At 32.5% G+C, this 62447-nt stretch overlaps 2 protein-coding genes across 3 annotated transcripts; one reads left to right on the forward strand and one right to left on the reverse strand.

The window, feature by feature from the left end:
* The first annotated feature begins 39865 nt into the window (after positions 1-39865).
* PUM6 (pumilio 6) lies at positions 39866-53558 on the forward strand. Of its 2 annotated transcripts, XM_012211373.4 has the most exons (11): positions 39867-40031; positions 40965-41625; positions 41809-41959; positions 42041-43214; positions 43294-43435; positions 43521-43628; positions 45606-45818; positions 45930-46040; positions 50523-50717; positions 52368-52539; positions 53079-53558. In XM_012211373.4, exons 2-11 carry the CDS (start codon positions 41029-41031, stop codon positions 53093-53095), a joined length of 2880 nt encoding a protein of 959 aa, XP_012066763.1. In that variant the 5' UTR covers positions 39867-40031; positions 40965-41028; the 3' UTR covers positions 53096-53558. The 2 variants fall into 2 exon arrangements, with proteins under 2 accessions (XP_012066755.1, XP_012066763.1); XM_012211365.4 differs by having other exon boundaries at positions 39866-40031; positions 41809-43214.
* Positions 53559-54563: 1005 nt separating this feature from the next.
* Positions 54564-60571, reverse strand: RID2 (S-adenosyl-L-methionine-dependent methyltransferases superfamily protein). The gene is made up of 10 exons (XM_012211355.4): positions 60416-60571; positions 60093-60198; positions 59890-59965; positions 59369-59452; positions 59223-59278; positions 57634-57690; positions 56324-56373; positions 56009-56161; positions 55034-55157; positions 54564-54936 (listed from the first exon to the last, which is right to left on the reverse strand). The coding sequence occupies exons 2-10, from the start codon at positions 60189-60191 to the stop codon at positions 54772-54774; spliced, it is 864 nt and encodes a 287-aa protein (XP_012066745.1). The 5' UTR covers positions 60192-60198; positions 60416-60571; the 3' UTR covers positions 54564-54771.
* Positions 60572-62447: the final 1876 nt, after the last annotated feature.

Here is a 62447-nt window from a genome sequence, read left to right on the forward strand (position 1 = left end):
TGAAAATAAATCAATAATGTTTAAATTCCACAATTTTAAACCATTTTCAACTCTTAATTATAATATTTATATATGGATTAGATGCAGTGAAAGTTAGGACTCATGTTTAAGCCTCCAAATTTATTGAGTTGTGATCATTAAGCCTTTGAACTTTTATTTGCTGGCATTAAGCCCTTTAACTTTTATTTATATAAAGATTAGGCCTTAAATTGATTTAGAGTAAATGGCGAATCCAATACGCTAATGTCAAAAATAGAATTTCATGGATTTAATTCTTTGATTAAGTTTTCCCATCAACATGTATTTAACATATATGATTATTACTCTCTAACCCCTAGTTAATAAATATAAGAGCTTAATTTAAAAAAAAAAAAAAGAAATTTGAAGGAGTTTAATGTCAATAAACAAAAGTTCATGGACATAATAAAAGTAAAACTTCCTCTCTTTTTTATATATTGAGTTCACTTCTATATTTATAAGTTAAAATTCTAATTCAATATTCACGTGTCCTTTTTTTATCATTTTAAATTCAATAGCTAATCAAATAATTATTCTTACCAAATATTTTTACTTTAAACAACTAATAGCTACTAAAACAGGCACCTAACCTTTTGCCATTGAAAATTATAAAATGCTAAAAGTTGATGTTTCTATACTAGAGATATATCGGTGTTTGATACGGGAATATAATAAGAGTATGTTAAACTTTTTAAAGTGTTCATACAACCTATCTAGATAATAATATGTAATCCACCAATCACTAGTCATTAGCTGCCAATCTATGTCGTATGGAAACTTTCTTTGAATGTCGTTCCGCATTTTGGAAACGATTCCCACATGGAAACGCTTCGAAACTCTTTGAAAACGTTTTGGGGATGTTTCTGTAAATTGAGTAATTTGAAAACACATTTCCCCTCTCATAGATACATTTCCGTAAACTAGAAACTCTCAAAAACTCATTTCTTTAATTAAAATAAATATATAAATAGATATAAATTCACAAAGCATGATTTTTTTTTATGAGTATGTGTCACGACCCATCACCACTGATGCGTCCCACATCGCCCGCGGAGTAAATCCTGGGCTAGTATATAAGGCTGGGTTCAGTCCTTCCTCCACGAGCTAGCTTTTGGAGCGAAGTTAGGGGTCCAGTCTCTTGCAAGAGTGTCTCTTGTAAGAGTACTTGCAAGAGTCCCTTATCAACCACGGGCCGGACCGATACTAGAGCTCAAGTAAGCTTAAGGCCCCCGAGGCCCGTAGTAAGCCTAAACTACTAAAATTCAACCATCTCAAAACGGATTCCAAACACTTAATCCATAATACCACGCACAATAAACCTCAAATTTATATTATATCTCGACCCTGAACTTAACATCTTAAATATTTCATAAACCGGGCTCAATCTGTAATACATTACATTTATAATAAGGGCTAACTAATTCATACTATCACATAAGGGAATAATTAAATATCCCCAGAGGTTCATTGTTTACAATCCCACAACTGTGGAGTCACTAATAGTTAGACACAAAATAAATTCTTATACATATTGTTACAAGACAAAATAATTACTAAACTAGAAAAATTTCTTTCTAGCTCTGCGGTGAAGAAATAGAGCTTTACCGGGATAAGAGGAATCTACTTCCTAAAAAATTGAACAAGTTATATGAGTTTATAAGGAATAATAATTAATGCACAACACACAGATTCACACAAGTGTGCAAATGTTTCAATCTAGTTATCCAACTAGTTATATGCTCACGCAGACAGTCACACAAATGACATCACAACAGCACTCACAATTATTAATATCTTCACATATTCACATCACGTGAAAATTGGTCTGTGGCGTCACCGAAACCCCTGATGAGCCGTCCTCCCACATGGCTCATCCTCTCATGACGTGTGCACCAGGGAGCCGATCCCCTATACATAGCCGACCGATTTAATCCTCACTTGACCAGCCCTCTCATTGTTTTTTCATTCTCTCTTTTCTTTTCCATACCAACAGGAGGTCATCCTATGGTTTTCCATATCATATTATCCACATCATATCATTCATATCATATCATCAGGTGTACACGGGGGCGCCGATCTCCCCATACCTGGCCGACGGTCAAATCTCATATTTTCATCATTTCTAGGACTGTCCTCATAAACCCATAATGACCCACTTCATCCCAACTCCATACAAACAAGGCATAGCATTATCACAACACAAATAATCAAGTATTGCAATTAAATGCAAGCATAGCAAACAATTAATTAACATGATGCAAATGCACAATTAGACATTCATATTTAATTATAATTAAATAAAGAAATGGTAGTTAACAATATATTATTATAATAATTGATCCATCGAAAATAAATAAGTAATCAAATAAATAAATAAATGAATAATAATAATAATAATTAGAGAACTTTATTTATTATGTATCAAGTTAAAGAATTATTCTAATAAACCTATTAACTCATTTATTAATTATGACTAACCTAGATTCTATCGAAATTTCGGCGGAACCTTCTCTAAAATTTAGCTAAACCGCAATTCAATACTAAATTCTCAAAGCCCCTCCATCAAGCAATCCACAACAACTGACCTCGTCCACCATAATATTATACATTTAACTAAACATTTATTTAATTAACCCAGCCCATCAAAAAGTCGTGCAATCGAGCAATTTAACTCACCTACCTTAGACAACATTCAATAATCATTCCCAACATCCAACCATCAATTTATAACTTACAATAACCTTCAATTATGTCCCCAAGGATAATATCAATCATTCTCAATTTTATTATATCAATATCTAATTTCCAATGCATGTATACACTAAAGAAAATTCTAGACCAATTAATTAATTCCACTCGGCTACCATATATACTATAAATTAATCAAAGTTAATTTATTTATAAAAGACTAAATATTCTTATTGATATATATACAAAGCTATTTAAATAGTCTAATCTCTTGCTATTTAATTATAACGACTTCAATTAACCAAACTTGTCTTAAATTCACCACAATAATCAATTCGGGTCGATATAAGTTATCATTTCCTATAATTCATGGCTCAACCGAATATGATTACAATTTCTAACAGTTAAATCTCAAATTCAGATTCTCCTAAAACTCTCCAACTAATTCACAACTTCAAAACCTAATATTTGATTAATTATCTATTCGAAATCAATTAAATTTCCCAATAAAGTTAAATTGAAATTTATACATAAAAATGGAAAAGTAGGTCTTTGAGCGTACCGATCAAGAATCGAACGACATTTCCACGGTCCTCACGAGAAGAGGAGAAATCTGCCTCTTGGGACCCGCCGGATTCTCGCCGTACACGGTGGCCGAAAGATCGCACATTTTGCAGAATTCTTCGAGATTTACACCAAAATGTTCGAAATCTCCTAAAGAGCTCAAATCCATTGCTCGTTTAAGAGCTGGTGGCTCGTTTGGCCGGAATCGACTCACAGTCCTCTCCCTCTCCGCCGCGCCTGGTGATCCCTTATTTTCCCACTGATTCTGTCGATTGGCTTAGGGAAATGCTCAAAAAGCTATGAGGAGCTCGTCTAAACCCTTCTCATCGCCTGGATTCGCCGGAGACGGCGTGAATCGCCGGAAAAAGAGTTCGGTGCGTTGCGACAGTTTCGAGCGCGATCTCTCTTCCCTCCGGCGTCTACTGCATAAACGGAGGCCCTAGGTGGACTCCTCTCGTCGAGCACTTGAAGTTTGTGTGCTTGGTGGCCGGAGTCCATCACCGGTGGCCGGAAAACGGGAAAGAGAGAGGCGGGCGTGCGCTGCCCTCGGAAGGAAGAAGAAGAAGAAAAAGAAAGGAGATAGCAATTCTAGAGGATTCAATGCCATTCCAGGTCGATTTGAACCGGTTTGGTCCAAATCAGCGATTTGATTTGATTTTCTCTTGGTTTACAGGTTATTCACTTGGTTTTTGAAAAATTTAAACCAATTACGGGTCCAGTTTAACAACAATTAAATATTTACTATATAATCTTATTTTTATTCATACTGGTTCGATTTATTTAATTGATTTAGTCAAATTTTATACCTTTCTTCAATTTATTCAACAATAGTTGTATTATATAGTAAAGTTTAGGATCATCGAGTTAAGTAGTAAATATAGTTTTTTATTATTATTTTAAGTGATTCAATATTAATTCTTAAGAAATTTAAATTATTTTCGACTAGAAGTTCCAATAATATGTTTTGGACTTGAGCTCAACTCCGAAAATTTAGGCTTAGATTGGATCTCTCAGTATTTGCAGCCCATATCGTCACAAATTCAAATTTTTGGGTTTAATAAAAATTATAAAGTTTCGAAAACAAAAATACGGGGTATTTCAGTATGGAACTTGTAATTCTTTTGGATATGATTAAATGTCGATTGAACTTGACTTGTTGTTGAATATATTTAAAGATATATAATAATTTATCTTTTACATTTATAAATATAACCCTATATTTTTTATAGTTACGCATTTCTCTCATGTTTTCATTTCCTATATTTTTAATAATATTGTTTTTCGTGTCCGTTTCCGCATTATTTATAAAAAAAATAATGAGATGGTCTTTTGTCTGCTTCAAATCTTGCATCTCTAAAAAATGTGAGTTACTATTAATTTTTTTGGCATTGCAATTGATTAGCAAATATCACAAAAAGCTCTCTCAGTCTCTTAAAGCTATTATAAAAACTATGTTAGATTTTGACTTGGTCAAAATACTAAAAATTAATTAAAAGTTATGTTGTATTGGCAACGGAACTATGTTGTTAAAATCAAAGTGTTCAAAGTTCGTTGCAATTGCTTTCAAAGAAGTTTCTATACAAAATAGTTATGTAAATCAAAATTTTTATTTCTCTCAATTTTAGCATAATAGCCATTGTTGTTGGACATCGCAAACTGATAGTGGACTCGCGTTGTGGAAATTGGATTGTTCAAAGCACTTTGCAGTTTCCATCAATAAAGTTTCCTATACAAAATAATTTTTTAAAAGTAAAGAATTTTGTTTATCTCATTTTTTAGTATAATAGTGTTAAACTTTACAATGTTATATACCTATTAATTTCGTGGAAAAATCTGTGATTCAATCCATAGGAAAATACTTATAAAAAAAAGACAACTACTAATACTAAAATGAGATAAATCTCGTTCTCAAAAGAGGCATGGAGATACTTATAGTAAAAAGAGTTCTATAACTTACATATTGCCTAAAGTAGTATATTCACATTGCATATTTTAATAATGTAATGTGTACGATTCATAAGTGCTTATAATTGATGAATATTTTATAAAGGGCCAAATAGAATGACTTGGCTCACTTTTAATAATGAACCTAAAAAATTAAATGAAGCAATAAAAACGAAGTAATAAAAGAAAAATCTAAAAATTAAAAAGCTCAATCTCTAAAAGAACTTAATTCAAGCAAAAGTTTTGTTGAATTTGTTGAAACTAAGGTGGTATTATGGTACACTTAAACATTAATTAAGTGTTAGAATCTATAAAATTGTTTTAAAACTCAATAAATTATTGTATTTCATACAATATGAATTTTAATTTAAATGAAATTTTAAGCGATACATGTAAATAAATATTATTAGATAACTTTTTTTTTTTGAGAAAAATTAAACTAGAATTTCATTAATTGGAAACTGTATACAGATATAGGATACAGATCAATATGTGTCTATATTTTTGTATAGGAAGCCTAATAAACCACTTATACAAAAAATAAAAAAAAATACAATCTTGATTTGAAGTATCTAATCGAATTGATAAAGCATAATATTTGTGCTATAAGCGATCGTTTGCTCTACATGGTGGCTATTCATGATTACTGTTCGACCCCATGGTCGTTCTATAAGTCCGATCTGATTACCTTCAAATTTTTTCCTTCTATCAGAGAGGAGATCTGCACTTATTTCTGCATAACTATCCAAATAATAAAAGACGCTAGACAAAATCACCATAATAGTGATAACAATAACTCAAACCGAGATATGAAGACAAAATCTCAATATATGGGTAACAATAAATCCCAATATATGGGCAACAATAACTTAGATCTGGCAAGTAGTATTACTTGAATTTGGTGATACCATGTAATAGTTAATAATTAAATGATGCCACATAGGATCCCTATTCATGGTAGCTATTAGTAAGGCTTGTGATAAAGTAAACTGGAAATTTTTAAGAGATATGATTACTAGAATGGGTTTCTCAACGAAATGGGTTAATTGGATGCTTATGTGTGTTACAATTACCCGTTATATTATTCTTATAAATGAGTTGGAAGTAGGTCCTATCATTCCAGGGAGGGGCTTAAGGTCGGGTGATCCTCTCTCTCTTTACCTTTTCCTTATATGTGTCGAGGGTCTCTACGCTTTTTTCTGATGTAGAGAGAAATGGGTTAGTTCACGGTGGTAGAGCAGGAGAGGTGATCTTAGAATCACTCATCTTTTATTTGTGGATGACTCATTGTTTTTCCTTAATGCTAATGTATTATAGGTGGTGGGGTTAAGAACATATTAGTGCAATATGAAAAAGCATAAGATTAATCCATTAATTTTCAGAATCTGTTATTATTTTTAGTCCTAATACTAAGGAGGAGGTGAGAAGTAACATCTCTAATATTCTTGGAGTATACCGATCCTTGGAGGGTAGTAACTGCTTAGTTTTACCTACTTTTGTTGGAATTCTTTCTTGATGGAGGATGGAGAGGCTTTTATTAATCATACTATGAGAGTAAAGGACCTTTTTGTTAGTGGAAAAAGAAGATGAGATATTAATAAGATTGTGTCCCTTTGTAGTGCTAGAGATGTTCAAGTCATTCTAAATATTCCTCTCAGCATTAGGGATAGAAATGATCAAATTGTATGGCATTTTAAGAAGAGAGGGTTGTATAGTGTATGTCGGGTTATTTGTTAGCCTTGAAGTGTTGGATACAGAAGCTAATAGGTTGGAGGAGTTTGTTGGAGTAAGGTTTGACATTTGGATGTCCCCCACAAAAGTGAAAGATTTTTTATGGAGAGATTTTGAGAGATGTGCTCCCTATAAGAGAGAGATTGAGAAGGAGATAGATTAATGTGGAGGGTAGATGTCCTTTTTGTGAGGAGGAGAATATTAATCATGCATTGGTGAATTATGTGAGAACTAAGGCCATTTGGAGATATGGAAATTTTGGAGCTCTAACACTAATATAAATATTTTAGATTTTTTTGCAGGTGCTGGAGAGGTCAGACCTATCAAAAATTAATCTTTGCTCAGTTCTTGCTTTGCATGTTTGGCAGTCTTGCAACAAATTTATTTCGAAAATTAAGCTGTTGTCTTGCTATGAGGTTGACGTCCAGGCTGTGCAATTTTTATATGAGTTCAACGCTGCCCAAGAATTACAACCACGATATAAATCACTAATGTCTTTGCATGGAAATTTGTCAAATATGAATAGACCCATCACTATCACGTCAGCTCTGCATGTAGAACATTCACATGTGCATAGCATGTTATGAATTAATCTCAAATAATTCCACAATAACCTAGATCGTGCAAACCACTAGATTCAACAAAATAGATTGAATAAGAAAAAGGTTACGTACCTGACATCGTTGTTCGTCGATCTTGATGTGTAGAATTAGGTTTGCAGCCTTCCAGAGAATTGAAGAATTGATTTTGCGGAAGCAGTACGAAAGGAACGTAAAACTGAATCGTATTCAACTCCTCTGGGGACCACGACCTTAATATACCTGTAGCGTTAGTACAATTCCTATTTCGGTCCTTTAACAAAATAGAAATTATATAATAGTCTCTACACTTAATATCTATAATTAGTTGATACCTCAATAGTCAATTATTCACAATCAAGACCACATTTGAAATTGACTTTACAATTAGACTGCTGTACGTATTTATTTTACATATTAAGCCCATAATAGAAAATTAAATCCAACAATCTCCCACTTGGGCGAACATATGTTAAATAAAATACATACACCAAAATGAGCTCAACAAACGCAGTCATACAAGGTATCCAAAAAACAATCTCGTCCATTAGTTATATTGATAAAGAGCTGAAGAAACATTCGCCATAGATCTCATGACTAAGTTCATCATCAACTACATTACCAATACCCCTAAATGACATACATTCATTATAGAAGTGTAGCATGAAAACTACATGCAATGTGATCATCATGTTTGTTTCCAACTGGTCACCAACAAAAGTGAGATCAAGCAAAACAATAATAATACAGAGTGTAACCATCAACCAAAATGAGTACTCAACAAAATTTCATCAACATAATAAAACATACCCAAAACAAAATAGAGCATTCAAAAACATAATGTATACATAAAGAGCAAACTCCCACTAAAACTAGACAGTCTCAAACAAAACGATACCCATATGAGCGGTGTGCTCATGGAAAACTTTCGGTATCACTGCCTTTGTAAGCGGATCCGCAATCATAGAGTTTGTTCCAATATGCTCTAAGGATATCTGTCCACTTTGTACCCTCTCCTTCACAGCCAAGAACTTAATCTCAATGTGTTTTGATCGAGAAGAGCTCCTGTTGTTGTTGGAGAATAAAACGACTGACCTGCTGTCACAATACAACTTCAGTGGTCTTTCTATTCCACCTACTACACGCAGCCCAATGACAAGGTTTCTCAGCCAAATAGCTTGATTGGATGCCTCATAAGATGCTACAAATTCAGCTTCCATGGTGGATGTTGCCACTAGAGTTTGTTTCACACTCTTCCAAGAAATAGCACCGCCAGCCAATAGAAAAATGTAGCCAGATGTGGATTTTCTACTGTCTTGGCATCCAGCGAAATCAGAATCAGTATACCCAATGATCTCAAGCTGATCTGATCTCCTATATGTGAGCATATGTCCCTTAGTCCTCTGAAGATATCTCATGACTCTTTTGGCTGCTTTCCAATGATCCATTCCTGGATTGCTGAGATATCTGCCTAACATGCCAACTATAAAAGAAATGTCTGGACGAGTACAAACTTGAACATACATAAGACTTCCTACAGCTGACGCATAAGGAACCTTTTGCATTTCCTGAATTTCAAGTTCACTCTTTGGACATTGCTGATTACTAAATTTATCACCTTTTGCAATAGGGGTATCCAATGGTCTAGAATTCTGCATACTAAATCTCTTGAGCACTTTATCAATATAGCTCTTTTGTGATAATCCAAGAATACCTCGAGAACGGTCTCGATGTATCTGAATCCCTAAAACAAAAGAAGCTTCACCTAAATTTTTCATCTCAAAATGCTTTGAAAGAAAAACTTTGGTTTCATGCAGCAAGACCTTACAATTAGTAGCAAGAAGTATGTCATCCACATATAAGACCAAAAAGATAAACCTACTCCCACTGAACTTATGGTACACACAATTTTCAACAGCATTTGCCTCAAAACCAAACGAGACAATTACTTGGTTGAACTTAAAGTACCATTGACGAGAAGCTTGCTTGAGTCCATAAATGGATTTCTTTAATTTGCATACCAGATGTTTTGGATCTCCAATTACAAAATTTTCTGGTTGCACTATATATATTGTTTCATCAATGTCGCCATTGAGAAACGCAGTCTTAACATCCATTTGATGAAGCTCAAGATCAAGATTTGCAACTAAGGCCATGATTGTCCTAAAAGAATCCTTCGAAGAAACTAGAGAGAAGGTTTCTTTATAGTCAATCCCTTCCTTTTGAGTAAAGCCTTTTGCTATAAGACGTGCTTTATATCTTTCCACATTACCTTGAGAATCCCTCTTGGTTTTAAATATCCATTTGCAACCAATGGGTTTCTTTCCTTCAGGTAATTGAACAAGATCCCAAACTTGATTGTCTTGCATAGACTTATACTCTTCGTTCATTGCCTCAATCCACTTATGAGAGTCAGAACTCTGCATGGCATGATAAAAACTAACTGGATCATCATCTATCATGTCTACAGTATCCTCATGTTCCTGAAGAAACACTATATAATCATCTGGAATAGCACTTCTTCTCTCCCTAGTAGATCTCCTCAAAGGCATTGAACAGGCTCTAATTCTTGAGGTTGTTGAATTTGTTCTTGAGGAAGAATAGCATTGTCTTGAATTGGATCTTGAATAGCGACAGGAGCAACTGGAGTCTGTACGCTATCAGAAACAACAAAAGGAATGAGAACCGAATCATCCTTACTTGGTTCCTCTTCAAAGACAATGTTTCTTTCTTTATTTCTCCCTCCAAAATCAACATCCTCAAAAAATGTTGCAATTCTCGTTTCAAAAAAGGTTCTGGAAGTAGGATTATAAAACTTGTAACCCCTAGACCGCTCAGAATATCCAACAAAGTAGCTGCTGATAGTTTTGGAGTCCAGTTTTGTTTCATTCGGCTTGTAAGGCCTTGCTTCAGCTGGACATCCCCAAACATGAAGATGCTTTAGACTAGGCTTACGTCCAGTCCAAAGTTCATAAGGTGTTTTAGCAACTGCTTTAGATGGAATCCTATTGAGAAGATAAGCTGCTGTCTTTAACGCTTCACCCCACAGAGACTCTGGTAAAGTAGAATGACTAATCATACTCCTTACCATATCCATAAGAGTCCTATTACGTCTCTCAGATACACCAGTCATGCTGGGAGTACCAGGCATTGTATATTGAGGGACAATTCCACATTCCTGTAGGAAAAGCGCAAAAGGTCCTGGACGTTGTTCGCCTGAACCGTCATATTTACCATAATATTCACCACCACGGTCAGATCCAACAGATTTAATCTTCTTTCCTAGTCGATTTTCAACTTCGGCTTTATAAGATTTAAACACGTCCAAAGACTCAGATTTTTCATGAATGAGATATAAGTAACCATAACGAGAATAGTCATCAATGAATGATATAAAATATCTTTGGCCATTTCTAGCTGCAATATGGAATGGACCGCAAATATCTGTATGAATCAGTTCTAAAACATTGGATGACCGAATGGCACCTAGTCTCTTCTGTTTAGTCTGTTTTCCTTTAATACACTCAATACAAGAATCCAAACCTGTGTAATCAAGTGTATCTAAGATACCATCAGAAACAAGACGCTCAATCCTTGATTTGGATACATGACCCAAACGTCTATGCCAAAGTACAACTGAGTTATCAATATTCAATTTTCTTTTGGTACCTCTTGTAGTAACATGCAGGGATTCATGATAACTAGTATCAATGTCTAACATATATAGATTATCACATTCATTCAAGCAACCAGTACCCAAAACTTTTGAATTCATAGATAAAGTAAATACACTGTCTCCAAAAGAACAATGAAAACCAGATTTGTCCAAAAAGGAAACAGAAATCAAATTCCTTCTAAAAGAGGGAATAACAAAAGTATCTATAAGATCCAAAAAATAACCAGTACTTAAACATAATCTAAAATGTCCAATTGCCTCTACTTCAACCGGATCGCCATTTCCCACATAGACGTATCTTTCACCGTCAGTTGGCTTTCTATAGTTGAGGCAGCCCTGCAATGAAACACTTATATGAGCGGTAGCACCAAAATCCATCCAATAAGTGTTTTTAGGGGCTGAAGTTAAATTAACTTCACAACAGACTAAAACAAGGTACTTACCCTTCTTTGCAAGCCAAATAGCAAATTTAGGACAGTCCTTTCTCAAGTGATCCGTCTTTCCACAAAAGAAGCATTTTGGCACATAAGGCTTCTTTTGTACTGGATCTACAGCAGTAGCAGCAGCAGGTTTCTCAATAGCCTTTTCAACAGTCTTTGCAGAAGGCATCTTTCTTTTCTTGTTCTTGCCCTTCCCAGCTGAAGAAACAAAATGAGCACTCTCTCTTTTGTTAGAATTCATCTTTTCCTCCTCATCAACACAATGAGAAATGAGCTCGTTAAGAGTCCATTTATTCGGCTGACAATTATAGGAAGTCCTAATTTGTCCATACTGAGAAGGAAGAGAATTCATAACCAAATAGACTAAAAGGTCATCTGGTAAAGCCATACCCAGCGCCTTCAGTCTCTTTGCAATCTGAGACATGCTAAGAATATGCTCCCGAACACCACCATTGCCAGCAAACTTCATGGAGGTTAATTTTCCTAAAAGTGTTCCCACTTCGGCTTTGTCATTCTTGACATAAGCCCTCTCCAACTCGGCAAGATAGTTTAGAGCATTGTCCTTTTCAGCTGAGACAGAGTCTCGAACATGTTCTGGGACTCCTTTCTGCATGATCATCAGACCTAAGCGATTAGAACGCTCCCACTTCTCATACTGAATCCTTTGAATATCAGTGCTCGTATCAGTAAGAGGAGCAGGTTCGTCCATCCTGAATGCAAGATCCAAATCCATACAACCTAGAAAGATCATAATGTCTGATTTCCAAGATTCAAAATTTGATCCCTCAAGTTTAGGGACACAATCAGGATTAAATGACATGTTAACTGACATCGGAGAAAATAAACAAATAGATAAGTATAAGCTCACAATCCACAAATGAAACAATTTACATAAGTAGAGATCAAAAATGGAAATAAGATACAGACACAACATTAATATTCTCATCTTTGGATGTAAAACATTAACTTGTAATTAGTATCTCAACGCAGCAATCAAATATTGATAATATAGTCCTGACAAATAATAAATCTTCCTTTGGGCCGATATATCATTGTCATGGAAAATAATCAAACAATTATCACATACTTATTGCCAAACATGTATTCAAAACTCAGCCAGATAGCAACCTTCCTTTGGGCCGATTAACTATCCGCAACGAATTCTAATACACCTGTCTAATATTCTAAAATAAATCAATTCAAGCAATAGAGGTCACTTTGGTGACTTATTGATCAAATCAATTTATTTTAACAAATATCAAACACAATAGGGACTTAATCACTACAAAATTTAATCTCAAGTCGACAAATTAATTCATTTAATTGTAATTAAAACAAAACAATTGCAATTAAATGAATTGATTGTCTAAATATTTAATAATCTAAAATTATTTAGCCCAAAAAAAAAATATATATATATATATATATATATATATATATATATATAATCTAGTCTTTAAGTCACTAAATTAGAGACTAAGTTATAAAATTGGACTAAATAAATTTGAATAAATAAAGTTCGGGGGTCTAATTTAATTAAATATATGTCCATGGGTCTATACGAAAAAAAATAGAAAATTAGGGGCCTAATCTGAAGTTACAGAGAATTAGGGGCCTAATCTGAAGTTATAGAAAATTAGGGGCCTAATCTGAAGTTACAGAAACTTAGGGGCCTAATACGAAAATTTTCCAGGGACCTAACCGTAATTTTCCATCCCTAACCTTAAAACCAAAAAAACCTTCTTCTCGGCCGACTCTCTCCAAAAAAACAAAATTGGAGATCCGGCCAGCAAAAAGGTTTTTTTTATTTTATTTTATTTTATTTAAACAAAATCCGGCCAGCAAAAAACAAAATACCACCGACGTGAAAATCAGGGTCCAACACATGATTGAATCAAAAGAAAACACAAAACACTAAATATCAAAACCTCTTACCTGTTCTTCGTATTCCCCAGTGAGAACAAATTTTTTTTTTTTTTTATTAAACAAAACCCTCAATCCGTAAACAGTAGGGAAAACAAAAAAAAAAAACATACGAAAATCAATCTAAAATCTAGCAATTATGCACAAGGCTCTGATACCACTTGTTATGAATTAATCTCAAATAATTCCACAATAACCTAGATCGTGCAAACCACTAGATTCAACAAAATAGATTGAATAAGAAAAAGGTTGCGTACCTGACATCGTTGTTCGTCGATCTTGATGTGTAGAATTAGGTTTGCAGCCTTCCAGAGAATTGAAGAATCGATTTTGCGGAAGCAGTATGAAAGGAACGTAAAACTGAATCGTATTCAACTCCTCTGGGGACCACGACCTTTATATACCTGTAGCGTTAGTACAATTCCTATTTCGGTCCTTTAACAAAATAGAAATTATATAATAGTCTCTACACTTAATATCTATAATTAGTTGATACCTCAATAGTCAATTATTCACAATCAAGACCACATTTGAAATTGACTTTACAATTAGACTGCTGTACGTATTTATTTTACATATTAAGCCCATAATAGAAAATTAAATCCAACATAGCATTGTCATGTAAACGGAGCCACTTTTGCTAATGCAATGCTATATGGTTATGGTGCTTTTCTTGATGAAGAGGAAGGTTGTTTTATAAGAGTTTTATCAAGTTATTATAAGGGATGTTTCACTCCAACCATTGTTGAAGCCTTTGCTTTGCATCATTCTCTTCTTTACCTGACAACATATATGCATGTGAGAAGTTTTATTTATATAGATTCACAAGTTGTTTACTTTGCTCTACAATCTTCTTTGTTAAACAATTTAGAATTTAATTCGATTATTTTCGATTGTAAGTCTCTTTTAGAGTCTAGGCTTGATATTATTGTCAAGTGGGTTAGGGGACAAGCTAATGCAGGGGCTCACTGCCATAAGTTGTTTACTTTGCTATACAATCTTCTTTGTTAGATAATTTAGAATTTGATTCGATTATTTCTGATTGTAAGTCTCTGTTACAATCTAGGCCTAATATTGTTGTCAAGTGGGTTAGGAGACAAGCTAATGCAGGGGCTCACTGCCTTGCTAGGGCATCCTGTCGTCATGCTCATTTGCAAATTTGAGATAGTATTCTGTAGATTTTGTTGGATTATTTTTTCTTAAGGTAATGGATTTTCGTTATTCTCTTTTCAAAAAAACAAAAAAGAAAAAAAGAAAAAGTCATCTAGGTAACTTGGGGTTAATGTTAAGCCAAGGTTATGAGCATACCCCACTAAAAACTCCTTTGTAATTTGCAGTTTCATACTTAATTACAAAGGAGGGTGCTATTGCCATGAAAAGCCAAAATTGGGGTAAAATTGATTGGAAGGCAAAATATGGTGAAATTGCAAAAACTCTAAAAGTTCAAAATATTTTGGTACATTAGGTTGACAAACCAATGAACATAAGATTTTTTTTTTTAATTTCTTCATATTTTTTTTTTCTCAGAGTATGGTTAGAAATACCATCATTTCAACAAAAATAAATTATTTCCATTATTTTTATCCATAAATGAGCCCATACACCAAGTCTAGGCAAATGATACGGTGAAGTTTGAGTACTAAATTGATGAAAAAGGACATTTTTATCAAAATTAAAAGGGAAAAATTATAAATGTGTCCCTATAGAATGCCAAAATTAACTACTTTGTCTCCTTTTTTTTCTTTAAATATACTACATTATCTCCTTATTTTGCTTCCATTATACTATAATATACTTCTTTTAACTTAGTTCATTTTGGACGTTAAATGAGAAAACAAAAGCCCTTCTACAATTGTAAAAAAAAAAAAAATGAAGTTTTGTTGTAGGTTTCCTTGATCATCGTCGCCAATGCCACCTTCTTGATCAATCTGATTACCGGAAGCTCTACGAATCCTTGTAAGAGCATGCAAGTTTTATTCTTGATAGTGTTAGATGATAAACCAAGTCAGCAATCAAAAAGGAAATAGGGCACCAAAGTCAGTTAGAGAAAATTAGTTTGTTGCAACCAATTGTACAGCTAAGTAAATTAGTTAGAAGTAGCTAGTAATTTATGCGATACATAGCTGTAAATAAACATCACTGTTAATTATTCTTTTTGGTTAATCAATACACATAACCAAATTCAGTTTCTTCTTTTCTCTGAAACTTCACATGGTATCAGAGCTCTTTCTCTGATTTTCTTCTGCTTCCTTTGATTTTCTTTCTCTTTCTTGCTTGCCAAACACCATCTGGTTAGCCATTTCCCATATTTTTCTTGATTAATCTTTGATTTATCTGTCATTTTGATTTTATTTGACTGATTCACTCGATAACGACTCCAACTTTGTATCCAACACAAGATCCAACGCATCACTTCTATCTCCATCCAATGAGAATCCAGCTCTTGTTCTGGTTTCACCGATTTTGACACAGCAAATTATCATACCTGGTCTCGCGCTATAAAGATAGCACTTCTTTCCAAGAACAAATTAAAGTTCGTTGATGAAAGTCTTACAATACCTGCTGTAGGAGATCTGCTTTATCCTGTTTGGGAACGATGCAACATTATGGTACTCTCTTGGCTCATTCATTCTTTATCGCCTTCACTTATGCAAAGTGTCTTATGGTTAGACAAAGTTGTTGAGGTTTGGAATGATCTCAAAGAAAGGTTTTCACAGGGAGAAATTGTTAGAATTTTTGACTTACAGGAGGAGATTTATTCTCTTAAACAAAGGGAGAATTTAGTTACTGAGTATTTCACAGAACTGAAAATCTTATAGCATGAATTTCTTAATTTTAGAGCTCTACCTGTTTGTATATGTCAGAATCCTTGTACTTGTGGAATTGTGAATAGAATTAAGCAATATCAAGAGAATGATCATTTTAATTATTAGATTTCTCAAAGGCTTGAATGATCAATTCAACACAGTTAAATCATAGATTTTGTTACTTGATCTTCTCCCAGCAATGAACAAGGTTTTTTCTTTAATCCTAGAACAAGAAAGATATATTAACTATGGCTCTCTTCATAGTATCCATGACTCAACTCTATCAGAAGCCAAAGCATTTGTAAACAAGAGATTTCCTACTGATGCTAAAAGCTTTCCTAAGCCAAATAATCTTTCCAAAGGTTTAATTAGAAAGGTTTTGCACCTACTATGGTCAATCTAGACACACAATTGATATATGTTACAAGAAGCACGGGTTTCCACCTGATTATGGCTCTAAACAGAAGCTTTATATAGTCTCTGCAAATAATGTTACTAATAATGCAGATTTCTCCTCTGCATCTCGAGATAATGGTTATTCAATGAATTTTGCAAACCAAGAAGCCTTGGAATTGAGCACAAATGTGGCATTGACCTTAGATAAGTATAGCCATTTGCTTAACTTACTGCAAACAATTCGTGTGGAGAGTCCTGACCTTACCAACTCAGTAGTAGCACTTGATTTTCCTGCAGTAGATCTAACTAAATCAGTGACCAATAAACATTCAGTCGCTAATCTGGTTTTTTTTTACTACACCAGAGAACATATCAGGTAATTATTTTGTTCTTGCTTGCCGTGCTGTTGTGGATTAGTGGGTCGTTGACACAGGTGCCACTGACCACATTACCTTCAATCTCAAAGTTTTCACTACTTATCGCCATATAAAACCAATACCAGTCATCTTACCTAATGGAACTAGAGTGCATGCTTTAATTTCTAGTACTGTCAGTATATCAAAATTTTTAATTCTTCATGATGTCCTTTACATACCTCAGTTTACCTTTAACTTGCTTTCTGTTTCTAAACTTATTAAAGTTCTCTTTTGTTGTTTCTCCTTTTATGCTCAATATTGCCATATACAGAACCTGGACACTTAGAGACTGATTGGTATAGCTGAAGTAAAAGAGGGACTATATGTGCTTAATCCTGCTCACTCCAATAGTGCAACAACCACTTTCTCTTCCAAACTAATGACAGCAACAACATTTTCATCTTTTGACCTTTGGCACTTCATATTAGGCCATCCTTCTCTTGCTAGAATAAAAACTTTACAGAGCTTAGATTCTAATATTTCATACAAAGCAAATGAATGTTGTGATGTTTGTCACTTTACAAAACAAAAGGCTTTGTCATTTCCTGTAAGCAACTCAGTTTCTACTAAAACTTTTGATCTCACAGTGTTGATATATGGGGTCCTTTTTCTACTCCTTTCATTCACAATCACAAATATTTCTTAACTATAGTAGATGATTGCACTAGACATACATGGTTCTATCTTTTACAAACTAAATCTTAAGCTAAATCATCTCTTCAATCCTTTTTCCATTTAGTTGAGACCCAATTTAACACTACAATCAAAACTGTTAGGAGTGATAATGGCTATGAGTTTTATATGCCTGAATTTTATGCTTCAAAAGGCACCAATCACTAAACCTCATGTGTTGCTACTCCACAACAAAATGGCGTTGTGGAGCACAAACACCAACATATTTTGAATGTGGCAAGGGCTTTGTTATTTCAGTCTAACCCGTCCAAAATATATTGGTCTTATATTGTTATACATGTTGTGTATTTGATCAATAGACTACCTACACCTCTTCTCAGAAATAAATCTCCATTTCAGCTGATTTATAAAGTTCCTCCCTCTTTTGATGACCTTAAAGTCTTTGGCTCACTTTGCTTTGCTATTACACTTCCTATAAACAGATCTAAATTGGACCCTAGAGCTAGAAAATGTATTTTCTTAGGATTCAAACCTGGTACCAAAGGTTTTTTACTTCTTGACCTTCAAACGCACACCATTTTCATTACAAGAAATGTTTCATTTCATGAGACCATTTTTCCATTACATTCTTCAAATTTTCTTGCATCTGTTTCTTTGCCTACTAACTCCGTTATACCAGATTTAGATCTTTCTTATCCTGATCCTAATGCTTCACCTCCACCAATCATTCCCACTAATCTTCAACTTGCTCCCTCCACTTCTATTTTACCTATTCATAGGCAATCAAACAGAACCAGAAGACGTCCAACTTACCTACACGATTATCATTATAGTCTCTCCTCTGTTGCAGATTCCTCTCAGTCCTTCAAGCAATCAAAAGATATTTCTTATCCTTTTTCTTCTACCATCTCTTATTCTAAACTGACCCCTCGCTATTCGGCATATACTTTGAATATTACCATTGATAAAGAACCCACAACATATAAACTAGCAATTAAGTTTGATTATTGGAGAGAAGTAATGAAAACTGAACTTTTGGCTCTTGAACAAAATAATACCTGGATTGTGATAGATTTGCCTCAAGGGAAACAACCAATTGGTTGTAAGTGGGTATTCAAGATTAAAAGAAAGGCTAACAAGTCAATTGAACGCTATAAGGCAAGATTAGTTGCTAAAGGGTATACACAAGTTGAGGGAATATATTACTTTGATACATTTTTCCCTGTTGCAAAAATCACTACATTAACACTCCTTTTGGCCTTAGCCTCATCTAATTCTTGGTATTTGCACCAATTAGATGTTAATAACGCATTCTTACATAGTGATTTGCGTGAGGAGGTGTATGTGGAATTGCCTCAAGGTCTTACTTCTAAACCCAACCAAGTATGTCTACTTAATAAGTCACTTTATAGCTTAAACCAGGCTAGTAGACAATGGTTTTCAATTCTCTCTACTGCATTGGAGTCTTTGGGTTATAAACATTCACAATATGATTACTCTTTATTTGTTAAGAAGACATTTATTTCTGTCACACTACTTTTAGTGTATGTAGACGATATCATCTTGGCTAGAGCAGATTTAATTGAAATTAACAAAGTCAAGCATTTTTTAGATACTACTTTCAAGATCAAAGATTTGGGAGAACTTAAATTTTTTCTTGGTCTTGAGGTGGCTCGATCCCCTAATAGTCTTGTTCTTAATCAAAGAAAATACACATGGATATTCTCTCATACACAGGTTTTTTGGATTCCAAGCTTAAAAAACACCCATAGATTCCAAACTTAAACTACTGCTGGCACTCCCTTATCTGATATTCCTTAGTACAGAAGACTCATTGGCAGGTTACTTTACCTGACCTCCACCAGACCAAATATCTCCTTTACAATACAGCAACTCAGCCAATTCTTAGATTCTCCTACTTCTCTGCGAGCTGCACATACGGTATTATGATACCTTAAAGGGTCTCTAGGGGCAGGATTACTTTTTCTTCTTAGGCCGGTTGCATTGCTACCAGAAAATCAGTTACTAGTTATTTGATTTTTCTTGGTTCTTCTCTAATTTCATAGAAAGCAACCCATAGTTTTTAAGTCCTCTTCAGAGGCTTGGTATAAATCTTTAGCTACAACTATTAGATTTTAATAGTCTATATGTGGCCCATGTGATTAAAGGGCTGGTTCTAATTAAGATGGCCTAAGATGATGGTTATTGGGCTTAATGGATAAGGACCGGTTAGGGTTTTAATACCCTTCCTCTGCCTTATAAAAGATAAAGGAATCAATAGCTTAGGATTAACTACACAGAAAAGAAAAGAAAAGAGTGTGTGAGCGCTATCTCAAACACGTACAGTAATAGGTTGTTTGAGAGAGCGAGAAAAGAAATTCTCGTAGCTGTTGATTATTCTCTGACCATTAAGAGAGCATTACGGACAAAACGCCAGAGTGAAGAAACATAGATCTACTATTACTGTGAGAATCGAATTGCCGCAACAAGGTGATCAATAGCCATGGATCAAGGCACGCTTCTGATTATTGTATATTCCTATCAAACAAATTATATGAACAATAGATCTAGGCTATATTAAAGTTTTTTCAACATGTGGTATCAGAGCCTGTACCTGTTCTAGATTTGTTTGATAGTGTTTTGTTTGGCTTAATTAATGAAAGTTAATTTCGTATTGTGAAGTTGATTAATCTAGTATAAACGAAGCCAAAATTATAGAAATTGAAAACTGTTTATTTTCTTTATGATTTATAAATTATTTGCTGTTATTTATAAAGAAAGGTTATGACATCTTATTGTGTTATGTCGTTAAAGTTTTGAGATCTTAATTCAATCTCATAAAAGTTTTGCATAAATCAATGTTTGATGAATGGAAAACTTGTTAGTCACCAAAGTGGCCTTGTTTGGATTATTTTAGACATTGATTATGCAGCTTTCCATTGTTCATATTTGTGTGATACCGTTAAATGACATGAAATTTAAAATTGAACAATTGAGATCATTGATTATAATTTGTTAGGTTACCCAAAGGTAGACCATTAATTATAATCAATGGCATTAAAGAGACTTATCATTGTACTAATTAATATGAATGTATATCCAAAGATAACATGCATATTGTATGGAGCATTATTGAATAGTTGAATGGAATATAAAAAAAAATGTAACTGGATTCCAAAAAGGAGCACGGGCGTGCTGTGGACTTCTAGAGAGAAGCACGGGGCATGTTGTAATATAGCACGGGCATGCCCTGACTTCCAGAGAGAAGCACGGGGCGTGTTGTAATGTAGCACGGGCGTGCCCTGACTTCAAGAGAGAAGCACGGGGCGTGCTGTAATGTAGTAGCACGGGCGTGCCCTGACTTCCAGAGAGAAGCACGGGGCGTGCTGTAATGTAGCACGGGTGTGCCCAGACTTCCAGAGAGAAGCACGGGGCGTGATGTAGTGAAGCACGGGCGTGCTTTTCTCTGACTTGCATAAAGGTTCGCAAGTTGCTCCACATCAATGAAAGTCTATTAAAGTATTTTTCTTCTTGGCATCAGTATTGATTAAAGCTATACATTTAAATATTACTCAAAGGTGAATTTAGATGCATAATTAAGGTTGTTATTTGTTTGAATCCATTTTATGTTTACTCAAAGTATTAACGTATGACTATATGTATAATGCTGCAGCTTCCTTTAACATGTTTACTATGGGCACTGGGTTGATTAAGTTCAATGGACTGAACTATGCTGATTGGTCCAAACAAATCCATTATCAGTTAGGAGTTCTGGACTTGGATCTGCCATTAGTCTCTGAAAAGCCAGCAGCCATTACAGAGACCAGCACTAAAGCTGACAAGTCCCATTATAAGGCTTGGGAGCGGTCTAACAGGTTGAGCTTGAACTTAATGAGGATGACAATGGCTGAAAATGTTAAGCCATCAATGCCAAGAATAGACAATGCTAGAGAGTACATGCTGAAAATTAAGGAATACTCCCAATCGGACATAGCTGACAAGTCCATTGTGGGATCACATTTCATAATGGAGCTAGTAGCAACAATAGTAAATCAGGGAAGAAAGGCAAGAAAAGGGACAGTGCCCCAATGAAGGTTAATGAGGGCCAAATCCGTAAGGAGTTGAAGTGCTATTTCTGTAGGAAGAATGGTCACTTCAAGAAGGATTGTCCTAAAAGGAAGATTTGGTTTGAAAAGAAAGGTATACTTTATGTTTCAGTATGTTTTGAATCAAATCTTATTAAAGTGCCTAATAATACCTGGTGGTTAGATTCTGGTGCAACTACTCATGTATCTCATGTTATACAGGGATTCCTTTCGATCCAACCCATAAACGAAACTGAAAAGTTCCTATACATGGGGAACAGAATGAAGGCACGAATAGAAGGAATTGGGACTTATAGATTGATCCTGGACATTGGTTGTTATCTGGATCTTGAAAAGTGTCTCTATGTTCTTGAATGTGCTAGAAATTTAGTTTCTGTAGGGAGGTTAGATAATGTTGGTTTCAGTTTTAAGATTTGTAATGGTGTTTTTCATTAAACAAACTTAAGTACTATTATGGTTCTGGTACTTTGATTGATGGTTTGTATCGTTTTAATCTTGATGCTGAATTTATTGAATCCCTGTTTAATGTTAAACACAATATAGGTAATAAACGTAGTGCACATAATGAATGTTCTGCTTTCTTGTGGCATCAAAGGTTTGGTCACATATCCAAAGAAAGGATTTTGAGGTTAGTGAAAGGTGAAATCTTACCTCAATTGGATTTCACTGACTGGGACATATGTATAGATTGCATTAAAGGTAAGCAAACTAAGTACACATTAAAGAATCCAGCCACAAGAAGCAGTGAATTGCTTGAACTTATACACACTAATATATGTGGTCCTTTTGATGTTCCCTCTTGGGGTGGTGAAAAATATTTTATTACCTTTATCGATGATTTCTCATGGTACAGTTATGTATATTTGCTGCATGAAAAGTCTCAATCAGTGGATATCCTTGAGATATTCATTAATGAGGTAGAGAGGCAGTTAAATAGAAAAGTTAAAGTGATGAGATCTGATAGAGGTGGTGAATATTATGGTAAATTTAATGAAAATGGACAATGTCTAGGTCCATTTGCAAAGTTCCTTGAAAGTCGTGGCATTTGTGCACAATACACAATGCCGGGTACACCTCAACAGAATAGTGTAGCTGAAAGGCGAAATCGTACTCTTATGGAAATGGTTAAGAGTATGCTAAATAACTGTACTGTACTTTTATCATTATGGATGCATGCATTAAAGACTGCTGTATATTTACTTAATAGGGTTCCTAGTAAGGCAGTTCCTAAGACTCCTTATGAACTATGGACAGGAAGGAAACCTAGTCTGAGGCATCTTCATGTTTGGGGTTGCCCAGCAGAAGTAATGATATATAATCCACATGAAAAGAAGCTTGATGCTAGAACGGTTAGTGGATTTTTCATAGGATATCCTGAAAAGTCAAAAGGGTACAGATTTTATTGTCTTAACCATAGTATGAGAATTCTTGAGTCTGGTAATGCTCCGTTTATTGAAAATGGCCAAATTAGTGGGAGTAGTGAACCACGTAAAGTGAATGTGCAAGAGATTCAGATTGAAAATCTAACTCGGGTGGATTTTTCTAATGTCTCTTCTTCGGTTGTTGTTCCACTTGTTGTATCACGGTTTAACAACATGGTTGAACAACAAAACAACATTCCGAACCCACAAAATGACCATATAAATGATGAACCAGTAAATAATGACCAATTCACGAATGATCAAGTGGTTTCACAAGAAATAGCATTACGGAGGTCATAAAGGCAAAGAAGGCAGCTATTTCTAGTGATTATGTGGTTTACTCACTTGAGTATGAATGTGAATTGAGCATTGATAAGGACCCAGTCTCTTTTCAGAAAGCCATGGAATGTGATAATTCTGAAAAGTGGTTTAATGCCATGAAGGAAGAAATGCAATCAATGAGTGATAATCAAGTCTGGGATTTAGTCGAGTTGCCTGAGGAGTTAAAACAAGTTGGTTGTAAATGGGTTTTCAAGACGGGACTCTAAGGGCAACATTGAAAGATACAAGGCCAGACTCGTTGCTAAAGGTTACACTCAGAATGATGGCATTGATTATAAAGAGACCTTTTCTCCAGTTTCCAAAAAGGACTCTTTAAGAATTATTTTGGCTTTGGTGGCTTATTATGATCTAGAGCTTCACCAAATAGATGTAAAGATAGCCTTTCTTAATGGTGACTTAGAGAAGGAAGTATATATGGACCAACCAGAGGGGTTTGTGGTCACAGGAAAGGAAAATTTAGTGTGTAAGTTAAAGAAGTCAATATATGGACTAAAGCAAGCTTCCTGTCAATGGTATCTTAAGCTCAATAATACCATCACTTCATATGGTTTTATAGAAAAGACTGTTGATCAATGTATTTATATGAAGGTCAGTGGGAGCAAGCTCATCATGTTAGTCCTATATGTTGATGATATTCTTCTTGCTGCGAATGATGTTCGGTTGTTGCATGATGTAAAGGATTTTCTCTCTATGAACTTTGAAATGAAAGATATGGGAGAGGCATCCTTTGTGATAGGGATAGAAATATTCCGGGATAGATCACAAGGACTATTAGGATTGTCTCAAAGAGCTAACATTGATAAGGTATTAGAGAGATTCAGAATGGAAAAATGCTCCGTAGGAATAGTTACAATTCAGAAAGGAGATAGGTTCAGCGAAATGCAATGTCCTAAGAATGATTTGGAACGTAAAGAGATGGAGTCTATTTCATATGCGTCAGTAGTTGGGAGCTTAATGTATGTTCAAACATGTACTCGACTGGATATTAGTTTCGCTGTAGGAATGTTAGGGCGATATCAAAGTAATCCCGGGATGGATCATTGGAAAGCTGCAAAGAAAGTACTGAGGTATTTACAAGGCACTAAGGATCATATACTCACTTATAGAAAGTCCAGCCATCTAGAAGTGGTGGGATACTCGGATTCAGACTATGCTGGTTGTGTAGATTCGAGAATGTCTACATTTGGCTACTTGTTTCTCCTAGATGGAGGAGCAGTATCATGGAAAAGTGGAAAGCAGTCTGTCATTGCTACTTCCGCAATAGAGGTTGAATTTGTGGCATGCTTTGAGGCCATTGTTCATGCATTGTGGTTGCGGAACTTTGTCTCAGGTGTAGGTATTGTCCACAGTATAGCTAGACCGTTGAGAATTTACTGTGATAATTCCGCAGCTATCTTCTTCTCTAAGAATGATAGGTACTCTAAGGGTGCAAAGCACATGGATTTAAAGTACCTATCTGTGAAAGAAGAAGTGCATAAACACAAAATGTCAATTGAGCATATCGGTACTGATCTGATGATAGCGGATCCGCTAACTAAAGGCTTATCGCCCAAAATCTTCATTGGCCATGTTGATAGAATGGGCATTATAGATAAGTCCTTGTTAGCATGATGTTTAAACTTATATATACATATGGTTATTTTGCTCATATTATTGTGACACTTGGGAATTCAATTAAAGATGTGTTTTTGCTTACTTATGTGTTATGCACATTATAGATGTATATAATAATGGTTTAGGTGAGATAACAATAACATTTGATTATGACAATGTATTATTTGTTGAATTGTTTCTCCATTAAAGTTTTAAGAATTGAGGTGGTCTGTGATATATGGAAGGAATCATGTCAATTAATGACCTGTGACTGCCATAATCCGATCATTTTAATTCTAATTAAAGTAAACATGATAGATTCAAGAAATGGACATGGGCCAAGTGGGAGATTGTTAGATTTTAATAGTCTATATGTGGCCAATGTGATTAAAGGGCTGGTTCTAATTAAGGTGGCCCAAGATGATGGTTATTGGGCTTAATGGATAAGGACCAGTTAGGGTTTTAATACCCTTCCTCTGCCTTATAAAAGATAAATGAATCAACAGCTTAGGGTTAACTACACAGAAAAGAAAAGAAAAGGGTGTGTGACGGCTATCTCAAATACGTACGGTAATAAGTTGTTTAAGAGAGCGAGAAAAGAAATTCTCGTAGCTGTTGATTATTCTCTGACCATTAAGAGAGCATTACGGACAAAATGCCAGAGTGAAGAAACACAGATCTACTGTTACGGTGAGAATCGAATTGCCGCAACGAGGTAATCAATAGCCATGGATCAAGGTACGCTTCCGATTATTGTATATTCCTATCAAACAAATTCTATGAACAATAGATCTAGGCTATATTAAAGTTTTTTCAACAACAACTACATGTGAATTGCAATGGATGCTCTATTTGTTAGCTGATATAAATGTGTTACACCTTTCTCCTGCCTTGCTTTACTGTGATAATAGATCTGCCCTTCAAATAGCAGCAATCCTACATTCCATGAGCGCACTAAGCATATCGAAATTGACTATCATATAGTAAGAGAAAAGGTGCAATCTGGTTTATTGAAGTTGCTCCCTCTCAAATCTGAAGATCAACTTGCAAATGTGTGCACCAAATCTCTTCCTGCTCTTCCCTTTAATACTCTAATTTCCAAGTTGGGACTAGTTAATATCTACGCTCCAGCTTGCGGGGGGTGTTAAATGATAAACCAAGTCAGTAATCAAAAAGGAAAAAGGACACCAAAGTCAGTTAGAGGAAATTAGTTTGTTGCAACCAATTGTACAGGTAAGCAAATTTTATAATTTATGCGATATATAGCTATAAATAAACATTAGTGTAAATATTCTTTTTGGTTAATCAATACACATAACCAAATTCAGTTTCTTCTTTTCTCTGAAAATTCGCAGATAGAGCTTAGAGTTTTGAGATTAAAAGAGATAAAGCTTGTCATAATCTTATTTCTTTTTGTTTGTTGTTTTGTTATTGAGAAATGCATGGAAGATGAAAGAAGATTATTTCGTATATTCAAATCTCTTTACTTGATGTGTGGCTTCTATTTCTAGGTTTCCTTTTTTATTTGCATTGATTTTATTTCCTTTTCTTCTTTTGATTTTTCTATTTTGCTTCCATTGATTTTTTTTTTCCGGTTTCCATTTAAGTTTACTTCAATTGTAATAGTTAATAATAAAAGAAGAAAATTTGATCCGGTTTTAATTAAAAACTAAGAAAATTAATAATTAAAAAGGAAAAGAACAAAAATAATTTTGAAAAGATGGATTAGATTGAAGAGAGAGAACTCTGCCACAAGAAAGAACAAGTCTAAAATTATTCGTTATATGCCGTATAGCCAATTCAATTGGTTATATTTTAGATATAATATTTCATGTAATAAATATTTTATTATTAATAAAAGGCATTTATTTATCTTTTATATTCTATTGGTTCAATCTTGGTAAATGATAAAGTCCATGAGACAATGCTGTTTTGCGAAATAAATTATAATGTGGTTATAATTATGAGTTTTATATTTGCATTAAAACAATGTCTCTAAATATTTCTGGTCAATGTTCTCCTTATTATTGTACGATGGTTAGAGCTGTTGAGACTGATACATATTATGTTCTTTCCTTAAAGAAGCAACTGTTCTCATAAATTGAGATATATGTGATATCTAAAACTAATATATAGGTGCTTGTTATTTAAACAAGTCCACTGAACTGACCTGCATGAAAATTCCATATGGAGAGTTACCTGTGTCTATGGAATACTTAAGTGATAGTTGTGTAAGTGATCCTTTGACTTGAAATTATATGGGGATGACTATGTTTTGAATCTTCGTTCACATTATTCATTCATGAATAATAAGCGATGATTTTTTGGACATATAGGAACAGTATTAAGATACTTGTGTAATTAAGAGATGATTCATCACCCTAGGTAAATCAGGAAAAATGCTCTAATTGTTCTCTACTAATATTGATTAAGAAATCCTTGCACAAGATCGAATGAAATTGGCATATTAAATTTGAAATGTCATTTAAATGATCAATGGCTAAGATTAAGAGAACTAATATAATTTAGTAAAACAGACACACTTCATGTCTAATTACTAAGTCAGAACATTAATGATGAAGGAATATTAATTACACCGATAAATCATGCACTGAAAGGTTAAATCAAACCACTTTGACTTTTCAAATATTTGGGTAGTCTTAACATGTTGCTAAACAATATACTTGACCTTCAAATATTAATTAAATAATTTAATTTATATTTGTTGCCAACTTATTTGGAACTTAGAAGATCACACACATAAAAATGGATATGAGAAAGTGAAAACGAGGAATCGAATCAAGTATGACTTGATTACAAATTAGTTTTGGAATATTAAGGGTTAATTACAATTTTACCTAAATTATTAGATATTGACTTAATTGATTTATGTCTAAAATTTATTAAGATAAATTTTAGATTAAGTAAATCTAATATTTTAATTATGATTTATTTATGTAAATAGTTAAATAAATCAGTATAATTGATTAAATTGAAAATCCTATTGCTATATGTATTATAATTTATTTATTTAAATTGTTTAAATAAATAAATAGGCACATATATATTTTACTTATAATTTATTTATTTAAAAATTTTAAATAAATAATTATAATTTATTTATTTATGACCTAAGATTTTCATATATAAGGTTTAAGAGACAGTCTAAAGACAGTAGTTGTTGCTTATAGCTATAAAACTAAACATAGAGCGTAAGATAGCTAGCACCATCATACACTCTAACCTCTCAACCCTCTAAAACAGCTTTAGAGTTTTTCGATTGTCTATTTGTGTGGATACTACTAGAGGCTGGACACTTAGACGGTTTGTGGTTTGCGACAACCTAGCCGCGTAGATTGAAGTTTCGAAAAATCTGCAAAAGATGTATTCTTCTAAATAATTTTTATTGCTTTAATCGATTAAACGGATCCCTGTTAGAATAATTATTTTATTATAATTATATTATTCCGCTGCGTATTATTTGTATTGAAACCCAGCAAAAAGTAGAGATAGAAGAGGGAGCGAAACTAAAGAATAAGAAATTCTTCTCTTACCTTAAACCTTTTTTTTTAGATTGACTAACGTTAACATCTAAAAATATAGACAAAAGAATAAAAGAGTTGAACGGAATAAATACGTAAAGATAAATAGTGTGTTTTCTAAAAAACATGGATAGACTAATTATTTTTTATATTTCATAAGGACATGATTATAACTTTTATAAATTATAAGTCATTTCTATTGTTTGAATGCGAAATATCTTATATTAGATTAATGGAAGCCACATTACTAAAGTGTTATATATTCCATATTAATAAACACTAATAATATTAAATCGGTTTTAGTAAATCGTAATAACAACATAAAATAATGTTTATATTAAAATTCTATTTAATTATTATTGTACCGCATTTTATTAGAATATCTGTATTTCATTAGAATTCCCTACAGAGAATGTAATGATTGCATGTAGCACAAATTTTTTAAACAAAAAAATTTGAGAAGAAGCAAAAAAAAAACCAAAAAATACATTTTTTTTTTAATTATTAGAGCCAGTTTGTAGTTTTAGCTTTTTTTTTTTTTTTAATTTAGATAATAAAAATTGGATGAGGTGGAGTATTTTGCAATTAGTTCCAAGTCCGATATGTCTTGGGCTCTTGGCCTTTTTACGTCCCAAAACGTAGCTGGCCTCATCCAATCTAAAGTAAAAGTTTCCTTGCAATTTTAATGGCCTAGCTTGATTTAACTTGGTCCCAAAAGTGTTCAAGTGTGGGCTCCGGTCGGACTTAATCGGGTTTACATCTTTTACTATTAAGCCCGATTTTTCAAATGGTTATCATCTTGAAATTCAATATTGGAGTCGTTTTGTTTTTAGAAAATAAGTTATAGAAAATATTTTTCTTTCTTACAAAAATATTTTTTAAATAATTCATTTTTATTGTTCGGTTATAATAATAAAAATTAGTTAAAAATATTAAAAATTTTAATTTATAAGACCATAAAATATTTGTAATTATAGAAATTTTATATTTTAAAAATTTATTACTAAATATAAGAAGAAATGTAAAAAATAATAAATTGTAATGGTCACCGATAATCAGTAGTAGTGGCTAACGTTGATTAATAAATTAAAAAAATCATTTATAAGGTTATAATAAATTTACTAATATCCAAAAAATGTTTTCCACTCTAAAAAATGGAGAGTCATTTTTCTTAAAATAACATAGTTTTTCTTTAACCTATTTCATTAAATGATTTTTCTGAGCACCCAAATGTTGAAAAATCTAAAAAATATATTTCAGACAAGTTATTTCTCGAAAACAAATGGAACCTAAAATAATTTACAGAAAAATATTTTTTATAATTTTTCGTTGTTTATGATTTAGAACAATAAGTCAATGAAATATTTTCATGGTCAAAGGAAAATTAAAACATTTTTTAGGAAAATAACTTCTCATTTTTAAAAGTGCAAAACATTTTTTTTAGACTTTGACAAACTTATTTTGATCTTATAAATCATCATCGGTAAGCACTACCACCACTCGTCATTCACCACTAGCCACCACTGTGGACCACACCATAGATCCACCAGCGACTTTCATAATTTTTTTTCATTATTCTCATATACAACAATAAAATTTCAAAAATATGAAATTTATAATATTATTATACTTTTATTATTTATATAATCTTACGAGTTGAAAATTTTAATATTTTTAACTAATTTTTAATATTACAATCAAACAATGAAAAATAAATCATTTGGAAAATATATATTTTTCTTGAAAAATATTTTCCAAAGTTAAGTTATTTTAGCCTTAATATTCCTTTTCATTATAAACCTAGTAGTTTTTTTTTTTTTTTTTTTTTTTTGAGAAATAAACCTAGTAGATTTGTACCTTTACTATTACCAGCTAGAAAATCTAAATAAATCAATAAATAAAAGACATTCTTCTGGCTCAATAGATAATGCTTGCTTATAATTAATTTTCATAAGTTTAAAGTTGATTTAAAATATGAAATTATCTTCTAATTTATTAAAGGTATTCTTTGTGCTTGCCTAAGAAATACCAGTATTTTGAGAATTAATCCAGTCAGTGCACCGGTAAAGGTAGAAATTCATTAAACCGGATGATTTAACCGGATTTTTATATATAATTTTTTTAAATATATTTATTAAATAAAATTGAAAGTATTATCTAATAAAAAAACATTCTCAAATTTGGCTCTTATAAAAAGAATTAAAAAATTAGTAAATAATTTAAAATATATATGATTAATTTTAATACTAAAATATAATATTTGTTAATTTATGGATCATTAATTCCATTAATTAATCATGAAGGTTTTATTTATTTATTTATTTTGCATCCAGATGATGAGGTTGAAAATTTTAAGAATTTCCATTAATTAATAATCTGAACATCTTTATTTAATGTAATATTTGACAGCACAGTCATTCATTTAAAACTAAATTTTCAACATTTACTAGTTTTAAATTATCTGATAATATTGTAGCTTGTTTTTAAATTTTTCTAAATTTTATCAACTGTCCTCTCTATTCTCAAATATCCATCGCATGCTCTCTCCCTCTTCCTTTGAAAACCTAAAACCTTTCTTTTATTTTTCCACGGGTGGCCACCGGTGAGCTCTCATCGATAGTCACCCCTTTCCTTTTTTTTTTGGTTTTTTTGCAAATAAAAACAACATATCCAATATATATATATATATATATATATATGATTATTAAAAGAAAATCTTATATGTATACTATCATTTCAAGTTTTTGAATGAATATTTTGAATGGGTAGGAATAATAATGATGCACATGTATGCTTTTCAAAACTTTTGAACAATTTTTCTTAGCCATTCTGTCATAAATTAATTTCGCTAAATAAGTTATTAATTAAAACAAAACAATCAATTTAACATTATTTCAATTTTTGAACGAATAAGATTCTATGCCATGATCTAACTTTCCAAATTCTATATGGCATTACTAAATTTAAGCAATTCTGCCTATCATTCCTTTTATATATATTCTATAAATTATTTAATTAATAGTAAAATTTCTAATTAGATTCAAATATTATCAATATCAACTATCTTAGTGAATTTCTATTTTATTTTTTAGCCAATGAAAATTAAAAAAACATTAATATAATTTTTAATAGAACTGTTTCCCATAATTGGGTTTAGGTTTAAAAAGAAAATTAATAAAATCAATCAAATTAAAAATCCTTTAAATATAATAATTTCTTATTTTATTTATTAACTAATCAAAATAGAGGAAAATTTGTTATTATTTCAATTATGTTCTTTTTTGTTTATCACAATATTTTTCCTTTTATTTGTATTTTTATATATATTAGTTCTTTTTATGACATGCGATGCACGTTGACTATACTCGTAATTATATACTGATATTTTATACTCATTTAGCCTTTTCATTTATATAATTAAAATAAAAATTCTTATTTAGATTATAATAAATATAGTGGTCTATATATATATAGTAATTTTTTTTCAATTATATGTCTTGAACTGTAATATCTCATTAAAAAATTTGATATATTTATTTCCTACTTCAAAATAGTAATTTGAATAAGAAAGATGTCATTTATATTATTTTCAATATACTGGTTCATATAGTTTTTGTTATACGCTAGTTGCTTTTATTTTTAATTACCAAATTGATTTATAAAAATCATCATATAACTTTTATTTTACGTTTTATAATTAACTTACATATTTTGTCAATAACTTTTACTATAATCTATTTTAATAAATAAATATACTTTAATAATAGAATAAGAAACTAATATAACAAATCAAATTAAATATTTATAAATAATAATATTTTTTTATCCAATCAAAATCATGAAATCATTTAAAAAATTTATTAATAAAATTATATTCCTTAATAAAAAGAATGTGATTTGAATTAAATAAGTTATCAATATAATTCATCAAATTCGAGATGTTTAAAAATAATAATTTTTTATCTTATTTTTTGACCAACCAAATTAGAGTGCAATTTATAGTCAAAGAAATTTAACCATATCATTTTTAAATTAAAATCTTAATTATTTAGAAATTTTTATTTAAAATAAATTCAAAAAAATAAAAATTTTCAAATGCCTCATATTTACACATATTCATTTAAAATAATAATGTTGAAGATAAATTATAATAATAGTAAAGAAAATAAATAATAAATTATTAAAATTATTAAATTATTATTAGTAATTTATATAAGAATATAATGAAATAAAATATAATCGGACATAATAAGATAGTAAAATTTTAAATATGTATTTATCTATTAAAAAAATTAAAAAAATACCCAATCAAATTATATAGATATTATATATATTTTTATATTAAATATAGTTCAAAATCTAATTAGTTCAATCAATTTTACATGCACTTTTAGGTTGGTCAATTTAAGCCTTTCAGTAAAAACAAAAATCGAATAAACAAATTCAGTTTATCCATGCATACTAAAAAACAACCAAAATTAGTTTTACTCGATATTTTAATATCCTTAAAATTAGAAAATGTCAAGACCCATTTCCGTGAGTCGGACCGGCACTAGGATCTGGATGGGCTTAAAACCCCCAAAGCCCGTAGTAAGCCTAACTTATTTAAATCTCACATTCTATTCATAATTATGGATTCAGATCCATTAACTTATTTCACATACGTATCCAAAATACAGTTCATATATATTTAATATGGACTTTTATTATTTATTTACAACCCAACTGGAATACAAGTGCGGAACTCTACTCCATAATTCACTATCCTTTGCATTTACATATTCAATACAATGGTTATTACTTTTATCGATCCGTATCTCATTCGATTGGACTCCAGGATTCTTCTTTCCATCTATGACCTGAGGAGGGTAGGAGGGGGTGAGTACTAAACTCAGTGAGTAGGATTAGATAACCCTCTCACCCCACACAATCATACAAATGCTAAAATATTTTAATCTGGTCATCCGTTTAGTTATATGATCATGCAGTTTATCACACAAATGGCAATACGACAACAACCACAATTATTATCACCTTCATATAATCACATCACGTGGAAATTAGTCAGTGGCACCACCTGAAACCCTAACGAGCCGTCCTCACACATGGCTCGCCCTCTCATACATGTGCACCAGGGAGCCAATCCCACACACGGCCAACTGGTCTAATCCTCACTGACCAGTCCTCTCATTGTTTTTTCATTCTCTCTTTTTTTTTTTTTTATTACCGTCAGGCGGCATCCCGGTCATCTCCCTCAAATCTAGATTATCAGGCGCACATAATAGGAGGCCACCCTGCGGGCAGCGATCAAATTCAGATTATCAGGTGCGCCCAAAGAGACTACTCTGCGGTTTCCATATAATCCATATCATCAGGTGCACACGGGAGCGCCGATCTCCCATTTTTCCAGCCGACGGTCAAATATCATATCATATTCAGGATCCATATCACAGACCGTCCTCACAAACCCATGATGGTCCACTTCATCCCAATTCCACACAAACAAGGCACAGTATATTCATATCACAAGTAATCAAACAATTTTTAATATCAACAAATAGTGCATCATAATATGGCAATTCAACAAAATAATGCATGATAACATTTAGCCGTGAATGCGTGAATGCAGGCGGATGATACTAGTTATCTAACACTACTCACAGTTCTTCATTGTCATTTAAAGGACTATCTTTATTACTGCACGCTCCCAGCATTTGTCTTCACCTTTCGGGACTTTATAAACATCTAAAATAATAAGAAAATTCTACGTAAGAGGTCTAATTCGAGAAATGTATTGAATCTTAATTATTAATTTTGGTTACTACTCGCTTTACTCACATATCAAACTAAACTGTATATTTATCTATATATATAGTTTCTTTATTTATTTATTCTTCTAATTTATACCTTTTAACTAAATCTTCTAATTATAATAATATTAATAATAATAATAATAATAATAATATTAATAATAATAATACTTAAATTTTACTTTATACTATCCTACAAGCATGTTTAAATGATACCATTAATTATCTGTCTATACCATAAATTATTATTCCTCCTATTTATTTTTCTTAAAACTCTGAAAATTAACTTATATAATTATTAGCTAGAATTCTCATTTCAATATCAATCTTATGACTAATATTTCTGGTCTATAATTAATAATGTTCAATTTAATTCACTTAAATACTCAATTAATTCATTAATTCGGGATTTATTCGAAAATTGCAAATTGAGTCTTAGGGTGTACCGATCGAAAATCGGATGACGAATCCACAGTCTACACGAGAAGAGGAAGATTTTTCGCCGGAGTGTCGCCGGACCGCCGCCATCGCCGCCGTGCAAGGTGGTCGGGAAAGCAACTTTTGCTTAGAAATTCGCCACGATTATACCATTCAACTCGAAATTCACCAAGGATTCCATTTCTAGCGTTAATTTAGTGAGATCGGTCCTCTAATTGGTCAGATCGAGCCTGTCAGCCGCTGCACCTCCTCCGCGCACGATTGCTTCTCAAATCTTTGGTAAAGTCGCAAATTTATGGAAGGAAAATGCTCTACAGGTGATTAGGAGTCGATTGGCACCCTTCCCGTGGCCTGAGGTCGACTGAACGGCCAGATTTCGCCTGAAAATAAAAAGAGCAGGGTGCGATTTTGCAGAAGCTGGTCCGATCGCGCCGTTGGAGCTCCGTTCGCGTGAAAGGAGGCTGGAAACGTAGTCAGCGGCACACGATGCGTCGTCCGCCACCTCGTGCTCGTCTTGCGGTGGCCGGAAACGGAGATCGGAGGAGAGGCAGAGAGGGTCGCGCGGAGAAGAAGAAGAAGAAGAGAGGAAAAGAAAAAGAAAGAAAAAGATGGTTCCAGAGAAGTCTGGGCCATTCCGGTTCGATTCGAATCAGTTTGGTCCAAATCAATAATTTGGCCCGATTTTGCTTGATTTACGTGATTTTTACCTAGTTTACAGATCCGGTTTGGTTTATTTTTATTATTTTATTTAGGTTCTATAACATTTCTTCAATTTACTTAATATAATATTAGATGTTTAAGATAATTAATTCACGTGGTAACCACACTCACATTTACATATTTAAAATACATTAATAATTAGGGCTCCATATTATTTATTAAAAATTTCTAAAGGTTCTCAATTCGGTAATTCTGATTATGTGTTTTGGGCTTGAGCCCAACTTCGTAAATTTGGGCTCGAATCAGACTACACGGTATTTGCAGCCCAAGCAGTCAAAATTTCTGATTTTTGATTTAATGAAAATTCATGAGTTTTGAAAATAAAAATTCGGGGTATTACAGAAAACATCCCTAAAATTGCAAAGGGATATAATTTCTCTGTTTTTTTTTTTTTTTTTTTTTTTTTTTTTTTTTGCAGAAATCGTAGACTATTAATTAATATAATATTTAACTAATTAATCTAATAATAATATTTTTTAACATATTGAATAACTCAAACTAAGTGCAAAATTGACAAAGTATATTGTACAATTCCTTTCTACTTACTATTTATCATTCTTTTTCTCTTTCTATTCCTAGTGATCCGATATGAGATAAATAGTTTAAATGTGTGTATATATATTTCACACAAATATATTCAAGAGAAGATTAAAAGAACTATCAGATTTCACATAAACTATTAGATCAATCAAATATTTATTATTCTTATTATTGTATGAAATTTTCTTACCTTTATTGTCATAATCCAATTATTTCTAAGCCTATTATAAAAGAAAAATATCACATATTCTTTTCTATAATAAAAAAAGAAAAATATTAGGTAGCTATTTTTTATCTTAAATAATTGTCTATAAGAAAAAGAAAGTGAAGGAAAAAGTTATTAAATATTCTCATATACACCACTTTATCATTTATTATTTTTTCGATAGAAGGAACTATAAAAAAATTAAATAACATAATATTTACATGTAATATAATTTCAAAATTTTGTATTTAAAAATTTATTTTATTTAAAATTTTATTTTAAAAAAATATATCCAATCAAATCATACAAACATAAAAAATAATATTAATGATTTTTTTTCTATTTTAATCTCCTCCTAAATAAAATATTTTAAATTATAATCAAAATAAAATTAAATAAATAATAAATTTTAAAAATAAAAAATAAAAATTTACAAATGTCTCACTATCATATATATTTATTAAAAATAAATTTAAAAAGATAAAACTTAAATTTTGAATACTTAATTATCTATATGTATTTATTTAAAAAATAATTTTTATAAATTATATCCAATCAATTAATAGACTTTATATATATGTATACTTTCACATAAATATATTCAAGAGAAGATGAAAAAAAAATATCAAAATTTACATAAACTATTATATCAATTAAATATTTATTAATATTATTATTATATAAAAAATTTTCACCTTTATTGCCATAATCTAATAATTTCTAAGAGTATTATAAAAGAAAAATATCACATATTATTTTCTATAATAAAAAAAGAAAACTATTAGGTAACTATTTTATTTTAGATAATCGTTTATAAGAAAAAGAAAATGGAAAAAAGTGAAGAAAAAATTAATTAAATATTTTAATGTACACCACTTTATTATGAAATTATATTATTTTTTCCATAGAAAGAACTAAAAAAATTAAATATTGTGGTTTCTGGAAATTTAAAACCCGATTTCCTCTATAAATTCTCTGATTCAAATGGCAGAGAAGTTTCCATATTTATACATGCGCCTTGCTCTAGCCTGAGCTATGCAACAACGAGATCCAACACGGCTCCGCAACTATTTGTTTTTTTGGAGTTACGCTTGTTTTGATAAGGGTTTCGGAATAGGCTTACTCTTCTTTGACTGAGCGAGTAAATCCTTACTTCTATAGCCCCAGACTCCTAAAAAGTTACGCCATATTTCGGACGTTATATGCAATATAATTTCAAAAATTTATATTTAAAATTTTATGCTATTTGAAAATTTATTTTTAAAAAATATATCCAATTAAATTATACAAACATAAAGAAAAAGGGAGTATTAATAAAAAATATTTTTTTTTCTATTTTTATCTCCCTCCTAAATAAAATGTTTAAATTATAATCAAAATGAAATCAATAAATAATAAATTCAAAAAATAAAATATAAAATTTTCAAATGTCTCATTATCATATATATTTATTAAAAAATAAATTAAAAAATAAATTATATCCAATCAATTAATAAACTGTAATTTTTTAATTGACCGTCATTAAGGGTATTTTAGAACATTTTAAATTTTATCAAGGGTGATATAGGTAATCCCATTATTCCTCCCTCATTCTCGCTTTTATATATAGTATAGACTAGTTATTTTATGATGTGCGTTACACATTGTATTTAACTAATAGAGTCTTATAGTAAAGTGTTTTTTATAATATTTTAAAAAATCCAAGACAAAATCAATTAAAAGTTTTTAATTTCATTTTTGATATAGAATTAAAATTTTCGATTTACCTTCTAAAAAGCAATATCATATGAAAACCTATAATTAAGAACATTGAAATCTATCAATTATAAAAATTATTGGATAATAATAATGAAAGATCAAATCGAGAAAATACACTACATATTTAGCAATTTAAAATGCATAAAAAATCTAACTAAAAGGATATCTAAAAAGATAAATGAAATCTATTTTTTTCAATTAAAAGATAATAAAAAAATCCAACTAAAATAATCTTTAAAATAATAAATAGTTTCTTCAATTAAAATGAATAAAAAATCTAACTAAGTGGATTTATTAGGAATTCCAAATTAATCTAAGGCTATTATAGAAAATCTCATTATTCCCCCTACTCCCATATTTATATATATATATATTAGATAAATTATATATTATAGATTATAAATTAAAATAAAAAATTAATTAAAATATATTTTTAGTTTTAATAATCAGCTAATAATTAAAATGAAACTTTCTTTTCTAACGAAAAATCTAAATAATGTAATAGGTAGTGGGTCAATTTATACTGTATTAATGTGTGAACATGAGGAATAATATGATTTTCGATAACACCCTTAACCAAAATTTGAATATCATAAAATAACTTTAGTCTTGACCAATTATAAAATTATATTTTATTAATTTATTAGATATAATTTATTAAAATTATTTTTTAAATAAACACATATAGATAATTAAGCATTTCAAGGTTTTAAGTTTTATTTTTGATCTATTTTTTAATAAATATATATGATAATGAGGCATTTGAAATTATTAATATTTTTATTTTTAAATATTTAATTATCTTTTTATTATAATTTAAAATATTTTAATAGGAGAGAGATAAAAAATTATATTTTTTATGTTTATATAGTTTGATTGGATGTATTAGAATATACAATATTAAGTCTTTCAAAATTTTAAATTTTTATTTTAAAATTTTTTAAATAAAAAGGACATCTGTGTGTGAGAGATGATGACGATTGAAAATTTAATCTTAAAGATATATAATATTTCATTATTATATCTATATATATCTATATATTAAAACGTATTATTAGGTGGTATTGTAGAATTCTACATAATGCTGTTTTATTATTTAACCATTATATTCGCATTAATTTCATATAAAATTTTATTTTAATATTATAAAATTTTAAATAATATAAATAAATATTATAATCAATATTTGATATTAAAAATAAAAAATGAATACAAATAATAAGTAAAAGTGAATAAGAATATAAAAAAATTGAATAAAAATGAATAACATCTAACGTCAACCGCATCACAAAAAGACTAAATAATATAAAAATATTACAATATACATTCTTTTAAAAATTGAGAGAAAATTATTTTTTAAATTAAATTTTAAATTTTAGGAATGAGATAGCAATCCTCTCCCCAAACAAAAAAAGAAAAAAAAAAAAAGAAAAAAAGGGGAAAATCCACAAATCAAAAGAAATGATTGTGACTAAGCTCACACGCGTCTGTTGGGTCACACACTCTAGTTTTGTCCTTTCTCTGTCTTAAAACCTAGTTGAATTTTAGCAAAAATCTTGACTGGCATTAGTACTTTCCTTCTTTATGCCATCAAGTCTTTTAAAAATCCTTCACTAAAGCCAAACAGATCATTTTGGAGCCAATCTCTTTCTCCCTCTCTCTCTCATTTCATCCTCTGTTCCTCTCTTTCTTTGGAAGGTATCTAGGGTTCTCAACAGTGAATCTTCCCCATCGCTTACAAGGTAAGAGAATCTTCACTATTTGTTTTAGGGTTTTGAAAGTAAAATTATTGTCTGTACTTCTGTATCTCTCTGCTTTCTGCCTTGTTCTTTCTGTGGAGGTCGAGCAATAGGCAGTAGCTTTCGTGGGTTATTTTTTTCTTTGCTTATGCGCTGTCATTTCTTTTCCTATGAACTGGGTTTTAGTAATTTTTTATGCTTTTAAATTCTTGTTCTTTATTTTAATGTTTGGAATTATATGTGATTCTGTTTAGGCCTGTGTTTATTCTGTATGCCTGTTTATTGGTCAATTAGCAATTGTTCAAATGCTGTTTTGTTTGGTTTCTTAGAAATTACAGAGATGAGGAAGGAAAGTTAGCAACTTTTATGCTCGTTTTCCAGAATGGTAGGAATTCGTTTTTAACTAGGTGAAAGTGGAAGTGTTTGTTTCTGTAGGTTGGAAGTTGGAAGTTTGTTTTCTTTCATTTGCTTGTCTTTTCTTATCAGCCAAAAGGTTAACTTTTGTGGGCTCTTTTTGCTGATTCTTTTTTTCTGTAAAATGTTCATATACATGATATAGTACGCTTGACTTTCATTTTCTCTCATTTTATGAAATTGAGAGGGCTGTGATTTTAATTCAATATTTACATTCCAAGAAGTCAAAGTGTACTCATTACTTGTGATTTTAGCATGAATCTAGCGAATATGAATGGGTCAGGTTTTGTTTGTTAATTGGTGTATGCCTAGTCGGTTCATTTCTCCAATCTTCTTGATGGATGACTATCCGTGTCTCTGAAACAACCCAGTAATACGTAATCATATTTTGATTGCAACATGGTAGTGCAAAGAATGTTTATCTTTTCTTTTCTTTTTAAATGTAAATATTCCTTATGATGCCTCCTAATAGGATTAGGTTCCGGATAGTGATGCTATAACCCCTAATACTTGATCTTCCAGGGGGATTACGTGAGATATGCTGTTACTCTTTAATTAGGATTCAGCATAACAATATTTTAGTGATATGGCAACTGAGAGCCCTATTAGAATGCCCTCCCACAATGAGGCTGCGACTTTTGTATCATCAACTCCTAATATGTCTGTGGAGGATTTAGGATTGCTAAGGAAGGGTCAAAAGTTCCATGGTAATGGGAGAGACATGGTCCCCAATCGAAGTGGAAGCGCACCTCCAAGCATGGAAGGTTCGTTTCTAGCCATAAACAACCTCATTTTCCAGCATAACACTAACTTGGGGAATTTAAATAGTGCTGTCCAAAACTCTCAGCCAGAGAAGCAATCATCATATTTGGCTTTTTATGATTCCAATATTAACCTGAACCCTAGACTTCCAACACCACCCATTTCTAGGGAGAATCGGCACATGGGAAGCCATATTGGTAGATTTGGCAGTAATTGGGGGTTGACTTCAGTAGATGACAGCGGTAACATTTCCTTGCATTTGTCACAAGTTACCCTTTCTACGCACAAGGAAGAGTCAGAAGATGATAATTCACCCCATCAACCCTCTGATGATTTGATAGGCCAGACAAATGGGTTTTGGTCTGGTGAGGATTCATCTGCATTGATTGGCCAGTCCAGAAGCCTGGTTGATTTATTTCAGGTAGTAATTTTCCTGACCATTTCATTACTCTATCTATTACTCTGACAATAGTTAACTATGCTCGGATACATTTTTGGAGTAATTCCATAGCTGAGATGAAATTTGTTTTAGCCCCTGATTCTGACTTTGTTCCATTCCTGTTGCATGACTACAAAATTCATAATCATTGGTTCATATTTTCAGGAGGATTACCCTCGAACTCCATCACCTGTATATAATCAGGCTCACTCCTTGAGTCCTGGAACAACAGATGAAGCAGCTGATCGCGATGCTGATTCCAGTTTGTTGTATAATCCTCCTGCTGACACAATGAATGCTGCTGCATCATCTCTAGGTACTGATAGGATAGTGTTATCATCAGTTGCTGCTCCCTCAACCACTCTTGTTTCAAGCTCATCACCTCCTAAATGTACAGGAACCACACAACCAATGCAACCACTTCGGCAAGGAAATTTAAATAGTGCAGATGTTATTGTTCTTGAATCTAAAATGAAGGGTCTTAACATATCTAGCCTTCCGGATTCAAAAGACCAAAAGTATCAGCAACAATGGCAACATGGCTATCATGGAAATATGCTGCAGCACCAAGTAATCCAACAACAGAACAATTCATTTCAAGTTCAAAGTGTCAAGTCTCAAATGGGTGCCCAGGGAGCAAATTCTGCATATGTTGAAATGAATCAGTTTCTCCATGGCCCTTCAAAATTCTCAGCAGAAGTGCAGCCAGTATTACAGTCATCTGGTTTCACACCTCCTCTTTATACACCGGCAGCAGCGTACATGACTTCATCAAATCCGTTTTACCCTAATCTACAGCCTCCTGGTTTATATTCTCCACAATACAGTGCGGGAGGATACACTTTGAATTCAACTGTTGTTCCTCCTTTCTTGGCTGGATATCCTCATGGTGCTATTCCAATGGTTTTTGATGGTTCTGCTGGTCCAAACTTTAATGCCCACATGCCTGGGGCTTCAACTGGAGGGAGCATTGACAATGGAACTGATATGCAACATTTGAACAAATTCTATGGTCATCTTGGATACCAAATGCAACCTCCTTTTACGGATCCTGCATATACACAATACTATCAACAGTCTTATGGACCATCTTATAATTTTTCTGGTCAATTTGATCCACTGGCTTCTGGTGCTAATGTTATTGGGAGCCAAAATAGTACTCCTGACACAAAGAAAGGATCAGAGGTTAATGTTGCCTCAAATGACCAGAAATTGTACCACCAGCTCAGTGGAGGGAGTAACCTGTACCAAGGTAGGGGGGGAATAATTAGTCATTATTTTGGGAGCCCCTCAAACATGGGTATCTTGATGCAATACCCATCATCACCACTTGCTAGTCCAGTTTTGCCAGGATCCCCTGTTGGAGGGACTGGGAGTTCTGGAGGGAGAAATGAGATGAGGTTCCCATTGGGTACTGGTAGATTTCCTGCTGTATATTCTGGATGGCAAGGCCAGAGAGGATCAGAGAGTTTTAATGATGCTAAAATATATAATTTTCTTGAGGAGTTGAAATCTGGCAAAGGCCGTAGATTTGAGCTATCTGATATTGCTGGGAATATTGTTGAATTTAGGCAAGTGCTAACTGTGCTTTATTTTCTTTGTTTCATTTTTGTGTTGGAAACTCAAATGATGAAGACTTTTAAACTTCAGTGCTGATCAACATGGGAGCCGATTTATTCAGCAGAAGTTGGAGACTTGTAGTGCTGAAGAAAAGGCATCTGTATTTAAGGAAGTTCTTCCATTCGCTCCAAAACTAATGACTGATGTTTTTGGAAATTATGTGATTCAGAAGGTGAGTGTGAAATATACAGTTCTTTTGTTAAGGTTTATCTGGTCAGCTAGCCATGCTAATTTCCTTTTCTTTTATTCACTTGCAGTTTTTTGAGTATGGAAGCCCTGAGCAAAGGAATGAACTTGCTAATCAGCTTACTGGTCAGATTTTAACTCTAAGTCTGCAAATGTATGGTTGTCGTGTGATCCAAAAGGTATGTTAGTTTTATGATGCATATATCCTGCACTGTTATCACTGTCCATTATCTGATTATTTTCATTTCCTGTCCATGCGTGACCATTTGCATACTTTTTCTACTCGATCCTTTTTTTTTTTTTTTTGAAGTTATAATTTACAGTGTTCATGGATTATAAGCGTTGGTGTATATTGCTGCATTTTAGCACTCTTTTACTCCAATGAAAAATATTATTTTACTGTGAAGAAAAGAAAATGTTTGGTTCTTTCAATTGCTGTTGATGTTCTGCTTAAGTAGGAATTGTAAGTAGCCACTACTGGGATTTATGAACTCTTGTCTGGTAGACATCTTTACATATTTTCCTGGTGTAGGGTGAAATTGTGAACGCTAGGGAGATAATTAATCAGTCATCCCACGCTGTAATGTAGGTCTGTTCCTGCTTTGAATGATACAGGCTTTTTACCATCATACATGCCGAAACTTTCTGATTGTGGATGTATCTTCTAAATAGTTATTCAAAGTGGTGTTTGAATGTAGTTTAGTAGAAATCTGAAATTACCATTTGGTAATGCTTCTATATTTTGATTCATGAACGCTGTCTGGAACTTTGGCTGGATCTTGAGGGCATAATTCTTTTTCGCCCAAAGTTGTGAGGATAAGTTGGCAAAGTTGATTTTTATTAGCAAGCCATTCAACCCAGTACTTTTGACTCTGAAAGGTCTCGTGAATTCTCTGCTTTGTCTCTTCTTTCAGATTATGCAGCATTTTTTTTATTCAAACTGACTGCTAAGTCTATTTCGTTATATTCGCTGTTACGTGGAATGCACAAGTACAAAAGGGGGAAAAGTGGGGAATGCAAGTCAGAAATAAATGGATTTTTATATTTTTTTATCTGATATGGTTGTCTACTACCCAAATGAGATGCACTCGATGCAAAAATTTTAGGTGTAGCAACTACCACAGTTATGATCATGATTTGAACAGGTCCAAGTTAAAACCTCTGGAATATGTAGGTCTTTAGCTCAATTCCAAAGGAGAAATATGATTTAGATTGGAAATGATGAGGTCCTAAAGTTATGTAGTATATGTAGTCATGTGAGACTGCATGCTTTTCTGTTGTGAACCCATTCTCCAACTTTTCAGTGCTCAATTGTGGAAGAGGTTGAGGGGAAGGGACAAACATGAGATTGGAAGAAGGAGGGAAACTTTGGGGAAAGAGAGGAAGTATTGCTTAAAATGCAGCTCTTTTAATCTTTTTTGCACTTTTAGACAAAACCTTTTAATTTAACAGAGCAAGCATAAACTTGATGGCCAAAATGAACTGTGGAGAAGGATTCTCTCTGCTTTCTACCAAATTGAACCTCAAGTTATCGATTTCTTTATTTTTTTTCTTCACCCCTCTCTCCCATTCTATCTGCGTGTATATAATATATAGTCTTTACTTATCCGGTTAATGCATTCTTCTCTGTGCTTCCTATATTCAGAGCTCATGTGACCTCTTTGTCTTCTTTAGTTCTTTGCTTGTCTTCTTTTATGTTTAGGATTCTGATAATCACATAAACAATAATCCCATGATATACAAGTAAAACTTAGCAAAAGCAATAAGTTTGCTGTGCATAGTTTAGAATGAATTTGTAGCTTTGTCTAATCTTTTTATCAAATAAAATAAGCCAACTTTGAACCATCTAGGTAAAATGTTTTGTAGGTTAGACTTACTCTTTAGGAGCAAAATCTGTTTGCCAACATGCTGCAATATCACTAGTGCCATATTTCTGTGACTGCAGGATATTTTGCTGCGGGCAAAAGTTGATTTTTGCTAACATTTGTTGGGTGTTAATGGATGTTGTGGAAAGCCTACTTAAATAGTGTTAACAAGTAATTATTTGTTTTACTTTGATTTATGTCAGAACTTTTGCTGAACAGAGTTATTAGGTTCCTTGTTCTGAAACTATAATTTCTATTGAAAATATTGATTTTCATTCTATTATGGGTTAGGCACTTGAGGTAATTGAGCTTGATCAGAAAGCACGGCTTGTTCGTGAACTGGATGGACATGTTATGCGATGTGTACGAGATCAAAATGGCAATCATGTGATACAGAAGTGTATCGAGAGTGTTCCAACAGAGAAAATTGGATTCATAATATCTGCCTTCCGTAGTCATGTTGCATCACTTTCTATGCACCCTTATGGTTGCCGTGTCATACAGGTATTAATATTTAACTGGTCTATTGGCAGCTCACCTATGCTCGTTTTCTTTCACCTCCTTACATTATATATGCGAATTATATGAAACTTGGATGTTTATGGCTTATTGTAGAGGGTTCTAGAGCATTGTACAGATGAGCTCGAATGTCAGTTTATAGTGGATGAGATTTTAGAGTCAGTCTGTGTTCTTGCTCAGGATCAGTACGGTAATTATGTTACTCAGGTCAGTTTTGCTCTTGCACTGTGTCACTTGGAATTTTTCTGTAAATATAACTTGAAAATATCATCATGCCTGATGGAAATGCATTCTCTAAGAATTATTCTTCAGTTGCATATTTCACTAACTTCAGTAGCAATTTGATTCTTCTTGTTATGTTTCTGGTGTGCTAAAATTCATTTTATAGTGGATCCATGATATTAATTAAGCTTCAAAGATAACCGGGAGGGTGGCTTTGGGGATTGCCTACTTCATCTCACAATTTTCTCTTGTTGTATGCACATAATTTGAACATATAAATATTTTTTGTTTAAATTATAAAGTTATTGTTTTTATATTTTCATAATCTTATGCAATTTCATCCTAAAACTGCTAATTTTTTTGGTAAATTACACCCCTTTTAGGCTTCACATAATAGGTGCTTTGGTCCCTACATTTTCTAAATTAGCTTTTTTTAGTCTTCATTGGGGATTCAGTTCACAAAACAGTTAAATATGGAAGAAATGATATAAATCTCGTCCAACTAAAGAAGTTCACAAAATTATAGTAGTCTTATTCTCTCTCCTCCATAAATCTCCCTGTTTGCATGTCAGAACTTGTCATCTTTTGAGGATGGAACTGAAAGCTTTGCTCCCCCTCTTGCTCCTCTTTCCCCTTTCCCCCTTTTTTCCCTCTCACTGTTGTTTCTGTGGCAACTCACCATCTGACTGGAAGCTAGGCAAGGAAAATGACAGCGCAGACTCGAGCAAATTGATCATGAGAATTCAGGAGAGAAGAATAATTTAAAAAATAAAAAGGAACAGTCTCCTGCCTTTTGTCATGGAATCAAGCGTATTTGAAGGTTCCTCGTGGCACCAAGCAAATCCAAAATATGGCAGAATCTTTTCTTTTTTTTTTTTTTTTTTTGGGCGCCTGCAGGCTAAATTTTCTGACTTCCAGTTCATTTTAAGATTATTCTTTTTCTGCTTAATATGATTTATTCTTTTCTTTTGGAAGTTTATAAATAACAAAATATTTAAAATTTAGTTATTAGTATGCAGATTAGAAAGGGAAAAGTTTGTAATTAAGGTGAAAGGGCAAATATGTCCCTTCAGCTATTGAATTTGGGATGCCTCACTTGATTTGTCGTAATCCAAATGTCAACCCATTTGGAGAATGGCTAAAAGAAACAAGGATAAAAAATGCTAGACTTCAAGGGATTTTAAAAATTAGAAAGAAAGAACATCTCTTTTTGGTATTATTTGTCATGATTGTTTCCAAAAGTATTTCTTATTTTAAAATTGTTGTATGAGTTTTATTTTCCATTTACCTGACGCTTAGAAAATAATTTTCAATGTAAACAAGAAAAGGATGTCACAGTGCCTGTAAAATATATATGTTTGTATATATACATAGAAAGGTGTTAAATTTAATTGATTTTTTTTAACCTTTAAATTTGTAACCTATAACTAATTACAGTAAATTAATAAGTTAAATTTAATAGATACCTTTGTTTTAAGCATTAAACTGATTTTTTGATCTACTAAATATTATTGTTTTTTTGTAAGGGGAATCTTATGATCATTTAAACTATACTATTTACTTAATGCTACTGGTAATTCTCAATTTTCAGAAACCACGAATGATTAAATGCTTTGAATGGGGCCAGTCTTAAATTATTAAGAAGGGGGTAAAAATGAAATTAGCCTCTATAATTTGAAAGGATTCTTTTGGGGCAGAGGGAGCAAGTGCCTCCCATTCTAAATATGGCCATGTTTCCCATGACTTAAGGAGAAGGAAGAGCAAGAGAACATAGAGAAAAAACTGAAGATTTTTGTTAGAGCCGATTTTAGATGAGGTGCATTTGAAATGAAAGTTGATACATATTTCTATTTCAAGTGAAAAAGCATAAGATGCCAGTGCCATATTATTCAAAATCTATCCAAATGAACTCTTAATGAATTTGCTGTAAATGATAGAATCCTTTACAAAGAGTTAAACCTATGTAACTGAAAATGCGGCAGGACAAGAGGAAGGGAACCTTCCCAAAAGAAAAGACTGTTTATAGATTATAAATGATAATGGTGACTAAGCTTCATTTCTAGCTACAAGGGGTGTAATTGAGTTGAGTCAATAAAGGGTATTTTTTTTGCTTAATTAATATTAACATCAAGAAGAACGTATTGATTAATCCAAATTCATACTCGAATTAACTTGACTGCATTTTCTAATTAGAGAAATAACTTAAATATTATACAGGACAAAATCTATTTAAATTATTATAAAAGTGTAGAGCTTTAGCTAGACCCATGAGTGTTGTGGGTTTAATACTCAAAAATTGCTCAATTCATTGGTTGAGCTTCTAGAGTTCAAACTTGATCTGATTAAAACTAGCTGAAATCAAATATATTGCAATTCAAGCTTGTGTCAAGAACAACTTCCCTACTTTACACCTCTACCTACAATTAGGGAGTTTGGAATGGTTAGACTCGAGTTTGCCAACTGATTTTGCATAGGACTGATAAGTGTCAAGAAAAACTTCCCTACTTACACCCCTACCTGCAATTAGGGAGTTTGGAATGGTTAGACTCGAGTTTGCCAGCTGGTTTTGCATAGGATTGATACACACACACACACACACACATATATACAAACACACACACATATGCACACACACAGAGACACACATGCACACATATATATGGGCTCTTAAATGTTCAATCAATAACTCAGCTTTGGTTAGCTTTTTAGTAGCAAATGCGCTCATTAAGTCATTTTTTCATTTTATTTTGTTACTCAAAATTTATAATTAATTAATAAATTATCTTTTTGTGGCATCGTTAGTTTCATTGTTTTTCTTTTTCCTTTTGTTTCTTTCATAAAGAAACTTAAAATTTAAATTACCCCCTAAAGATCCTCTCTCTCTGTCTCTCTCTCTCTCTTCACATTTTTGGGCATTCTTAAATTTCTTTAAGCTTTGTTTATCTTCAAAAGTGTCTTGAGCATTTATTTACTATCTTTCACTGATAGGCTTTATCTCTCTTGTTCTGATGTTACTCCTTTACGGGGTCATTTTAAATAAATCCACTTTTAACTTTTAAGTGGGTTAGATGGTTAAATTAGCTAACAAGACTTCACCAACCTTTTCAATTTTGGAAGAAAAATTGAGTTTATTATTATTTTTGGGGTTCTGGCTTTGCAGAAGATGCATATTATTTGATGCACACAAATCTAAGTTGGAAATTGTTTATCCTTCATAATATTATGTTAATAAAAAATTTTTGATTTGGATGATTAAGTAATAATGAATTGTTGTGGGAATTGGTTAAGAGATGTCTTGATGAGTTGGTGATGTTGTTAAATTCATTATATAAGATGTGTTAACTATTGGATGTATCAAAATTAAAATTGAGTCCATGGATTGTCACATCTTATATATATATATATATATATATATATATATATTACTAATTGAACTAAGAGGGTGTTTGGTTTGGCTTTTAAGTCGGTCAAACCTACTTTTAAGTAGAAAGTCACTAGCAAAATGGTATTTGGTTTGGACTATAAGATAAAAATCTACTTAAAATAAGTCATAAGTAAGGTACCCCTTGCTTCTGATTATCTACTTGTTACTCTTTGGCTGAGTAAAAGACTGCGATATCCTATTAATTTCCAAAAATATTAACAGTACCCTTACTCATGAACCCTTTGACTTTCTGTTTAAGGAAGGTACCCTTTTTGGTATTTGAAATGAATTAGATTACTTCTAAATACCTATTGACCAAACATACGCAATACTTAAAAAATAACTTTTAAACTGTTTTGCCGAACAATTTAAATGATTTTTTTTTTTTTAAATTTACTTATAGAATAAAAGATACATTTTTAAGTAAAAAGTTAAAAGTATCCAAACTAAACGCCCTCTAAATCTATGAATTAAATTTAGATGCTGAATTGTGTCATTCCAAGATAACCGTTTTGTAAGATTAACACCTATACATAGTGTGTACACTAAGGACAGCAATATATTATTTTTTGGTGTCCATGGGGTCATTATGATAACAAATTGCTACATAAAAATTGATGATATCATTTTTTGAAAGTGTTATCTGATATTTATGTATTAAGTTTTATGAATTTTTTGCATATTTATTTATTTTGTCCCTTTACTAAAAGGTAGCTAGTGATGGGAATTCTGCAAGTGTTTTATGTCTACATACACATGCGTGCACACACAGACACTTACACGTGCACACACACACGCACACACACAAATACATATAGTGTGGGTCTACAGCAATTTAGATAATGCTTTGTTTTGTTTAGAACTTGAGTGTGCTTATTGTGAATGTGAGCATTGTACTACATGTTCTATGTTTTAATAGTTTAAATACATGCAAAGCATTCTTTTGTTTTAGGTACAATTTGATGAATAAGCTCCTGGCTATTGGATTTTGGGAGCTGCTAAAGCTGTTATTGCGTTGTTTGATTTCTTTTTTCTTTTAACAGCACGTGTTGGAGAGAGGAAAATCTCAAGAAAGGTGCCAAATTATTAGCAAGTTGTCAGGGCATATTGTACGACTGAGCCAGCATAAATTTGCATCTAATGTCATTGAGAAATGTTTGGAGTATGGTGGTGCCAGTGAGCGGGAACTAATAATTGAAGAGATTCTTGGGCAGAGTGAGGGAAATGATAACTTACTGGTAAGTTGAACTCAAGCACTTACGAGGCTTAAAGCTTTTGGGCATATAGTCTATGTAACTATGCATATTGTTTGGACTTTGGAGGTTTTTGTGAATGCATGTATCTCCTTTTTTTCAAGTATTCTAAATGGATATTATCATCAACAAGACAGCATATAATCTTCTGTGTTTTTCTATCGACAGAGGTTATTATTAACTAGGTTCTGGTTAATGTTGTTCCAAGAGGTATTTGTACAGCTCTTGCTCTGTGTATGTCATAAATGAATTGAGCTTTATATATGTTATGCAAAGTGCAATTATTACACGTTTAGATAGAAAAAGACGCTTCTCTCGACGAGTCACAATGGTATTTTAAATGCTGCTTTGTACTATCTAGAAGCTTCCTGGTATTATATACTCGGTGAAGTGTGTAATCTCTGAAATTTGAAGTGTCTGCTATTCTATGACATGATCATTTTAATTTTGAACTTTTGGCTGTGACCAGGCTATCACTTATGCCGTCTCTCCTTTGTAGGTATTCCAGCTTACTGTAAGAAAAAACTTATTTATTGTGTGATAATCCTTTATTATTCAAAAGATTTAGATATGCTATATCTTTCTATATCTAATGCAAAACCGAGAGGAATGGTAAAAATAGATTTATTAACCAACAAGACCTAGTTTGGGATTAGGGCTTGGTTGTTTCTGTTGTATAATCATATATTATCCAAATTTTAATCTGCGAAGCATTGGAACTTTGTTGCTACCTGAAAGAGGTTAAATCTGGACACTTTTTTTTTTTTGGTTTTCATCTTTAAAGGAACTAATAAAGTGGACAAGAAAACTTCAAAATTACGTATCAATGTGCCAAGGTATAGTCAATTTCCAGCTTCCAATTGCTTTCCTCATGGTTTTCAGAACTGGATTGCGTTGCAGAGCCTGGCTGGTTGAACTAGAGAAACCAGTTACCAGTTAAGCACCAGTTCAGTTCTGATTTTGAAACATTTTCCTCATAAAGCACTTAAACCTGCTAGGTAAATGGTTACCTGGTAGTAGTTCAAGCCAAAAAAGCACGTTAAACCAATGTGGTGTAGAAGTTCCCAGGTTATAGGAACCATTCAGCTACAGATGAAATTCTGATGCTCTGCAGTTTTTTCTTTTAATTTTTATTTTTTTGCTTCGCAAGTTGGAAGGATAGAAATTTTATTTTGTAGTACAATGAAAATCATTTTATTTTATTGTTTTGGTTATTTATGTATTTCTCTTAGCATAGAGATATTAGTGTTTACAATTTTCAATTTCATTGTGAAGATGATGTCAACGCATTTTAATTTGGTTCAACTATTAATATTAAATACCAAGCAGAGCTCACTTGCACAAGGAACTGACAAATATAATACAATTGGCTGGTTTTTGAAAAACATGGCTTCACTGTAGGATCCAGTTGTGTTTAATTTATTCTGCCTTACCTTTCTCTTCAACATGTGCAGTTTCCAGGTGCTTGTTGAACTCCTTTCCACACTCGCATCTTTTTTCCCCAATGTAGTTTAAGAGTTTAAATACGATAATTTATCTTAATAACTTGGGCAGTTCTTCCTTTACATGTTATTATTCTATTTTGAGGCCTTCATTTTATTTTTCTTACTATTTTCTCTGGTTTCTATGTACTAGATTATGATGAAGGACCAGTTTGCAAATTATGTTGTTCAGAAGATCCTTGACACATGTACTGATACTCAACGAGCAATGTTGTTTGACCGTATAAAAACTCATGTTCATGCTTTGAAAAAATATACTTACGGGAAGCACATTGTTGCTCGATTTGAACAACAATGCGGGGAAGGTAAGTGCTTTTAGAATCCTGCCAACACTGCATGTGTTCTAAATTGACCAGTGATTCTTTATTTGTAAACATACTCCCTGTTGCTTAGCTTGAATCAGGCATTATCATGTTCACATCTTCTTCCAACTTCTCATGAAAAAATAATTTATCTGGTTGGATGCTTCCATTTTGTTATCTGAGTTGTATTTGGGTAGAACGTACCTTGTATTTTGATTCCTCCTCGGAAGATTTATTTATGGCTAAATTTTCCTCTTTTTTTTTTTTAATTGTCGCTGGCTCCTTACATCTGCTTGGCTGGTGTAAGCATTTAAAGTATATCATACCGTAATTACCAAATACACTTGCATATGAAAAGCCCCTCGCCTTTAACCGAACTCGTTTTGATGAAATGACCAAATAGGGAAAATTATATAGCTTCTCTCTTCCCCATTTTTGCATCCTGTCAATGGCATCATCATTAATGGAACATGAACAAATGATCTATTGGGTACGGATGATATTTTTTTATGTTGCCTTTTTTAACTGTCTCCCTTATGCAGAAAATCAAGCACTGTGATCATAATCGACAATAACAAGTATCTGTGAAGGACGGTGCCAGTTATTCTCTCCTTTCTTCTGGCATTTAAAAGGAATACATGGAGTTGTGTCGTGTTCTTTGACTTGATTATGTTTACTACGATTGCTTCTGTCGTACGAAATCTTCCACCAGTAATAATAGGGTTGACATTGTAAAATCGGTAAATATGTGTGCTTTCGAACAGTTTGCTTTCATGTTTTATAGCTCAAATATCCAGGTCCAAAGAAAAAGGACAAAAAAAAAAACAAAAAAAGAGTAACAGTAGGAAGTGTAGATTGCAACAGATGGAAGATGAATTATTTGGAAGGGAAAGCTTTGTGGTGGCTGATGTAAAATTGTTGGTAGTTTTGTTTCTATGAAGTATATTTATACGTGTAATGAGCAAGAAATTAGTCATGATTTGATTGGCTAGAAATAGAAATCAAAATTTCAGTTCCATTCATTTGCTTTCTCAACTAAACATGGAATGGGGTTTTATAGCGTAGTGCATCAATAGCATGTAAGCGTGCGGCTTTGCTTTAATTTTGGTGTTTTAAGTTTTAGTTGCACTAATTCTATCTACTGAAGGAAAATCTTCTGGAACGAAAGGAATTGATTGATTTTAACTATCTGTTGGGTTGAGAAAAAAATTAGACATTAACCTGATTTCACTTTTGTTATTTGAATCTGTTTTATTATTAGAAATCTTATTTTAGTTAAACAAATGGATAGTGGGTTTCTGAATCTTTTGGAATCGGAGTAAAATCACAATCTCTATTTATAATTCATAAAATCATTAAGTTTCGAAAGAGGGAAATCTCATCTCACATTGCATCAGTTTGCAGTATATCGAGTTTTATTAGTGATGGAATTTGAGTAGATTCTAAATTCCATGAATTTTGTGAAATTCATGAATTTTATATCAATTAATATTGAAAAAGGAAAAGTCTTTTAGAAAGGGTAAACCATAACGAAATGTTCAACGATGCAATTAGAAAGAAAGCTGCAGAAATTCCTTGTTATGCTCCTCACATAGCAGAAGCAGAAGCACAGGTCCCCAGGAATACTTTCAGGTTTGTCGAAGAAAAAGAATGGCAAAGAAGTTGTGTTACTGAATCTGATTCCTCAGTCTCACTGACCACTGAGAGTTTAAACCACAACCTTGGTATATTGCTTCTATGACCATAGAGATCAGAAAAAGAGTCATTAGCAAGCGAGAACGTTGTTTCAGGAAGATACACAGCACAAGCAAATGCAGCTGCAAGCTTTGAGTTAATCCTCCACCTGATTTTGTAAATATTTCTATTCTTCCAGTACTAAAAATTGCTTAATGTTATATTGTATAATTTTCTTATGAATTGATGTGATGCATCAATATTGTTTCTTGTGCCTGTATAATGAATTATCCTTATAAAAGCCAAATTTAGACAATTCTGAAACAATGGTTTTACAGACAAGCAGCCCGAAATAAGAAATATGGGAAACTTCTAATAAAAGCCAATTTGAAGGCCCTATGCAATCAAGGTTGAATATTTTTTACATGCAAACAAAATAATATTGGAAAACAAAATTTTGCATTCCTTGCTATCTTCCTAATACCCTCCAAAAGTAAATAACACCTAAACAAAACAATAATTTTAGGTTTTCGCTAGAAAATTTTCCATTACTTAATACTTTCAAAATTTATCCTTCCTTTTTCGACCAGTGTATTTTGTGTCTGGAGGCACAATATTTCCTTTGCTTCTCATTTGATCCTTTTTCCTCAGTATCCATTTTCTACCCTTCCCCTCCGTGGTTACTTTTTGCCTCTTCCTAGGTCTATTTCTGTCTGCAACGAAAACCTGCAGAAGAAACATGCATAAATAATGATTAGTAGTTCGAAGAACACCCTCACCAGAGAAGTCCAATGATTGGAGAATAAGCTCAAGACGAACTCACTGTCCCATTTTCTCCATCATCATCAGAGCAAATTTCTCCGTTTTCACCTTTTCCCTTGGGAAGGGCTGTGTCTAAGGATGGTGGTCCACAAGTGAGAACAAGGAATTCTTTCTTGCTCTTGGAACTGCATTGAAATTATTATTCATGGATTACTGACCCATCAAAGTAAAAATAGTATGGAACATTTTGTTTTCAGACTAATTATAATAGCGCGTGGCACTCTATTTAGGAACAAACGAACAAACATATTAACTCACAATAGTATGGGTAGAACTGAATAAACTACTGCATCAAAAGGTGCTCAAGAATCAACAACATAGTGGAATGAAACCTGTTTTGGCCCCTCAAAGGGCAGAAACTACACAGATAAGGTTATGCAGCAGCACATCAAGGAAAGAACGAAAGGAGGTTCGAAAGGCAGTTGAGGAATCAAAATCGTACTCTTTCTCTGCTATTGCATTCAGTGTTCCTCTAGGGAATCAAGAAAGATGATTTTAGTAGATACTCTTCCTCTCTAGGAAACTGAAATATGGATTGAGAATCTTGTACTTTTCAAGGAAGCCTTACTTGGCAGGCTCTCATAGAGAACTAGTAAATTACACTTCATTTTAATGCATCGGTGCATATATATATATATATATATATATATATATATATATATGTATGGGTTTCCAAATTAGGTTAGTTTACCTGGTAAGCTAACACTTGGTTTCACAGAACTAGAAAAAATGGATCACATCACCTTCTATGGTCAACTAGTAGTGTAGATGCCAAAATTCAACAAATAAGAACTATTTATTGTCACTAAAGACATCTGAGATAATGGCTTTAATTATAGACCACGACAACAGCACAATAAACCCAATAGCTAAGGACCTTTAGCATTATGAAAAGTAAGCAGGTCCAAATAATCATTGATTTTCCAACAGACAAGATGAAAAACTGACTTAAAATTCTACTAGATGCATAGAATACCTGTGTGGATAGTCAACAACCACACCACCAGAAAACCCAGCAAGCATAGCGGATTTTACAATCAACTCACTCTGGGCTTGATTTTCGGGATATATTTGAAATGCTGCTTTTGCTCCCCTTGCAAGGCATCTATATAATGATCCAAAGAAAGCCCTAAATTGAAATTGGTAGGCAATTAACAACGAATGAGGATAGACATCAGTAAGATAGGCATCAATAAGTGGTTCAAAAATAATCCAACTAAATGAATCATGCGTAATTTTTTTTATTATCCTACATAAATTGCATAAACTTAAAAAAGAAAAATAGACATACTTCAGCCTTCGTCTTGGCTCATGGGAGGACTTGTCAGCATTGCATAACCACTGCCATGTCAAATATAAAAAATAAAAAATAAAAATAAGGAAAATTGAGAAAAAAACACTCAATATAGTTCATCAACTAATATAAATGAAACATGAGAATTCAATACACAAAGTACAAATTCTAAGTATCATTACATCAACCACCATGTGATGGAAGTTTTTATCATTTTCCACTAAGAACACCTTCCATCATTAAACCAAACCTAAAGAGGTGCATGCCACATGCATATACACACACAAGGACTATTGTGATACTTTTAGGTCATGGTATGGGGTGGTACATGTCACACTCCCTCCATTGACAAATTATAATCCTCTTTGGACTTTGCACGAAAATTAAGAAAGGTCATTTAAAAGGGATATATTTTTATAGTTAACAACTTTACCCTCATTAATTATTTAGGTGAAAAAATAGCACTAATATCAGTGAGAATTATTTGGAGTACATTGCCAAAAACAACATTTTGAGTTGAATTTAACTACATTGCCAACCCTCCTTAATTGTTGCTAAGTTTTTTATGCTGAAACATTGCTCCTATAAGCATTCCATGGCATTTCTATGACAGAATTTTTTTCCTAACAAAAACACAATATAAATTTAGAAATTGATTGGGTCAATATCATCTATTCTCAAAGGCTTGGGACAGGGAAATATAATTTAAAAGCCTAAAAGCCAGAGTATAACTTCGCAATTGGTATTACAATTTTCAAGCACAAAACTGTAATAATGAAAAGCAATAAATATATCATTTAATCAAATGTTTTGAAGAACAGACATCTAAGATCCAAAAACCAAAATCAAAACACCATTTTACCAATTAGAGAAAGAGATGACAAAAGCTAACTATTTTCTTTTGAGGGACAAACACACAACCACATATCATTTTCTCTAATAAAACTAACATTGTAACACAGTCGATGATGTTTTACTTAACATGCCAACTATAGGTTCGTAAGTGAAAAATCTCCATAAACCCCACTGCAAAACCATAGCAGCAGCTTCAAGATGACCACAAGTAATGTTGTTCTTTCAAAATTCGATCTCTTGATTTCCCCTCTCTACACAGCCCCGATCTAAAATCCCCACCCCACAAGCTAATCATACAGGAATAACAGCAGAGAAGTCCTTGCATAACTACATGACTCAAGCAGGCAGAAATCAAGTGATAACACATAATAAAGGAATCAGAGAAACATGGTGTAGATTAAAGAAAAAAATGCAACAATATTATATGATATCAGCACAATGAATAATCTAACCTGAACAGCAGAGATACTAATGGCACCATCAATAACTCCAGGACGAAGACCTAATCCCTGCAACATAGTGTGAACATGTAATCATCCAAAGAGAGCAATCTATTAGAGCAAACAGTCAAATAAGATTGCAAGTTCATCACACGTGTCACCATCATTGTTGAAATAACGTCAAACAGTAAAACCAAAATGCCAGATCTAGAAAGAGCATTAAGGACACATCTGAAAGATTTATTTAAAAAAAAAAAAAAAAAGGTTAACCAGAAGTTAAGTCATAAACCAAGGTATGAAAACTCCAAAATCATAAAACTAGTCTATTGCAGTTCTAATTTATATTTTAAACCATAGACCCTATCCACCATGTGCGTCCAGCAATGCTTACACAAGCCTGATTCAGTCAATGTGATCAATCAAATGGGTTACCCAAGAACCTCGCATGCTGAATCACAGGCCATGAATTGTACATTACCTCATAGCCTTAACATGCTTCATTTTGAATGTCTTTCAGCTGACCATTGTCATTCTGTAAGCTTGTAACATTTATCATATCGGGTGAGACCATCAGTTCTCGTTTTGCACCGCCACCTTAATAAAACTTTTCTTATCAATTGTAACGTTACGTAATTTCAAAGGATTAACTGAAACAAATTCATCTTAGAGTCAATTTCACAAAGGACTTGAAAAAACCACGAATTAGGATGAAATATGCCACAAAGAATCATTTACTAGATACTTTAGAAATTGGATGAAAAGGGGAAGTTGGTGAAAGAGATGCTCAATGAAAAGGGCACGTTGGTGAAGAAGATGCTGATGATCAAGAAAGGAGAAGCAAAGAACAATTCATTAACCTCATTTATTAACTCTCAACAAATAATTTTTATTGCATGCAAAATATCCAAAAATGCAGCATAAGCATACTGCAAAGGATAAATACTGAAGAATGTAACATCTAGTTGAATGATTGATTGCATGCACGTCAAGATCCTGCCTTAAACCCTCCAGTAGCAGCAGCACACGCAGAACATATGGTACAAATCTCACAGGCTGAAATAGAATCTTGTCTCAACCAAACCATGCCTGAAATCATCTGCCTCATGAATTAGGATTTGCAGACCAGAACGCAATTTGTAAAACTCAGCCCTATTTAGGTCCCAATTTCAATCTCTTCTCATGACATTAAGGAAACACTGATTTGTGCAACTTATCCATAACTAGGTATTTTAATAATCCGGTATCATGTCTTTCTTGGTTGGAAGACTCAAATTTGGGGTTCACATAATTCATGAGATCTCCAACCAGCCAGAAAGTAAATGGCATTCTGGACTTTGGTTTTTAGAAACAGGTAAGGTATCTTCCCTCCCTGCCCCATCTTTAGCTACGCCCTATATTGCCACACGAAGGCTATTTCTAGTTATTTTCTATGTCCATTATTTACTATATTAAAAAGTGACCTAACATGCAAAAGACAATAAATTAAGTTCACTTCAAAAGCACCCTTGCATTTAATCCTTGATCAATAAACTACACGTACCAAAAAAAGCTGTCTGGGTGATACCACAAATAAAAATGAAAACTGGATTTGGTGTTAGTACCTGGCCCATATCACCAAGCAAAAGATCACCCTCAACCTCCCGATCCAATGCAATATCTAGAATTGACAAATAATATAATGTAAATGATATCGAAAAGGTCTCAAAACTATACATCAACAAATCAACAGAACTGGTAACAGACATACTAAGCATTGATTGTGAAATGTCTAAGCCAATCCACTGGTGCCCATCTTCAGTTAGGGTCTCTCCACTAAGTCCTGATCCACAACCTGCAAAAGCCCAATGTTAAGAGAAAGACATTTAGTAACTGTCGAATCAAAGTTTATGTAGCCCCATGAGAAAAACAGATTCATTCATGTTGGAAGTTCAAGATCAAAAACCTTAACCACTAGTGGATGACCCACCATTAAAAATACAATGATGACCCACTACTGAAAACTATATATCAAACATCAAAAATTTATGTTTTGTATTTCAGCTCTTATTATCTTTACTAGTAATTTATCTTTCCAGCGTTTAAGCTCATAGTAGCCGCCTAAACAACTTACTCATCATCTTATCAACATAATGACAGACTTGTTATGTCAAACATATATACACACACCAACTATAATGCAGGTATCCTACTTTCCCATAAGAACATTGATTATCCAAACATCCACAATTAAATAAGAGATACATGTACGTATGTTTATGCATGTAATACCAATGTCTAGGAGTAATCGGGGGACTCCATCATCTGGCAAATTAAGAAGCTCTATTGCTCTCTCTGAAAGTTTGGCCTGTCAATAAACACAAAGGATTAACGATTAATAATTAAGACAGGATGATTAGGAAAGAGCTAAACAGGATAGGTTAATTTTGATTTATACTTGCAAAAATACTGATAAAGAGAGAATACAGAAATACCTGAATTTCCATAATACGAGAAGAAGAAGTGTATTTTCGAGCTTCAACATCATCATAGAATATCTCAGGCGGCGCTAGCAACTCGGGCCGCTTTGACATCTTTTAGCTAAAATCAGGAAGGAAAAATCAAAACCAAAATCAGAAAAATTCCAAAAATATATTGTATCTGACAGAACTCAAGAGAGAAATTGCTTTTCTCACAACTGAACAAGGAAAAGCTATAGGCAACCGAATACCCAATAAAGCTAGAAAAGGAGTAAAGAGGGGAGTGACAGTAGTCAGGAAGAAAACGACAGAAAATAATACAAAAGAAAAATTTGTACCTAGGTTGAGCTCGACTACGGAAACCTTCGATCAATGTTGAGGTTATCTCGACAGAAGTGGAGAAGATTGAGAGAGAGCTGGAGAACGAGAGAGAGTTTTATGGAGAACAGGTTGAGCGGCTGGGTCTGATTCTTAAATAAACATGCAAATATGGGTTTTAGGTTTTAATAATTCACTGAAAAATTTTGGAGGGTGGAAACGGTCGGTTGGGCGCAAAATTGAACCGAATTACGAAAATAAAACCGGATCGGTTTGGTCGATTTAATAATGTTTTGCAAGCTTTTCAGGTTGGTTCAGTCGTAAGCCAGACTTTTTAATCTTCCACACAAACTGAAGACAATTTGGTTTATCCAGTTAAATCGAATCTATTCGCAAGAAAATTAACCAAATTGATTTGATTTTATCTATTTCGTAAATTCAAACTGAAGTCTGCTGTCTAATGTAGGGTTGCACGCGGATCGCGTTGGGTTGGATTTTATCGATTTAAAGTATCCAATCTATACGTGCAAATAAATGATTATTTTGACCATACCCAATCTATTAAATATATGGATCAGCTGTTATGAACAGGTTAAGTTGGTACAAATTCAAGGTAAACCATGATCAATTTAATGATAAATATAGAAATAATTTTAAATAAAATAAAGCTATTTAAGATAAATAACCAACAAAATTAAAATATTTATGATATAATTATACAACAATTTTCACAAACCACAATATATTCCAATAACAATAGTTTAAAATAAATGTTTAAATAATAATAATAATAATAATAGTAACATATAAGCAATAACAATAAAAAATTAAATTTGCTAATAAGAAATACAACCAATAAAATTAAAAATACTTGATATTCAAAATATTTAAATAATTTAATATTAATATTTAAAATTACAACTCAAATTAATATATATATATATATATAGTTATAGTTATAGTAATGCCTTAGGTTAGATGTGAGTGTATTTAGTGAATCCGTAATCCAATCGAATTCCATGAATTATAAAACGATTCGTTCAATCCACTTATTCTATTTATCTACTCGATTGAGCTGGGTTAGGAAGAGTCTTATACAGCCGTAGCCTAATGCACACCAAACGGGAGCAAACCAAACAAACTGATTTGATTGGGTCGTTTATAGCCTTTCTTTTTCTTTTTTTTACGGTTTGAAGCTTAATTTTTTAACGTAAAGAAAAGTAAACCAAATTAAAGAAAAATTTTGGTTTTCATCTATCAAAACCAAACTCATCTTTTAGTGGGTTGCGTCATTTGCACACTCCTTACTCATTATGCTCGTCTTAATATATATATATATATATATATATATATATATATATATATATATATATATATATATTTTTTTTTTTTGGAAGAAAAAGATCCTTTTATTTATATCTTAAATATGGAGTCCCCATAGGCTCCAATAATACAATACCTTTAATCAAATGAGGCAAAGAATTAAAAGAGGTAAAAGAAAGAGAAGTATGGTGGAGCCTTTAATGAATGGCCAGAAGATGTGCGGCTTGATTTCCTTCACGATATATGTGATGAATAGAAGAAGAGTGAAGATGCAACAAGCCAGCAACACGTAGCAAAACCGAAGGCCCTATTCTAATCCATTGTGCCCGATTAACGTGAGCAACTAGATCCAGACAATCAATTTCCACCTGGATGGGATAAAAACCTTTATCAATACTCCAGGAGAGCCCCCAAATCAAAGCCTCAAGCGCTGCTTCATAAGCTGTCCCAGCAATAATCGGAAAGCAAGCGGCAGCAACAAAATTACCATGCAACGTAATTTGTTTCTATTATGATTTGTATATTAAATAGGTGATACGGATCATGTCATCTGGATTGTTTAACATTTATTACGTTTAACATTGTATATTCATATTACCGTTACATTTATTTGGGAATAAATGAGGCATGGAATTTGAAATTTAGGAAAGTATTTCTTAACATGTTTGATGTCTATAGCTTGAGAATTTCTTGAAAAGTTGGAAAGACAAATTCATTGACCGTACATTA

Source organism: Jatropha curcas, chromosome 8 (assembly GCF_041381405.1).
Source record: "Jatropha curcas cultivar XTBG-Jc1 chromosome 8, XTBG_Jcur_1.0, whole genome shotgun sequence".
Lineage (NCBI taxonomy): Eukaryota > Viridiplantae > Streptophyta > Magnoliopsida > Malpighiales > Euphorbiaceae > Jatropha > Jatropha curcas.

Coding starts and splice junctions, on each gene's coding strand:
- PUM6 (XM_012211365.4), top strand. CDS start 41,029: ATGGCAACTGAGAGCCCTATTAGAATGCCCTCCCACAATGAGGCTGCG. Junction 43,436..43,520: donor GAAATTATGTGATTCAGAAG/GTGAGTGTGAAA, acceptor ATTCACTTGCAG/TTTTTTGAGTATGGAAGCCC. Junction 43,629..45,605: donor GTTGTCGTGTGATCCAAAAG/GTATGTTAGTTT, acceptor ATTATGGGTTAG/GCACTTGAGGTAATTGAGCT.
- RID2 (XM_012211355.4), bottom strand. CDS start 60,191: ATGTCAAAGCGGCCCGAGTTGCTAGCGCCGCCTGAGATATTCTATGAT. Junction 55,158..56,008: donor GTTGTTGACTATCCACACAG/GTATTCTATGCA, acceptor ATTTCAATGCAG/TTCCAAGAGCAAGAAAGAAT. Junction 54,937..55,033: donor ATGATGGAGAAAATGGGACA/GTGAGTTCGTCT, acceptor TTTCTTCTGCAG/GTTTTCGTTGCAGACAGAAA.